Raw genomic sequence first — 70431 nt, forward strand, 5'->3', positions numbered from 1 at the left:
GGAGCTTCAGCTTACCACCCTAGAAAAAGACGATTTTCCATGAAGTAATAGAATCTGAGAGTGAAGGGTGAAAGACACCAGGTCTCTGACTCAGATTATTCATCTGTAAAATAGCAACAATTATCCCCATCTCGTAGGACAACTGTGAGCCTTGGGTGAAGTAACAGTACAAAACGGTTGTCATGAAACCGAGCACTCCGTGGGAATGGGTGGGTGGAGAGGAGAATTCCTAACATTAGGGAGGCAATGTTTTCCAGTAGAGTCTGGCTTAGAAGATAGATACAGGCATGTGACAGGTAAGGGTTCATGACTTAATCCTAGAGGAGGAAATGCAGAATTTATTTCTACCCTTTAGAAAACCGCATCAAGGGTCTTAGGGAGGAAGAATTACATCATCAAAGAATTTAGCAGAACTTTATTAAGAGTAGGCCCCATGGTGTAATGGTTAGCACTCTGGACTCTGAATCCAGTGATCCGAGTTCAAATCTCGGTGGGACCTACAGAAGTATATTGAGTATACTTTTAAACGATGCTAGCATATATCAAATTGCTCTTGGGTACCAATGGATAAAATTCAGCGATGGACTGGACTATTTTGATGTTCAAATTTTACCAATTTCATTATGAAAATGTTGGCAATTATCTTCTTTAGGACGATTTAAACTTATGAAGAAACAATTTAGAGGACCACTGGAAGGCAATGTGAGAGCATCAGAATATTATGACAATTCATAAAGACTCTAAGAAATGAAGATAGCTTAAGGATACTGTCCTAGGTTAAAACAATGAAGTGATAAACCAAAGCAGCTCCCTCACCATCATCTCATTCTTAGACCCATTATTTCTAATTTTCAGGTAGATTTTTTTCTTATGTGAATTTGCCATTTAAGATCGCTTACTTTTTTTGTAGGCTTTCACCAAAGCATATTTTTACTAAGCCGTAGTTGCTCAAACATTTCTTATGCTACAGTTTCCAAGTAAATAATTTTTTCTTCTGAGTTTTCTTATTAATTGCAACTGCATGCTTTATTATTTTATATTTTGTAGTTAAATCACTAATCAATCTGAAATGTGATTTGTTACTTGTTGAAGGTAAATGTTCATCTCTATTTTCTGCCATAGGCAGTTAGTTATGTCATCACAGTTTATTTTAAAATTATCTTTGCCTACCTACTGAATTGAAATATCAACTTTGTCACTTATTAATGTCTATATAATTTTATCTATTTCGTAAATTTATTTCCCTTTACGTATACTTATGACAATGCTAGGATCTTCTGATTAGATTTTCTTTTAATACATTTCACTGCCCATAAAGCATTCTCCTAGGGCATTTGACATTTTAAAGTGAAGGGAAATAAGAAGATAAAGAAGGGGAGGTTGGAGATTCAAATAATGTTTCATTGTGTAATTTCAAGCTTCTGGTAAAAGTTGAGAACACATTGAATAAGCATAGATATAAACCAGATATCCTGGAGTACAGAAATCTCAGGAGTTAGGTTTCAGTCCTTTGGATCTCTATTTAGTTATCTTACTTATGTAAAGGTGCTGGTGCCATTAAAAACTGTCTTTTCCTTGGTGAACCCTGCAGGCTTTGAAGAGATCCAGAAAATAAAACTTATAGGTCATATAGGTTTCAGCATTTGTTTGAGATATCTAAGATGTGATAAAGCATAGTTTCCCTCTTTCAGTGAATCTATAAGCCATGCTATGTAAGGCCACCCAAGATGGATGGGTCATGGTGGAGAGTTCTGACAAAACATGGTCCACTGGAGAGGGCAATGGCAAACCACTTCAGTATTCTTGCCTTGAGAACCCCATGAAAAGCAGGAAAAGGCAAAAATACAGGACACTAAAAGATGAACTCCCCAGGTTGGTAGGTGCCCAATATGCTACTGGAGATCAGTGGAGAACTAACTCCATTAAGAATGAAGAGACTGAACCAAAGCAAAAACAACACCCAGCTGTGAATGTGACGTGATGAAAGTAAAGTCTGATGTTGCAAAGAGCAATATTGCAGAGGAACCTGGAATCAAGGCAAATTGGAAGTGGTCAAACAGGACAAGGCAAGAGTGAACATTGACATTTTAGGAATCAGCAAACTAAAATGGACTGGAATGGGTGAATTTAACTCAGATGATCCTTATATCTACTACTGTGGGCAAGAATCCCTTGGAAGAAATGGAGTAACCATCATAGTCAATGAAAGAGTCCACAATGCGGTACCAGGATGCAATTTCAAAAACAACAGAATGATCTCTGTTCATTTCCAAGGCAAACCATTCAATATCATAGTAATCCTAGTCAATGCCCGGACCAGTAATGCTGAAGAAGCTGAAGTTGAACGGTTCTATGAAGACCTACAAGACCTTCTAGAACTAACACCCCAAAAAAGATATCCTTTTTATCATAGTGGAGTAGAAGGCAAAAGTAGGAAGTCAAGAGATACCTGGAGTAACAGGCAAATTTGGCCTTGGAGTACAAAATGAAGCAGGGCAAAGGCTAACAGAGTTTTGCCAAGAGAACGCACGCACTGGTCAAAGCAAACACCACTCTTCCAACAACACAAGACAGGACTCTACACATGGACATCACCAGATAGTCAACACCGAAATCAGATTGATTATATTCTTTGCAACCAAAGATGGGGAAGCTCTATGCAGTCAACAAAAGCAAGATCAGGAGCTGACTGTGGCTCAGATCATGAACTCCTTATTGCCAAATTCAGATTTAAACTGAAGAAAGTAGGGATAACCACTAGACCATTTAGATATAACCTAAATCAAATCCCTTATGATTATGCAGTGGAAGTGACAAATTCAAGGGATTAGATCTGATAGAGTGCCTGAAGAACTAGGGATGGAGGTTCATGACGTGGTACAGGAGGCAGTGATTGAGACCATCCCCAAGAAAAAGAAATGCAAAAAGGGAAAATGGCTGTCTGAGGATGCCTTACAAACAGCTATGAAAAGAGGAGAAGTGAAAGGCAAAGGAGAAAAGGAACGATATTCCCATTTGAATGCAGAGCTCCAAAGAATAGCAAGGAGAGATAAGAAAACCTTCCTCAGTGATCAATGCAAAGAAATAGAGGAAAACAATAGAATGGGAAAGACTAGAGATCTCTTCAAGAAAATTAGATATCAAGGGAAGTTTTCATGCAAAGATGATCACAATAAAGGACAGAAATGGTAAGGAACTAACAGAAGCAGGAGATATAAGAGGTGGCAAGAATACATAGAAGAACTATACATAAAAGATCTTCACAACCCAGATAAATATGATGGTGTGATCACTCACCTAGAGCCAGACATCCTGGAATGTGAAGTCAAGTGGGCCTTAGGAAGCATCATTACAAAACACAGCTAATGGAGGTGATAGAATTCCAGTTGAGCTATTTCAAATCCTAAAAGATGATGCTGTGAAAGTTCTGCACTCAATATGCCAGCAAATCTGAAAAACTCAGCAGTGGCCACAGGACTGGAAAACGTCAGTCCTCATTCCAATCCCAAAGAAGGGCAATGCCAAAGAGTGCTCAAACTACCGCACAATTGCACTCATCTTACACGCTAGTAAAGGAATGCTCAAAATTTTCCAAGCCAGGCTTCAACAGTACGTGAACTGTGAACTTCCAGATGTTCAAGTTGGATTTAGAAAAGGCAGAGGAACCAGAGATCAAATTGCCAACGTCTGTTGGATGATTGAAAGAGCAAGAGAGTTCCAGAAAAACATCTACTTCTGCTTTACTGACTATGCCAAAGCCTTTGACTGTGTAGATCACAACAAGCTGTGGAAAATTCAAGAGATGGGAATACCAGACCACCTGACCTATACTCTGAGAAGTCTGTATGCAGGTCAAGAAGCAACAGTTAGAAATGGACATGGAACAACAGACTGGTTCCAAATAGGTAAAGGAGTATGTCAATGCTGTATATTGTCATCCTACTTATTTAACTTATATGCAGAGTACATCATGAGAAATGCTGGACTGGATAAAGTGCATGCTGGAATCAAGATTGCTGGGAAAAATATCAATAATCTCAGATATGCAGATGACCACCCTTATGGCAGAAAGCAAAAAAGAACTAAAGAGCCTCTTGATGAAAGTGAAACAGGAGAGTGAAAAAGTTGACTTAAAACAACATTCAAAAAACTAAGATCATGGCATCCTGTCCCATCACTTCATGGCGAATAGATGGGGAAACAGTGTAAACACTGACCAACTTTATTTTTTGGGCTCCAAAATCACTACAGATGGTGACTGCAGCCATGAAATTAAAAGACGCTCACTCCTTGGAAGAAAAGCTATGACCAACCTAGACAGCATATTAAAAAGCAGAGACATTACTTTGCCGACAAACGTCTGTCTGGTCAAAGCTATTGTTGTTCCAGCAGTCATGTATGGATGTGAGAGTTGGACTATAAAGAAAGCTGAGCGCCAAAGAATTGATACTTTTGAACTATGGTGTTGGAGAAGACTCTTTAGAGTCCCTTGGACAGCAAGTCCCTCCTAAAGGAAATCAGTCTTGAATATTCATTGGAAGGACTGATGCTGAAGCTGAAACTCCAATACTTTGGCTACCTGATGTAAAGAACTGACTCATTGGAAAAGACCCTGATGCTGGAAAGGCAGAAGGTAGGGGGAGAAGGGGATGACAGAGGATGAGATGGTTGGGTGGCATCACCAACTCAGTGGACATGAGTTTGAGTAAACTCTGGGAGCTGGTGATGGACAGGGAGGCCTGGAGTGCTGTAGTTCATGGGGTCGCAAATAGTCAGACATGACTGAGTGACTGAACTGAAAGCATAGTTTACGCAAATAAAGCCAAGGGTTCAATCTCTGGGGAACATCTCTTGATTTCTATGAGCCACACTTCAAGGACAGTCTGTGACTCTCCTATTTATTTCTCTCTTCCACTGTTTCCTGTTCCTTCTTTATTTCTCCCACCAGCCCTGTTTTGGGTTGGCCAAAAACTTCATTCTGATTTTTCCACAATGTCTTAATGAAGGTTTTGGACAACCCAATACTTCAGGTACCCCAGAACTATTACTACACTTTTAGATAGCCAGTTTCACTGGTCTATCTTTGCTGTTTTCTGTTCAAAAGGGAAAACACATATGTTTTCCTGACTCCCCTTCCTTCTTGAAAAAAATATAGCATATTATAATCTTCATCTGTACGTCCCCTCGCATAAGTAACAGTATCTCTTGTAAATCACTCCATATCTTTTCTGCAGCTGCATGGTACTTCTCCTCTGAGTCTATATGTCTCAGTTTATTCAACAAATCTCCTGTGCCTGGACATTTTCAGTTAAAAGTGCTTTTAGGGGAATATGCAAGCAAAATAAGTTAAAAATGGTTGGTTTTGCCGAATCAGAACATATTCATCAGTGAAGTAAAGGAATGAAACAGGTCCACCTCCTGCAAATTGTTATTAATATATTTTCTTTTGATATTTTCCTCTGTGAATTCTCACTGCTTAGAAGAATTTATATTTTCTTATCATATATAGTCACTCATTTAAATTATTTAAATTAGACATTTTCTCTCAATTTCTTTTGCAAATATATCAGTAAAACTATTTTTCTGCTAGTTTCTCCATGGAATTCTGATGCACAAAAAACTTTTAAATGTAGTCTACTGTTTTCTATCATTCCACATGCAAGATTTTTGCTTCTTTTTCTCGTAACATTCCCATGAATCCAGTTTATGTAAGTATGAACAGGGATAGTGTATAAAAGGTGTCTTCTCAATTATTGTAACATAAATTACTTCAGAGAAGAGTTCACAGTATGTTTCTATTAATTTGAACGTTATAAATCATGCCTAAGAATGAACAAAAGAGTGAAAGGAACCTGAAACCACCCCCCCCTCCACTCAAGTAAAAAGGCAATATAGGTTTTTAGCAACCAATGATCTCAGGCAAAATATCAATGTTTTTTCTTTGAGTGTAAGAAAATGTGCAAGAAAATAAAAAATTATATCCTACCTCAGTGTATAGTCTCTGGAACACAAAAAGTTAATTTGTTGGAAATAAACATGAAACTTGTCAACTCTTCCTCTAAAGATAAGACTTGCCTCTAATCTTTTGAACGAGAAGGAAATTGTGCAGTCATTTAAGGAGAAAAAAGGAAAACTTTAAAGCCTAAATGAAGTTTAGAAAATCAAATACACTCTCTCAAGAGACCGTGTGTTGGAGACGTCACAAAAGTTCTAGCAGAGGATGGTTTCGATCCATCGACCTCTGGGTTATGGGCCCAGCACGCTTCCGCTGCGCCACTCTGCTCCGGTTTAGCCTCTGCTTGTCCTCTTCCTTACCATATTAAAGATCAGCTACTTTGTCAGAATACATATATTTTTCTCCCTATTTGCTTGGTCTCAGATCAATTTCCCCAAGAATTAAATGACCTCAGTACTCCCCTCCACGTTGCACTTTACCAATCTGCCAATCATCCGACATCTTCCTTTCAGCAGCTGCTCTGAGCTCAGAGGAGGAACCTCGAAACAAGACGAGCAAAGCCCCCGAAGTCCTTCCTTACGGATAACCGAGGAAGGCATGAATTCAGACTTGAGGAGAAAGGATATTAACTAGCTCGCTCTGTTTCCCGTCCTCAAGAAAGTTTCCCTAAGCAAACTAGAAGCAGCATTTCCATATATTGATTAATAACTGCCGTTTTCAGCTTCCCAGGCACCTGGTTTGCCCTCCCAGGCCTCTGCCCTTGGCTTCATGCAAAGGGGCTTCGTATCCCTTTGAGGCCATGTCTTCACATAGTTTTCTCTCGTCCTCAGCGAAGACCAAAGGCCTGGAGAGAAACCTCTGACGCCTTTCATCCTGTGCTCCGTCTGCCTAATAACTTCCTCAACTTTCCTCTTGCTTTTTTCACCATCTTCCTTCTGTTCCTTCAGGAGTTTCTCTGTCTTCATTAAATACGTGTTTTCCTCGTCCCAGAACAGGTAGGGTATTGGTTAAGGAATAACTTCTCTGTAAACCTCAAGAGAGAATCTGAATGAAAACACTCCGCTGACGGTTCTCAGTTGTCAGTGCGAATTTCATTGTGGCTTGGTACTTTGTTCTTGTTCTTGCTACGGAGGAAGGGTCCTGTGTTTAAAGATAAACAAAGATACCATGTGGTCAATTGGAAACCTCAAACAAAAGCTGATGTTTCCGCCCGGTTTCGAACCGGGGACCTTTCGCGTGTTAGGCGAACGTGATAACCACTACACTACGGAAACAACGCTGCTTAACCCTGTTTTTTTCGTCAGGATGGATGAAAGCATGTGTATAATCCAGGGCTATTTACCAAAATATCCAGTGATCTTTAGTCGAGAGAATAGAAACTTTCCAAGTGCTCATCTGCAATTGCCTAGGTCTGTTAGCGTGACAAACTATAACGCAACAAGAAAGAAAGTCTATAACGTATAGGAATGAACTTCACAGACCTGCAGACCAAAAGAAACCACGCGCAAAAGAGAATGTATTCTATGATGCCAATTGCTTACATTACAGCGTAGACAAGAAGCTTTTGCATTGTTAGGAGTCAGAAAAGTGGTCCCCTGGGAGTAGGTAGAGTGGGTAGTTACTAGAAAGTTCTGGGAATATTGTTGATACGCCTGCTGGTTACCGAGAGGTGGTCAATTTGTGTAGAATCAGGAAAATATTTTTATACTGGGAGGTGGGGTTATTTATTGAAGAAAGTGGGGAGTGCCAGTTGTGGGGACTGGCTAAGCAAGTTGCAAATCCATAGGGCAGGCACTCAGGTAAGACTGGCAATCAGGAAGGGCAGGCAGGAAGCAATAGAAAAATTATCAATGAAACCAAAATTTGGCTCTTTGAAAAGTTCAACAAATTTGACAAATGTTTAGCTAGATTTACAAAGAAAAACATAAAGAAGATATTCAAATCACTAAAATTAGAAATGCACGTGGGGATATTACTACAGATTTTGCACAAATAAAAGTATTACAAGCCAACACTATGGAAAATTGTATGACTGCATATTGGATAACCTAAAGTGAAATGGACAAATTCCCAGAAACACGCAATTTACCAAATCTGAAACATGAAGAAAGATATTTTGACAGACCGACCTATAACTGTTAAGTATATTGAAGCAGTAATCAAATGATTACAGCAAAGAAAAGTCCAACCTAGACGTTTTCACTGGTGGATTCTACCAAACATTTAAAGAATTAACACAGTCCCTCTCAAACTCTTCCAAAAAATTGAAAAGAATGGAACATAACTCATTCTATGAAGACTGCATTCCGTTAATATCAAAACCATTAGAAGAAAACTGCAGATTAATATCCCTGATGAACATAGATGCAAAAATCCTCAACGAAATGTTAGCAAACTGAATACAGCAACATATTATACACCACAACCAAATAAGATACATTCCTGGAATGTAAGCAAGGTTTAACATATTAACCAAATGAAGGAAAAAAGAACAGGATCATCTCAATAGATGCAGAAAAAGCATTTGACAACATTCTTTCATGATAAAAAAAAAAATCAATAAACTAGGAATAGCAGGAAACTATTTTATCTTCATGATAAAAGTCATTTATCAAGAAGTCACAGTTAGCATCTTCAATGGTGAAAAAGTGTAAGCTTTTTCTCTAATACCTGGAACAAGACGTAGGTGTTCACTTTTACTACATCTATTCAGCATAGTACTATCAATTCTAGCCAGGACAAGCAGGCAAGAGAAAGATATAATGTCATATATAGAAAGTGCTGAGGATTTTACACACACACACACACACACACACATTAGAGCTAATAAAAGAATTCAGCAAAATTGAAAGATACAAAATTCAACATACAAAAATCAGTTGCATGTTTATTCACTTACAATGAACAATCCAAAACAAATTAAGAAACGTTCCTTTTACAATTGCATCAACAAGAATGAAATGTTTAGGAATGAACTTAATCAAGGTGGAGGAAGAGGTTTACACTGAAAACTAAAAAACTTTAGAAAAAGAAAAAAAAAGATATTAAGATATCAGTGACTAGAAAGATATCTGTATTCATGAATTGTAAGACTAATATGGTTATAATGTCAATAAAGCCCAAAGTGATCTGCAGTTTCAATACAATCCCTATCAAAATCCCAATTTTTTTAGAGATTAAAAAAAAATTCATCCTAAAATTAACATTGACTCTTGTGGAACCCCCAAATAGCCTAAAAGATCTTAAAAAAGAAGAATACATTTGGAGCCCCCTCACTTCCTAATCTCACAACTTACTTTGAATCTACAGTAACCAAATCCATGTGGTCCTGACCAGAAATAAAGACCAGTGAAATAGAATAGAGACCCCACAAGTAGATTCTTGTATATATGATCAGTTGGCTTTTGACAAGAGTGCCAAGACCATTCAATGGAGAAATTACAGTCTTTTCAACTAATGGTGCTAGGAAAACTGTTTATCTACTGAAAGAATTAAAGGTGAACTTCCTTAAAATTTTAAAACTTGCTCTGTGAAAGATAATTTAACAAAGAATGAAAAGACAAGACAGAAAAATTATTTGCAAGTGACACATCTGAAAAACGACTGTTACTCAAAATGTTATTGTAATACTCAACCAGAAAACAACCCATTAACTTTCTAACTCCTGCTTCTTTGCTTGTCTTCAAAATATCTTCTCTAGCAGCCTTTGAAGATTGATGGTCTGAGGCCATGGAGTTTGCTTTTAAGGGTTTTGCCTTATGAAAGAAGCCAAGAAGAGGAAGGCCTCGCTGGGATTCGAACCCAGGATCTCCTGTTTACTAGACAGGCGCTTTAACCAACTAAGCCACGAAGCCCTCACAGTAAAAACCGTCAGTATGTGTTGTTTTTCATTTCAGTGGTTTCGCGAGCTTTAAGAAGTACATTTGGACAGGAATCCCTTCTAGGAATGGAAATTTGATCTGACCAGGGATTCAAAATCAGAATTGAACAGCCAAAGGACTTGAGGGGGCCATTTCTTTTCATGAATTTATCAAAAAGAAAGATCTGGTTGTGGACCGAGGCAGTTCGAACAGTCCAAGTAAAGATTGAAAAGAAAGTGAAAGTCTCACGGACTGAAATTCTCCAAGCCAAAATCCTGGAGTGGATAGCCGTTCCTTCTCCAGGGGATCTTTCCAACCCAAATGTCTCCCACATTGCAGACGGATTCTTTACCAGCTGAGCCACAAGTAAAAATTGGACTTCCCCAGAAACTTGAACAGTTGTCCTTGGACCCTCTTTGCTTATCTAATACAACTGACACGATCCTTTCATTGTGGGGTTTCTCTTGGTTACCTGAGAGACTTTCACACATTAGGTGTTCAATATTAATTCATTCTATTCCAACTTGTGCTTCCGGATTTCATTTCAGCTCTGTCTCCTCTAGATACATAAATTTCCTATTTGGGAGCTTACTTCATGGATTCTTAAATTCCCCATGACAACTTTCAGCACTCCAAATGACTGTTGCCATTTAAGACGATGTTAGGATTACCTGGGAGTCCTTGGTAAAATTAAGATTCTTGGAATCTATCCTATTTATTAAAGGAGCATCGAAAGAGATGTTCTGGAATCTGCATTTGTAATAAGTCTTCCGGGGGATACTTTTGAGTGCAAAGATTGGATTCCCCATTGTCACAAGTGCTGTCTTTTCTGGAAGCACTTGAAGTTCTAGTCTTTCTGTCTGTAGCCAGCAGTACCTGAACTGAGAGCTTCCAGATGTACAGGCTGGGTTTCAAACAGGCAGATGAACCAGAGATCAAATTGTCAACATTTATTGGATCATAGCATTAAAAAAAAAAAATCTACTTCTGCTTCATTGATTACTACCATTGACTACTACCATTGACTGTGTGGATCGCAAATAACCGAGGAAAATTCTTAAAGAGATGGGAGTACCAGACCACCTGGAGAGCAGAGTAAAAAAAAAAAAAAAAAAAACTGGTTTGAAACTCAACATTAAAAAAATTAAGATCATGGCATCCGGTCCCATCACTTCAGGATAAATATACGGGAAACAGTGGAAGCAGTGACAGATTTTGTTTTCTTGGGCTGTAAAATCACTGTGTACGGTGACTGCAGCCACGAAATTAAAAGATGCTTGCTCCTCGGAAGGAAAGTTATGACAAACAGCATGTTAAAGAGCAGACACTACTTTGCCGACAAAGGTCCATACAGTCAAAGCTTTGGTTTTTCCAGTAGTCGTGTATGGATGTGAGAGATGTACGATAAAGAAAGCTGGGCGCCGAAGAATTAATGTTTTCGAACTGCGATGCTGGAGAAGACCCTTGAGAGCCCCTTGGGCAGCAAGAAGATCAAACCAGTCAATCCTAAAGGAAATCAACCCTGAATATTCATTGGAAGGACTGATGCTGAAGCTGAAACTCTAATACCTTAGCCTCCTGATGCAAAAAGCTGACACATTGGGGGGAAAAACCCTGATGCTGTGAAAGACTGAGGGCAGAAGAGCAAGGGGGCAGCAAAAGATAAGTTGGTTAGGTAGCATCAGTGGACATGAATTTGAGCAGACTCCGGAAGATAGAAAAGGACAAGGAAGCCCGGCGGGCTGCAGTCCATGGAGTGGCAAAGAGTAGGACACGACTCAGGGACTGAGCAACAACCACAGCCTATACCTAGCCCAATGTGTTTCTTTTATGGACATATTGGGCTGTCAGTGAAAGCATTTTGCCATTAAAATCAAAGTCACGAATTTGAACTGCCTCTGGGTTCACTGCTGCTGCTGTTGCTGCTGCTGCTGCTGCTAAATCGCTTCAGTCGTGTCCGACTCTGTGCGACCCCATAGACGGCAGCCCACCAGGCTCCCCCGTCCCTGGGATTCTCCAGGCAAGAACACTGGAGCGGGTTGCCATTTCCTGGGTCCCCTAGTGATTCCCAAATGTAATCCCAAAGTGAGCTCGTTTCAATATAGTGTCTTTTGGGCCCCAGTCTCTTGTCATGCGATGGGGGGTTGAATTCAGCAGGCAGACCCCTAATCTCTTCAGGGAAAACTGAGACAGCGCCCTCGGTAGAGGTACCCGAGAAACCTTGTACTTGGCGTTAGGGTGGTAATTTCTGCTACTCTCTGGCCTCCTGCCCCTCGTATGTTCCTTTTCGGCTTTCAGTGGGACACGGGGGTGTAGCTCAGTGGTAGAGCGCGTGCTTAGCATGCACGAGGCCCCGGGTTCAATCTCCGGCACCTCCATTTGGGAGTTTTCGACCTCCACTTCTGGAGTTTACAACAGCTACTGATGAGTAGGCATCAACTAAAGAGTTTTGTGATACTCTCGTAGTCCTTCTTTTCTTAGGCTTCCCTGGTGTGTCAGCATTAATGAATGCGAATTCTCCAATTCAGATGATTCCGGTTCGATCCCTGGGACGGGATTCCCTGGCGAAGGAACTAGCAACCCACTCCTGTCTTCTTGCCTGGAAATCTCGTGGACAGGAAAGCCTGGAGGGAAACAGTACATGGGGTCGCAAAAGAGTCGGACGCGACTTAGCAACTAACAACAACAACTTGAGGAAAGACAAGCATTTCTCTGGATTTGAGGTGATCTAGTGAGAGCGGACAGGAAAAAGTGAGCGGTTTCAGAAAGCACAGAGAGCTTGCTGTGTTTTCTCAGTCATAATCCTCCTCATACTTTGATGCAATTGCACAAAGCCAAAAATAACTCAGTATTTTCTTAAATGCACAGCACAATACATTGGTTCTATTTTAAAAAAATAATTGCAGAACACTGGTCCTCAGCAACCGGGATGGCCGAGTGGTTAAGGCGTTGGACTTAAGATCCAATGGGCTAGTGCCCGCGTGGGTTCGAACCCCACTCTCGGTAGGCGAAATTTTGCTCTTCTAAATCTTTCCTGAGAGAATACTGGCCTTTAGAAATAAACTTGATAGATTACATATCTGTTTTTCTGTCCATTTGTGTAAACACTGCTTGTCTTCAAACCTAAATAAATTGCTTCAGTAGGCAGTATTAAGTGTGTGAATTATTTCCCTGCACACTTCTATTAGATTGCCATCATAGGAAAACCGACCAAATCAACAACCTGCCTAAAGAGATGTAAATACTTCAGCTCTGAGTTCCAAGAGAAATGGAAATTTGGACCCCATCTGCTCTTCAGGCAATAGTGAAAAAAAGTTCGCTGTAGCCCCCAGGGAAGTGAGGAGGATTCTCATTGTTTCCAAAGCGTCCTACTGTGAAAGCTCAACTCTGCCTGGGCTGTCACTCCAACTCACTCTGGAAAGCATGGTTGATTCCTCAAAAGCAGAATACAAGTGTTTTCTTCTATTTTGTTTTCCCAGTTTGAAATGTAAAAATATGGTCTCGGACTGCAAGGAGATCCAACCAGTCCATCCTAAAGGAGATCAGTCCTGGGTGTTCATTGGAGGGACTGATGTTGAAGCTGAAATCCAATACTTTGGCCACCTGATGCAAAGAGCTGACTCATTTGAAAAGACCCTGATGCTGGGAAAGATTGAGGGCAGGAGGATAAGGGGACAACAGAGGATGAGAGGGTTGGATGGCATCACCGACTCGATAGACATGAGTTGGGGTGGACTCGAGGAGTTGGTGATGAACAGGGAGGCCTGCCTGGCAGGCTGCAGTTCATGGTGTCTCAGAGTCTGACACGACTGAGTGACTGAACTGACTGACTGAGTGGAGTTTTTATTTACACTTCTCTTGTGGTGGTGTTATTGAACATCTTTTATGTTTAAGAGCCATGTGTACTTCCTTCTCTGTTTTTTAATATCTTGGAAACATTTTTCTTCATGATTGCTGGGTCTTTCTCTTTTGATTTGTAGAAAGTTCTTTAAATGAGTCGATTAAGTCATGTTTTGATATGTAACAAGCAGTTCATTTGCACTGTGTGGCAGTTTTGGACACTGCAGACTTTGGACTATGAGGGTGAAGTTATCAGTCTTTACTTTTGGTTTTATGTCTAACTTGGATATGCCTTTTCCCTATACAAGATCAACAAGAGTAACAACTCATTTCTTCTAGAATGTTCATTACTTCTTTTTAAACTTAGATCTCTGATATATTTTAATTTTTTTCTGACCTAATATGTGAGGTATCGGTCCAACTCTACTTTATTTCCAGCACATTACCAGTGAACTCAGCACCATTACTGAATACCCATATTATCTCCAACAATTGAAATTCCAGCATATTAAATTCTATTCTCTTTAAAATTCAGAGGACCAGAAGTCTGGCATCTTCAAGATGATTTGAAAGAGCATGGACTTTAAAACTTAACAATCATATACTCTAATTCTGGCTTTCCCACCAACTCTCTGAGCCTCAGTTTCTTCTTGTGTTAAATGGGGTAATAATCCCTACTTCATGGAAGACAGTCGAAGAGTGAAAAGATAATATATTAAGAAGGGTTGGCAAATTAGGAAGGGCTCTCTGCCACTCTGAATACCCATATTATCTTTGCCATTCTGCAGGTTAGTTTCCTTCCTCTTTAGAAGAAACTCACACTCTTCCTTTAAAGCAGTCTTTAAAAGAAAACCAGAAATCAGATAAAATTTTTCCTGATAGTTAAATTGCCTATGTTTTGAGATCAAACACCTAGATTCCACATTTCATAGTGCTCTAACCCCAGTGGAGTTAGACAGCTCAGTGGGTCATTTTCATGAGCTTCCTCGGGTTTCAAGTCAGAGTCATCAGCATTGTGTTTGCTCCTGGTCGTCTTAGGAAAAGGAAGGAAGCTTCTCCTGAGAACTCATCTGAATAAGATGGTTTGAGAAACATCAAGTTTCCATGGAGAGGCAAGACTCATCCTTAACAAAATTGGATATTCTTGTTTCTTTCCCTTGGATGGGGTAGGGAAAGAGTGAGTGAAGTGTTTGTTTTTTCTGAAATGAGGTTCCAGGGAACAAAGATTTTATTCATATTGAACCTTTCTGAAGAGAAAACACAGCAATCTCCTAGTGGTTGGTTTGCAAAGTAGTTTAGGTTATAATGCTGATGACACCAATGTCCAAGTTCCATCCCTACAGAAGTTAAATTATATACTTTCCTTCATGAGACTCATATGAGATCTAAAATCACCATGCCATTCCCATCTCTGCCACAGAGAAGGTCTGAGCCTGTTGTATCTGAATTGATTAAACTCCTCCAGTCAGTGGGGGCTGCTGGCAATTTCTACCCAAATCCAACCTCTGTTGTTGTTTCTTGAGGTAGGCAGAATTCAGTGGTAACACAGATGCCCTCCCTCTGATGTACAAGTCCTGCACAATCCCTGATACTGTGGATATGATTAGGGTATGCGACATAGCACCACTGACTTTAAAAAAGGAAGATAATCAGGAGAGAGCCTGACCTACTTAGGTGAGCCCTCGACAGGGATTGGGCTCTTTCTGAAGTCAGAGATTGTAAGTGTGAGAGGAATTGAGGGATTCGAAGTGGGAGAGAGTCTCTGTTGCTGGCTTTGAAGATGGAGGGGGCCAACAGAATGCTGGTGGCCAGTGGGAGCTGAGAACACCCAGTCAACAGCAAGAATGCAGGGATTCTACCATCACCGTGAGAGCTTGGAATGCAGCCCCATGTATGATTTCAGCCTCGTTAAACCCTAGGTAGCAGAGAACTCAGCTACCTACTGCTCACACTTCTTACTTACAGAAATCTGAGTAGATACTTGGGCATTGTTATAATCTGCTAAACTATGGTAACTTGGTATGCGGCAACAGAAAACTAATAGATTTCTACTTGTTTATTTTTTTAAAGCACATAATGTAAAATGTGAAGCTGGAAATGTTATAATAGAAAATTGAATTGTGTCAGGTAAGAGTGTCAAGTGCCTCTGGGGGCCACTCTCCATCTTTGTTCTTTCTGTCCCTTTCTTGGGGTCCTGCTACTGACTCTCTGAGTGACCCTCACGTTTCATCTCTATGGACACCTGGAAAATATTAGTATTTTAGATTAATACACACATATGTTCCCTGTTATATATACTACATATTATAGGTATTAATTTCATATCTAACACATGAAGTAAAAATAGCCACCAACTGATTCCTTAAACTACTTGTCTTGTAGCATGCATTTCAACATTAAGTATGCAGCACTGGTGGTGGAGAGGGGCTAAGTTCCCACCCTCCCAGGCTTCTGGATAGAGGAAGAGATCTGCTAATAGTAATTTTAGGAGGTATCACTTAGTATCGAAACTAGAGTATGTATATCCCTGGGAATAAATGGACACAATGAATCATTTTCCTGATCTTGGACATGCATGTGGATTCATTTAGGACTGACCTGCCTGAAAACTCTCTGTTTTCCCACCTTCTTTTGTCGCAACTCTTCTCCCACTAAGAAAAAGGAGATAACTTTCAACCATCCAATAGCATACCCATCATATTTCCCCAAGACACAAAGTCTCCTCAAAGCATCTGACAAAACAACTCTAAATAATGCTATCAGTAAGAAAGTGAATGTCTTTAAAGACTGATTAACAAAATTCTTTTGCAGACTCAGATGGTTTCTTGAGGTGAAGGAATTCCAGCTGAGCTATTTCAAATTCTAAACGATGATGCTATGAAAGTGCTGCACTCAATATGCCAGCAAATGTGGAAAACTCAACAGTGGCCACAGGACTGGACAAGGTCAGTTTTCACTCCAATCCCAAAGAAAAGTAATGCCAAAGAATGTTCAAACTATCACACAATTGCACTCATCTCACATGCTAGCAAAGTAATGCTCAAAATTCTCCAAGCTAGGCATTAACAGTACCTGAACTGAGAACTTTCAGATATTCAAGCTGGATTTAGAAAACACAGAGGAACTAGAGATCAAATAGCCAACATCCACTGGATCATAGAAAAAGTAAGAGAATTCCAGAAAAACATCGACTTCTGCTTCATTGACCATGCCAAAGTCTTTGGCTGTGTGGATCACAACAAACTGTGGGAAATTCTTCAAGAGATGGGAACACCAGACCACCTTACCTGCCTCCTGAGAAATCTATATGCAGGTCAAGAAGCAACAGAACTGTACATGGAACAACAGACTGGTTCCAAATCAGGAAAGGAGTATGTCAATGCTGTATATTGTCACCCACCCTGCTTATTTAAGTTCTATGCAGAGTACATCATATGAAATGCTGGGCTGGATAAAGCACAAGCTGGAATTAAGATTGCCTGGAGAAATATCAATAACCTCAGATGTGCAGTGGAGAAGGCAATGGCAACCCACTCCAGTACTCTTGCCTGGAAAATCTCATGGATGGAGGAGCCTGGTAGGCTGCAGCCCACGGGGTCCCGAAGAGTTGGACACAACTGAAGCAACTTAGCAGCAGCAGCAGATGTGCAGATGACACCACCCTTATGGCAGAAAGTGAAGGGGAATTAAAGAGCCTCTTGATGAAAGTGAAAGAGGAGAGTGAAAAAGTTGGCTTAAAATTCAACATTCAAAAAACAAACATCATGGCATCCCGTCCTACCACTTCAATGCAAGTAGATGGGGAAACAATGGAAACAGTGAGAGACTCTTTTCTTGGGCTCCAAAATTACTGCAGATGGTGACTGCAGCCATGAAATTAAAAGACACTTGCTCCTTGGAGGAAAAGCTATGACCAACCTAGACAGCATATTAAAAAGCAGAGACATTACTTTGCCAACAAAGGCCCATCTAGTCAAAGTTATGGTTTTCCCAATATTCATGTATGGATGTGAGAGCTGAACCATAAAGACGGCTGAGCACAGAAGAGTTGATGCTTTTGAGCTGTGGTGTTGCAGAAGACTCTTGAGAGTCCCTTGGACTGCAAGGAGATCCAACCAGTCAATCCTAAAGGAAATCAGCCCTTAATATTCATTGAAAAGACTGATGCTGAAGCTGAAACTCCAATACTTTGGCCACCTGATGCAAAGAACTGACTCATTAGAAAAGACCCTGATGTTAGGAAAGATTGAAGGCAGGAGGAGAAGGGGACAACAGAGGATGAGATGGTTGGATGGCATCACGAACTCGATGGACATGAGTTTGAGCAAGCTCTGGGAGTCGGTGATGGACAGAAAAGCCTGGTGTGCTGCAGTCCATGGAGTCGCAAAGAGCGACATGACTGAGCAACTGAACTGAACTGAACTGTGCCTTCAAACATGAAAGAGGGTCCAATTCAGTTGTCAACAATAGACTAACAGAAAATTTTAATGATAATGTGATTTTAGCATGTGATATAGGGGTTAGATAATTGGAATTGCATTCATATTTCAAAACTCCTTTAATTCCTAACTACTTAATTATTTCATATCTCTATTAAATAGACATAAAACTGATGCTGAACCTTGCAATATCAGTCTTGCAACAGGACATCCATGGATACACAAATTAATTAGAAAATATTAGTTCCATCCATGTCATTAAGAGAAGAGTTTGCAATTCAATTTTATTTTACATTTATAACTTATCAAGATATTAATACACTCAGTGATTTGCTGTAGCAAAAACTGCAATAACAATGCAGGAAGGAAACAAATTGTTAACTCAAAGCTATATAGTCATAGAGAGAACTACAACAGAGTAGATAAAAAAACAACCATGTTACAATACAATGTGTTTTTGTGGAGTGGGGGAATGAAAATACAAGTTCAGATACAAAAGAGAGGATATAAAATGTCAAATGTTAAAGAAAATTTATTTTTTTTAAAATAGATGATAGTCCATTAACCAAATATTCACTACAGTATTTAGATTCATTTAGAAGAGTGATGGAACACATTTTTAAAATGCCACAAATTACAATGTACTGGAAATCACATTCTTTACAACTGTTTGTACTTATGATTTGAAATTTTTAGATGCTGATCTAAAAATGTACAAGGGGTACATAATTTTTCAAAGGGGTATGCTTTGAAATATTGAAGGTCACTATTCTAGAGCAGGAATTCTGAACATGTGATGTCACACAGTGGCTACAAACACAAACTTAGGAGTTAGTCTTACTATTGTGTGACACTGAGCAAATGACTTAAATTCAGCTCTAGTCTACTTACCTGTAAAATGGGGACAGTAAAAATACACTATCTATAAAGTTGTCAAACTTCAGTAGACGCTAGAATCACCTGGAGGGTTTGTTAAAACACAGACTGTGAGCCCTGTTCCCAGAGATTCTGCCTAAGGAGCTCTGGGGTCAGGCCCCCAAACCTGCATTGCTAACAAATTTCCAGGTGACATTAATGCTGCTTGCTCCTTTCATCTATCTCATAAAGTCATTCACTGTGTGGATTAAAAATGTTACTACAGAAAGCAATTATCCTTCAATTAAAGAATAAATAAATTTTAAAAATATATTTGTGCTTAAAAAATAAAGTTAGTATATAAAAATTCTTAGAAGTCCACTGGCCCAAAGCAGGTACTAACACACATTAGCCAATATCATCAGTTAGAATTTGATTCACTGCAAAATAAAATTCTACTGCAGTGGGTTAAACAGAAAGGAGTTAGCATATGTCATTTAACAAGAGGTCCTGAGGTCAACCATCCAGGGCTAGCACCACTGGTCAAGAATGCCATGAAGTTTCCAGGTTCCTTCTGTCTTCTTTGCTCAATTGTCTTTGCTCAGTGGCTTTCATTACCATAGGCTGCGAATAGCTGCTGTTCCTCCAGGAGTCTCGTCTGAATTCCAGATAGGAAGAGAGAAGAAAAAAGGAGTAGAGTGTAGAGTTGATGGAGCATGTCAGCCAAGTCACAGACCCTCCCTTTCACAATTTATATTTTAGAGAAGTCACTTGCTTTTAAAAAATGTTTCCAGAAGTTCCCCACATGTGGTGAATGGAGCTAATAAAATTAATCAACATTCAGTAAAATAGACTCAACAGTACTAGGCACATTTCAAGTGTTCAACAGCCACAGGTAGCCAGTGAATACCATGGTGGACAACACAGATGTAGGACATTTCCACCATTATGCAAAGTTCCATTGGATGACATTAGACTACAAGATGCACCTTTAAGTCTCCTACAAGATCTATAAAGCTCTTTCTCTCCAGACCTACCTCCTGTTGCTATACACTTTAGCAAAGGTCAGCAGGCTATTTCTCAGACCTGCATTTGTTTACAATTCTGCTACCTGAGATTGTACTCTCTCTCCACCTCGTCCATCTGGAAAACAAGAATCCTTCTTTATACACACATATTCAAGAAGCCAGAACTGAACATGATGCCAGACGTATTTCTGAGCATCCCTCTTTTTATCTACCATTACTACAAAAAATAGCAGATCCAAGAGATTATTCAATCTTTTAAAAAAATCACACAAAAAACAACAAAAAATGAGAGAGGAACTTGAACAAACATTTCTCCAAAAAAGATATATTAATGGCCAACAAGCACAGGAAAAGATGTGTGATGATACTAATCATTAAGCATATGCAAATCAAACCCACAGCAGTACCACCTCACACCCATATTGGCTACTATCAAAAAACTCAGAAAACAACAAGTGTTGGCAAGAAGAAGGAGAAATTGGAATCCTTGCATATTGTTGGTGGAACTGTAAAATGGAGCAATTGCTATGGAAAACAACTGTATGGAAGTTTCTCAAAAAATTAAAAGTACAATCAGATGATCCAGCCATTCCACTTCTGGGTATACACTCCCAAGGCACTTAAAGCAGGGTGTTGTGGAAGTATTTGTCCATTCATATGCAATACCAGCATTATTCACAATCACCAAAAGGTGAATGTGATCCAAGTGCCCATCAATGAATAAATGGATATACAAAACATGGCATAGGCATGCAAATGGAAGAATATTCAGCCTTGAAAAGAAATTCTAGCACATGCCACAACCTGGCTGAAACTTGTGGGCTAATATACAACTATATCTTCAAGCATGTCTGATTTTTAAACTACAAAATGATTTTGGTTTTTTTTTTAATTGAAGAAAAATCTGCTTAAACAGAAAAAAAATACTGCTGAGTGCCTCAGATTAAGTAGGATAAAATGAGAACTCGCTCTGCTTATTCCTTGTATTATCCAAGTGTTGGACTCAGTACCCTGCTGATAAATTTCCTTCTGAGAACCTTTATACACAAATTAAGTGCCAGTTAGGCCTCATGGCTTCGACTGGACAGTGTTAGAAGAATGGTTTCTGCCCAGAAGAACGAAGAGTCAGATGCACTTCTTGGATCGGACAGTAGTCCAGTGGTTATTTCCACCCGCTGCACACTGGCATTACCTGGGAAATTTAAAAGCCCTCCAAGTGGTTCTAAGGTGAGAGCAGGCCGGCTGTGGAGGCGTATTGCTATTTTCTGATGACCAACCCCGCCCGCAACCACTACACAGTTCATATTTATTTGATGCCCAGAATCATCAAACAGTGCGCCTGACACAGTCGCAACATTTCTGCCTTCTGGGTAACGGTTCTCCACTAGGTATCATTATCTAGAGCACGTGATCTCTCCAGCACCTGTCGCTCAAGCGCCTGAATCTCTCCCTGCGTGTGTCCGCCCCTCACAAACACACCCAGAAACCGGGACTCGCTACCTGTTACCGTCCACAAGGCAAGGCCGCTTCCGGATGGACTTTGCTGATAGGGAGCGTCCAGGCCTATGCCATCTGCTCTCGCGCCAGATACGTCTCTGCAGAATCTTCGATTAGGTTCAGCTTCCAAACCCGCGGGGGTTGTGTTGGGGTCCAGGGACAAAGCGCCGAAACTTACCTGCCTTCATCCTTGCCCGCCGACACCTCCTGATTTTTTGCAAACTGCTGCTTCTGGGCAAGAACATGCGCCACAGGGGCCAGCTCTAGTCCAGCCTTCGGTGTCTGGACATTTACCAAAGTCCTGCCTTTATCAGGTCAGAGGCTGCGAAGCCTGGTCCTTCTCTGTCTGCCCGGAAGGTCCAGGCAGTCTTGCTTGGGCACGAGATTCACGGCGTTTGTTGCGGAGATCGCGGAGGCCTGCTGCCAGGAAAACAAGACCACCAACACGTGAGCCTCTGGGGTCGAATAGAGAGACAGGATGGTTTACTTTCACTGGCCTTATTTCCAGGTCCCCTCTAGGAACCTGGGAGGTTTCTGCGTCTCTGTGGTTACTTCTAGCTACTACAGCTTCCTGTGCTTCTGCTGTTCTAGGCCCTGCCTTCTAAATGGGTTGGGAAGGTTTGACAGAGAAATCGTTTGGGAAAACTTCAAAAGTATATATGCAAAAATAGAACAGTACGATGAATTCGATGTGCCTGTCTCACACCTTCTACCAACTCATGGCAATTTATTAACCTATAACCCAGCCCTCATTCCTTCTAACACATTGCTTGAATCTCAGACACGTGTCATTGATAAATTTTAACACACCCCCTACTAAGATGAGTTAGACACTTGCCTCGGGCACAAAATTTAGGAGACTTCCAAAAAGCTTTGCAATAGAGACAATAACAAAGTATTTTTTAAGTAAAAATTAATGCAAAAAAACTATATTGAATACAATATCAATATTTTAAATAGAGAATCGGTATTACTGATTTTTTTCCCTTCTGCCCAGCTCCTATATGACTGACACAAGGCTGAAACTTAAGTATCTCTAAGAATGAGGATGCTTTTGAAAAACATAATCACAATATCATTATCATATCTAAAGATAATACCAAAAATAGGATCATCAAGTATCCAACCATTGTTCAAACTTTATCAGTTTTATATATTTTATAAATATATTATATAACATATATTTTAAAATCATATGTGAGTAATAAGGAGGGCTGGAGTGAGAATTCTCAGGCACCTTTTATCTAAGGTGCATAAGTTATCAAGACCTTGGACATAGATCACTTGAAGCATTATGTCATCATCAAAGGTTTGGCAACAAACTTCCAACAGGCCTGGTCCAAGAAAGCTGTCTTGGGAAATCTGATATCTGGGTATGAAGTTCATGTGGATGAAAGAGTAGAACAGTAGGAAAGAGGTAGAAATGTGAAGGTCTCTCAGATAGTGGTAATGGTAGGTAAGGGTACTAGGATGAAGTGCTGAGTAAGAAAGAAAATCAAGGAATGTGGACAGGAATAGAAATATAAAAGGAGAAATAAGGATCATAATCAGTGGAATGGGTAAAGAGAAAATATTATTACGGTTGTGGGATAGCACAGGAAAGAAAAAAGAGAAATATGATATTTTTCAATCAGAGAGGTAAGTAAAATGATCACAGTCCATGAAGGAGTAGAAACTGTAGACTGATCTATAGTGGGTAAATCTCACATGCAAAAGCTAACTAAAAAGTCAGAAGTCATTTACAGTGTTCCCAATGTTAAGGCTTTCTCTTATATTCCATCAATTGCCTAAACTCCTTTAAATTTTACTTTACTTCAAATACAGATCATCACCCTTTTTAACTGAATTATTTTGGCCTTTATTTCCCACTGTATAGATTTACCATAATTGCAGAGAACAATGTTGTTAACTAATCAGGGATCTTAGTTCCTGAATAGAATCCACACAAATAAGGTTAAATTAAAAGGGATTTCTTATGCATTCACAGTTTCTTGGAGACCAGAATCAAGTATAGATTACAGTACACCGCCAGAAGCACCCAGACATGAAAATGCTTCTGTAGAAATCTTACTGCTGCCACTTCTGGTTCCACAAAATCCTAGACAGTAGCTGCACATAAACCAAAATACCCCCAACAACCTTGCATGTGTGAAAGGATTTCAAGCTAAAACCAAACCAGAGGATATGAAATGAAATGTCACATGTGCACCCTCTGAAGAATGGGAGGTAACAGCTAAGAGACTTATTTCCCCTAAAATGCCTAATTTACAGAAGACAGAGACTTATCTCCTAATCAATGAATAGCCCCTAATCTGACTGGACTTGCCCCTTTTTGCATTCTTGATCATAAATACAACTACCTCAAAACCTCAATAGACCTACCTTGCTATATATCATGAGTTTCCTGAATTGTAATGCCTTTGCTATTCCTGAATAAACTCTATTTTTGGTAATTTGAACTTGTCTCAGTTTACCTCTTTATTTAGGTTGACGTATGTCGGCTGAGCTATTCAGCCTTTATCTCACAATATTCATTTCTCCCAGTCTTACACTGCAAAGTCAAGTGGGCCTTAGGAAGCATCATTTTGAACAAAGCTAATGGAGGTTATAGAATTTCAGTTGAGCTATTTCAAATCCTAAAAGATGATTCTGTTAAAGTGCTGCACTCAATATGCCAGCAAATTTGGAAGACTCAACAGTGGCTACAGGACTGGAAAAGGTCAGCTTTCATTCCAATCCCAAAGAAAGGCAATACCAAATAATGTGCAAACTGCCACACATTTGCACTCATCTCACATGCTAGAAAAGTAATGCTCAAAATTCTCTAAGCCAGGCTTCAACAGTTTGTGAACCATGAACTTCCAGATGTTCAAGTTGGATTTAGAAAAAGCAGAGGAACCAGAGATCAAATTGCCAATATCCGTTGGATCACTGAAAAAACAAGAGAATTCCAGGAAAAAATCTACTTCTGCTTCATTGACTATGCCAAAGCCTTTGGCTGTGTGCATCACAGCAAACTGTGGAAAATTCTTCAAGAGATGGGAATACCAGACCACCTTACCTGCCTCCTGAGAAATCTATATGCAGGTCAAGAAGCAACAGAACTGTACATGGAACAACAGACTGGTTCCAAATCGGGAAAGGAGTATGTCAATGTTGCATATTGTCACCCACCCTGCTTATTTAAGTTCTGTGAAGAGTACATTATGAGAAATGCTGGGCTGGATAAAGCACAAGCTGGAATCAAGATTGCCAGAAGAAATATCAATAACCTTAGATGCAGATGACACCACCCTTATGGCAGAAAACAAAGAGGAGCTAAAGAGCCTCTTGAGGAAAGTGAAAGAGGAGAGTGAAAAAGTTGACTTAAAACTCAACATTCAGAAACTTAACATCATGGCATCTGGTCCCATCACTTCATGGCAAATAGATGGGGAAACAATGGAAGCAGTGAGAGACTTTATTTGGGGGGGACTCCAAAGTCACTGCAGATGGTGACTACAGCCATGAAATTAAAAGACACTTGTTCCTTGGAAGAAAAGCTATGACCAACCTAGACAGCATATTAAAAAACAGAGACATTACTTTGCCAACAAAGGTCTGTCTAGTCAAAACTTTGGTTTTTCCAATATTCATGTATGGATGTGAAAGTTGGACTATAAAGAAAGCTGAGCACCAAAGAATTGATACTTTTGAATTGTGGTGTTGCAGAAAACTCTTAAGAGTTCCTTGGACTGCAAGGAAATCCAACCAGTCCATCCTAAATGAAATCAGTCTTGAATATTCATTAGAAGGACTGACTGATGCTGAAGCTGAAATTCCAATACTTTGGCCACCTGATGCGAAGAACTGACTCATTAGAAAAGACCCTTACATAGTTGGGAAATATAGTTGGGAAAGATTCTATAGTTGGGAAAGATTGAGGGCAGGAGGAGAAGGGGACAACAGAGGATGAGATGGTTGGATGGCATCACCGACTCAATGGACATGATTTTGAGTAAGCTCCGAGAGTTGGTGATGCACAGGGAAGCCTGGCGTGCTGCAGTCCATGGGGTCGCAAAGAGTCAGGACATGACTGAACTGAACTGAGTCTTACACAAGCACATCTGCTCATCAAAAGCTATGTGACACAGGAAATCCTAGTGACAAGGAGATCTGAGAATTGGAGAGTTTACTTCTGCAGTTTCAGGGTACAGGAGGCACATTGCAATAGGGTTGCAGAGGTGTAGAGTGAGCAATCTTTACTACTGGTCACAATTGCTACCTGGTCTCCATTTCACCCTTTTTCCTTCTTAAAAACTGATTTTGTTCTAATATCCACTATTGATACGCATAAATTGAAGAACTCAGGAGACTCTGCTGCTGCTGCTGCTGCTGCTAAGTCGCTTCAGTCGTGTCTGACTTTGTGCGACGCCATAGATGGCAGCCCACCAGGCTCCCCCGTCCCTGGGATTCTCCAGGCAAGAACACTGGAGTGGGTTGCCAGTTCCTTCTCCAATTCATGAAAGTGAAAAGTGAAAGTGAAGTTGCTCAGTCATGTCCGACCCTCCGCGACCCCATGGACTGCAGCCTACCAGGCTCCTCCGCCCATGGGATTCTCCAGGCAAGAGTACTGGAGTGGGTTGCCATTGCCTACCCCCATTTTATGTTCCAGGGCAATTTATGAATAGTCTAAGATGAATATGTAAATCCTATGCCTTCATAGATGATTGATTTACAAATTTAGGTTTAAACGGATAAGAAAAAGCATTCCCCTGCTGGCTGTTATAAGTTCAGAGGTAGGCAGGGGAACTAAATTGTCATAATCACACTTTAATGATTGAGAGGAGAGGCTATGCTGTTCCTTTGTGTTAAGAGCGAAGAACATTTTGCCTAAGGTGCTTCAGGCTGCAATATTAAAGATAACTGTAAAACTAGGCCGTCTAAGCATAGCGCTGACAAACTCTTCAAACTTGCTTCTATTCTTGGTGATCCCAGTTAGACTTAAAAGTGGCCCATACGGGGATCGAACCCGCAACCTTGGCATTATTAGCACAACGCTCTAACCAACTGAGCTAACCGGCCCTCATACAAACTACTGCTCTTCCTTAATGTTTTAATTGCATTGACCTTCTAGAAGTTCTTTATCACAAAGGGGACTATCAGCCCTATTTATACTGAGTCCGCTTCTGTTAAGGGGAAACAAAAGAAAAAAGTTTATCAAGGTCAAGAATGATCCTTGCCTTTCAAAACATACCTTCTTGGAACCAATGCAAATTCATTTTGTAATGTAAATTCTTTTGTAACAAGTACAAAAACCATTTTTAATGAAAATGGCAAATTGGAACATTTGATAGTAAGGACTTTGATATATTTGCATCTTGGAGACCACAGTAAAAGATGGTAGGAGAAGGGAAAAGAGTCTTTCTACCTGCAGACTCTTTGGAAATGAGAAGAATAAGTGCTTGGAAGAAATACCAGCAGTATTTTTAAAGAACAATTGAATTAAAATAATCCATCCATCCAAACACCCACTTATCCATCCCTGAGCAAAAATTAAAAGCTTCCTTCCAAGAGCAAACAATGGAAATGTAATGCTAGTGATAAATGAAAGGTATATAACCTTAATAATGAACTAGAAAAAAACTCAATGTGAAAAAGCTCTAAATGAACCCACGGAATAGTAATGAATAAACCTTTCCATGAACAAATGAGGAACTGGGTCTGAGGTGGGAAAAAATGAGCTGATGCTTAGGACAGGTAGAAAAAAGTATACATTGAATTTGGGAATGAATGTGGTGTTGTGAGAATAAAATGGACTTGCTTCTTAAGGTTGCTATGCAATACTTCAGTTCCAGCTTTTCAGTACTTTCTATTTAGACATCACAGGTGTAAATAAAATCTTAGTTAGCCATTATTGCGGACCAAAGACTATTTATGTGCTTTAAATGAATTAACATATTTAAACATAACAACTAATTTATGAGGTGAATGTTACAATCATCCTCCTTTTACAAATAACCGAGGACAGAGTTTAGAGTCCGCATTCTGATCATTTAACCCTAGAGAACTTCCTTTTCATTATCACTAAACTGCTTCTTAAAATTGGTGTTGACCATTTTTTTAGTGGATGGCCATATTCTGAGGACCCTCCTATTCAAAAAACCAAGTTTATAGCATCTTGACTTATACCCCAGGATATTAATTGCTTCAATTTTCAATTAATATTAATCTCAGCTCTAATATTGAATAAGTAACATGGATCTGAAAACTCCTATCCCAGGTAAGGAAAACTCTGAGCATCAGCCACGTGCACTATATTATTATGGCAGGGCAATTCTTTCTAGAGATTTTACTCTATTATTTAGTGATTCACTTCCTTTTCTTGGTTCCCCAATAAGGAAAGGAGATATATTGAGAGCAAATATCCTAGAGACATTGATTTTTTTCTCTCTCTCCAAGAAACAGTTTCCTTACGGAAAACAAAATACAATGAAATAAAGAAAGGTGCTCTGTTGTACCTTTTAGCTGCCAGGTCTCTGCTATCGTTCCGCTTTAATTGGAGTGGGATCTGTTCACTATGCCTAAGCAGATTCTTGAACCCGCTAGCAAGGAAGTTTGCAGACTCTCCTTCTCAGCAAAGAAGTTCCAATACGAAATACAGAACTCTTAGGCTAGCACAAAGGCTCGCACGAGTTTCCAATCTTAAAGAACAAAAGTCAGAGACAACCTTGGCCCGTACGGGGATCGAACCCGCGACCTTGGCGTTATTAGCACCACGCTCTAACCAACTGAGCTAACCGGCCAGGATAACACTTACACTTTTCAAATTACAAATGACACTTAAACAGCATTGTTTTGCAGTTTACGGTGGGAAGAACAAGTTGCTTCCATTCTTTTTCTCGTCTTTCTTCATTAACCAAGAAAATGAATGAAAAAGGTTCTCCTTCTGCCTCAAGAAAGTGTCCTTCCGGAAAAACTTAAAACTTTCTCAAACTTCAGATTCTGACCCGAGAAGATTCAGGCCAACGTCCCCAGGCAGGGCTTCCTGAGACCGCGACGGGTGCGTCACGGAACTGACCACGAAGCCTCCAGAGGCCTCGAAGGACTCGGCTCCGGCGCGCAAGATACAGATTCCTCTCTACTCCTGGAGATCCTTAAGTTCCCTCGGAAGCCTCGGGTCCCCTGAACCTGAACCCTGTCGCTGCCTGGCCTCTGGGTGGTTTTGCCGCCCCGCCACCCGGAATCCGCCCGTGAGCCGCAGGTCTCCGCTCGGCGCGCGGCAATGTGTCTTGGTGTAGCGATGTTGGTCATCAAATACGTGGTGGCGCCCGACCGGGCGGCTGCGGTCAGCGGGAGCGAAAGAACTTTGGGGATGACTTCTCAGAGCCTCTAACCCGGCCACCTCGAAACCAAGTGGTGTCGGGAGTCAGGTCAGTTATCTGGACCGGAGACGATCGTTGGGATCTGAAAGGAGAGGAGCGGCGTAGGCCCGAGTTGGGCAACTCTGTGAAAAGAGACGGGAAACCCCCTTCGAGAGGCTGAACTGCGAGGTGAACCCTGCGGGCAGGGGTCAACCCAGGGAAGGGCCGGCAGAAGAGCTAATTCCCTATTCTCCCTCTGCTCTTTTCTGGATTCTACTTCTTCCCTCCTTTCCAACACGACTGTTCCTGTTAAGTCAGGGATAGTAGTGTTTTTAGAAGTCAACTGACCTGTGTGCATGGGGTTCTCAAAGCAAGAATACTGATGTGGTTTGCCATTTCCTTCTCCAGTGGACTGAAATCAGATTGATTATATTCTTTGCAATCGAAGATGGAGACGCTCTATACAGTCAGCTAAAACTGACCGGCAACGGACTGTGGCTCAGATCATGAACTCCTTATTGCAAAATTCAGACTTAAATTGAAGAAAGTAGGGAAAATCACCAGATCATTCAGGTATGACCTAAATCAAATCCCTTATGATTATACAGTGAAAGTGACAAATAGACTCAAGAGATTAGATCTGATAGAGTGCCTGAAGAACTATGGAAGGAGGTTCATGACATTGGATAGGAGGCAGTGATCAAGACCATCCCCAAGAAAAAGAAAGGCGAAAAAGGCAAAATGGTTGTCTGAGGAGGTCTTACAAATAGCTGAGAACAGAAGAGAAGCTAAAGGCAAAGGAGCAAAGGAAAGATATACCCATCTGAATGCAGAGTTCCAAAAAGTAGCCAGGAGAGATTTAAAAAAAGCCTTCCTCAGTGATCAGTGCAAAGAAATAAAGGAAAACAATAGAATGGAAAATACTAGAGATCTCTTCAAGAAAATTAAAGATACTAACGGAAAATTTCATGCAAAGATGAGCATAATAAAAGAAAGAAAGTGTGTGGACCTAACAGAAGCTAAGGATATTAAGAAGAGGTGGCAAGAATACACAGAAGAACTATACAAAAAAGATCTTCAAGACCCAGATAACCTCGATGGTGTGATCACTCACCTAGAGTCAGATATCCTGGAATGCAAGGTCAAACGGGCCTTAGGAAGCATCACGATGAACAAAGCTAATGGATGTGGTGGAATTCCAGTTGAGCTGTTTCAAGTCCTAAAAGATGATGCAATGAAAGTGTTGCACTCAATATGCCAGCAAATTTGGAAAACTCAGCAGTGGCCACAGGTCTGGAAAAGGTCAGGTTTCATTCCAATCCCAAAGAAAGGCAATACCAAAGAATATTGCACAATTGCACAAACTATTGCACAATTGCACTCATCTCACATGCTAGCAAAGTAATGCTCAAAATTCTCCAAGCCAGCTTCATCAGTACATGAATCCTGAACTTTCCGATATTCAAGCTGGATTTAGAAAAGGCAGAGGAACAAGAGATCAAATTGCCAACATCTGCTGGATCATCAAAAAAGCTAGAGAATTCTAGAAAAACATCTGCTTCATTGACTATGCCAAAGCCTTTGACTTTGTGGATCACAACAAACTGTGGAAAATTCTCAGGAAGTGGGAATACCAGAGCACCTTACCTGCCTCCTGATAAATCTGTATGCAGGTCAAGAAGCAACACTTAGAACCAGACATTGAATAACAGACTGGTTCCGAATAGGGAAAGGAGTATGTCAATGCTGTATATTGTCACCCTACTTATTTAACTTATATGCAGAGTACATCATGTGAAATGCTGGGCTGGATGAAGCACAAGCTGGAATCCAGATTGTAAGGAGAAATATCAATAACCTCATATATGTGGATGACACCACCCTTATGGCAGAAAATGAAGAGCAACTAAAGAGCCTCTTGATGAAAGTGAAAGAGGAGAGTGAACAGTTGGCTTAAAACTCAACATTCAAAAAAAGATCATGGCATCCTGTCCCATCACTTCATGGCAAATAGATGGGGAAACAATGGAAACAGTGAGAGACTTTATTTTGGGGGGCTCCAAAATCACTGCAGATGGTGACTGCAGCTATGAAATCAAAAGACACTTATTCCTTGGAAGAAAAGCTATGACCAACCTAGACAGCATATTAAAAAGCAGAGACATTACTTGGCCCACAAAGGTCTGTCTAGTCAAAGCTATGGTTTTCCAGTAGTCATGTATGGACTTGAGAGTTGGACTATAAAAAACGCTGAGTACTGGAGACCCGAAGCTTTTGAACTGTGGTGTTGGAGAAGACTCTTGAGAGTCCTTGTACAGCAAGGAGGTCAAAGCAGTCAATCCTAAAAGAAATTAGCCCTGAGTATTCATTGGAAGGACTGATGCTGAGGTTGAAACTCCAATATTTTGGCCACATGATGCAAAGTACTGACTCACTGGAAAAATCTTTCTCTGATGCTGGGAAAGATTGAAGGCAGGAGGAGAAGGGGATGACAGAGGATGAGATGGTTGGATGGCATCACTGACTGATGGACATGAGTTTGGGCAAGCTCCAGGAGTTGGTGATGGACAGGGAAGCCTGGGGTGCTGCACTCCCTGGGGTCACAAAGAGTCGGACTGGACTGAGGAACTGAACTGAATTGACCTGTTTGCATATGTATCTATGTATATTACATAGATTCTTTTGGCTATGCACTGCTAGTAAATAAAGTTTTTAATATAATACTTAGTATTCACTTTTTTTTTCCTGGAAATGGGAATCATACTCTTTGGTTGACTGAATCTGCCATTTTTTTCTTGCTTTCCATTTCACTAAAATTTTGCTTTTAATATCATACATTTAAATGATTCTTCTGGCCCTTCAGCACCTTTCACTAACTTTGTACATCTTTTAATCAACTGGTAGATGTCTTCATTTGTTTTGTTCTTTGGTGAAAATTCTGAAAGTTTGTATAGCAGAATATTAGTAGTAGTACCTGACATTCTGATTCTACTCAGGTACTTGGTATGTTTAAGTGGGTTTTGAGAACCTGGGCCCTAGTCAGACTTAGATGGTAGACTGAAGTTGCTTGCTTTGTGTCAGTTCCCTGGGAAATAAACATTGAGATGGAGATGGAGATGCCAAAGCAGTGACCCAGGGGAGGCTGGCTCCAGGGCCAGAGCTTGCCTCCTCCTCCACCCCTCTGCAACCTTTTCTGAGGATGGCTGCTGCTGAAATTCCTCAGAGATAACCAATTGCTTCTCCTTGAGCCTGGTGTAAGATGGTGTTAGAGTCTTATTGGGATCACTCTTAGAATCGACTGCAAAGACAGGGTGAAGGAAACATGATTAAGAAGAGGCAGAAGTTGAACTTGGTGTTGTAAAAGAAGCCTCAGTTCAGCTTACCAGGATATCTGAACCTGAAATGGCCCTTTAGTAATATTCTGAATTGAGGTTGGATTTGAGCTACACTCAAGGGTTGGTGTACTCTTGAGCAAGGTTTCCTCTTTTCTCATGAGGATAGTGCCCAGAGTAACCCAGCTGTAAGCCATTAGAAGTCAACACTCCTGAAATGGAGAAATAAGTGCCACCACTCTGGAGGGTGGTTTGACAGGTGCATCACACCACTGTTGTTTCAGAAAACTTGTGTCAGATATATGCTTTTGACCAGTAATCCCTCCTTCAACACACTAATATAGAAGAGAGCAGGTGTGGTTAAAATAATATGATGGTTAATAGAAGATCATTTCATTTTTTCTTTTGGGCTTCAACAAAGGTCCCTGATACACACTCCCCCATCCGCTAATACTTCATACAACACTCCCCCGCCCCCACCCTGCCCCCTGCACACACCCCCGTTGCCAGAGTTTATAGTCTACTTCAATCCTGAAACAGTTTCTCAAGAGGAGATAGTCATCTTAATCTAGTACCTGTATTTATTCTTCCAAAAGAACATTTTTCTTTGGTTTTGACTGACACAAAGTTGCTTTTTTTTTTTCTCTCCCTCTTTCATCACCCGGCAAACCAATTTCTAAATTCATTATAGTGGAGAGACATATGAATTATGTTCAAATAATGTGTAACTAAAAGCCTTGCCAGGATGGGCTCCGTGGCTTAGCTGGTTAAAGCGCCTGTCTAGTAAACAGGAGATCCTGGGTTCGAATCCCAGCGGGGCCTGTCAGAGCGCTGTTTTTGCGATTTTCACCTCATAGAAAACATTTTTCTCTAAGTGAGTAGAAATGAACTTGAATTGACACTGGATGAATATTCTAATACTCAGGACTTAAGTCCTTGCTTGGGAAAAATGGGGTACTTTGTAGAAGAGCACAGAGGTAAAAGGGTAAATAATATCCCGAGAAGCATTCCCGACACATAGACCATAAGTAATTTAATGACTCCGATTATTTGTCTGAATCATGATATTAGCAGTGGATAGGTAGCCTAGCCTAGCAGAGGTTTGCCCCTTTGTCTAATTACTGGAATCAAGTGAAGGCGATTCAACAGCTTTAAATACATGCCCTTTCAGATATCCTTTAGATTCGTCTGATTACTGGAGAGCTTTAATTATTTTTTGCAACCTCAGATACACTTGGAGTAGGGTCGACACTCAGGTTTTGTTTTGTTTTTTTTAAATAGACTATTAAATAGCTAATGGCTTTGCTAATTTCAAGGTAATATGTAGAAATATTAGTACCAAGCATCTTTAAGGAGCAAAGGATAGGGTATGAAGACAGAGACCCATGGTCAGAAGTGATTAGTTTAAATCCTTTGTCATTGAACCTGTTCTTGCTACTCACCACTTCTAGGAAACCTTCCATTTTCCTTTGCATTTCTGCTCTTAGCCTCATCCTAAAGAAGGTAAGAGGGGAAAAGAAAGGGCTTAAAAAAAACAAAACACCCAATGTAAATATTGCTTTGAGTACTGTAATAACTGTTTCTACTTTTCAAGTGATTCTGAACTCTAGGTCATCACTTAAGTTTTTGAAAAGAGAAGAATATGGTTAGTGACAAAGAAGAGTGGTTAGTGACAAAGCATATAAAGCATCTAGCAAGAGTTTAGAGACAAATGAAGTCTTATACTTTTTTTTCTAGACATATTTTTACATAAAAGTTCTGATAAAGATATTAAGTCCTAAAAATAAATATGTTTCTGTTTATCTGCTGTTTCTTTTGACATTCTAAGATATACCTTAAAATAATTAGACTCTACAAATGTCCACTTCCCCATACTTAGTAATGTGCACAGAATTCTACAAGCAATGATTGCACCCTAAGTACCTTCTTGCTTCTCATTATCATGGCCCAACAGGTTAATTACTCCTTTGTTGAGCATCCAGGAATGCAAATGCGTCAGAAGACTAACATTTTAAAGAATCTCTTAAGATGGAGTTGAATCTAATCAATGAAATCCTATACCTCTAGAAGTGTTGAGTACTTAATAGGTCTAAAGGATAAAAGGTTGTTATTCTATAAAACAGTTTTAAACAAGTCATGGACAGTCTCAATTGTGTCTTTGTCAAAGGGACTTCTCCCTAGTTCAACTATTATTTCTTTCTTGACCTACCGTACTCTTCACTCAAACTTCCTTCCCCATTAAATGTTCTCTGACTTGGGATCCTCAAATGGACAGCTCCTCTTTTGTGCTCTGAGGGTACAACTGACATTATCTTAAGCCAACTGTGTGGTTCTTTCTTCTTCATGTCCAGGTATGCAGGTCTCATGTTGGACACTGGATAAAGTTTGGTGAGCAAATTCAAATGGAATGTCCCTTGAAAAGGTGGAAAAGTAAGGCATGGTGATGAGGGAAGATGTTAGGGAAAGAGGAGTCTCTGGAGCTGACCCTTCCTTGGCTGCCTGCCTAGAGCTGATCTTTCAAAATATCCATGTCTGAAAAAGGCCTAATTTCAAACACACATTTCCATAGCCACCAGGATTTCACATGAGTACCACTTACACCATACACCATGAACTCAACTGATCATTGATCATTGTTTCCACTGGAAATCTATTATTAAACTTGACTCTTCCTGCTGCCTTACCCCACCAGTCAAATTATCACAGCCTTCCTGATTTACATTCAACATATGTGAGATGTTTTCCTCTCTGTTCATCTACTTGGTTCTTATTTGGACCTTCTTCACTACAATTTCTAACAGCCTCTTCCTGTTCTCCCTGTCTTTAAGACTGGCCATCTGAAGTCATTCTCAACCCAGAAGACATATCTTTGGCTTAAAATACAAAACATCATTTCTTCCCTAAAGTTTCCCAGTCTTAAACCTTTCTTATTTTTCTAATATATGCATTTAAACTTATATATTTTCCTCTAAGCACAACTTTAGTTGTGTGTTGTATTTTCATTCTTTCAGTTTAAAGTATTTTCTAGTTTCCATTGTACTTATATTTTACTTAGAAGTGTACTGCTCAAGTTTCCCAGTATTAGAATTTTTTTAGTTATCATTTTTATATTGACCTCAAGTTTAATTCTGTTATTTTCAGAAAACATTTTTTAAATTGTTTGAATCCTTTTAAATTTATTAAGACTTGTTTGGGGGCCCTTTTTGTTTTGGTGTATGTTTAATGTGCTCTTGAAAATAATGAGAATTCTGCAGTAGTTGGATGTACTGTGTGATAAATATCAGCTAGGTCAAGTTGAGTAGTTACTAACTATGGCTCATCCTCTCTATTCCTACTGATTTCCTCTTTTCTGTAAGTTTCTCATCAGCTACTAAAAGTGATCTTTAAAATCACCAACCATAGTTGTGCTTATTGTAGTTCTTGTTTTAGTTTTCTCAGTTTTGCTTTATATAAGAATTGACATGTCTTCTTGCTGAATTGATCACTTTGTCATTATGAAATGTTCTTTGTCTTTGGTCTTACTTTTTACTTTGATGTCTGCTCTGTTTGTCAATCAGGTTTCTAACGGTTGGTGTTTGCATAGCTCCCCAACACTTTATTTTCAACCTGTTGTCTTATTTTTCAAGTATATTTCTTGTAAGAAGGACACAAAAGGCTCTTGTTTTTCTTTGTTTTATTTTACTATTTAGCCAGCCCATTTATGCCTTTTAATTGTTTATTCCATTTACATTAAAAGCAATTATATATATATGGGTCTAAGTTGACATCATTATTTGTTTTCCATTTATCCTACTTGTTCTCTGTTCCTCCTTTTCTACCTTCCTTTGAATTAATATTTCTTATTCCATTTAATCTTTACTTAACCTAAGATGTAGTATCATTTCCCTCCAGCTGCTTTTAAGATGTTTTTAATCTTTGTTTTTCAATAATTTCAACATAATTTGGCTACAGTTTTCTTTGTGTTTATCCAGATTTTTTTATTTGCTGAGCTTATTCAATCAATGAGTTGTCACATGTTTGCCCCCACTGAGCTATAAGTACCCTTAAGTTTACAGCATTTTTATGTATGTAAATCACACTTTAAAAAAAAAAAAAAACCTTCAGTGTAGATATAGATCTACACTCCAAAAATTAAAGATTAGTCTCCACTCCCTCTCTCATCAGATTCAAATTGAAATATACCTTCCCCTCTTTGGGAGGCACATCCATCTTGCCTTTGATCTGGCCCATAAATCACCATTTAGTCTTATTTCTTTCCATGCCTTGCTTCAAATGATTGGATTCCCACCCCCTCCACCCCCAAAGAGTATTCCTATTTCGTTCAGTTCCCAACAACAACAAAAAATTCCCTTACTAACCTGTAACCGTCATACTTCTTTTCATCTATTAAATCTTAGATTTGGTGTCATTTTCTCTTGCAAGCCTTCAAGGGCATTCCAATTTTTTGGCTGTTCAAACAGGCTTTTCTGAACATTGTGGTAGATATGTTTGGTAAACGCATTTCTACTTATATTTATTATTGATTTTAAAAAGAAAAAAAAAAAGAAAAAATGGAAACATTTCGAAGGCCTAGAGCACCTGTTCACTCTTCACGTCTGGTTTCCGTAGTGTAGTGGTTATCACGTTCGCCTAACACGTGAAAGGTCCCCGGTTCGAAACCGGGCGGAAACAGGCTTCACCTCAGCGTCCTTTTCATTTCCGCAGGAAATCTCTGTACATTGTCTTTGTGGTACCAGACTTCAAAACAAATACCACATTTGCCCTTCTTTTGAGGCCCAGAGGTTTAAAACGAAAAGCTGTCCGGACGCCATCTGCCCTGAAGCCCGGGTTTCCCCTTCCCCACCGGCTTTTTCTCTCTCGCCCTCGGCGTCCTCCTGCCGGAAGGACCGAGGGGCCAACCTGGGGTCAACCGGAAGAGACCGCTGCTGCAACGGGCCTGCGCCGCGCGGGCGACAGTCTCCCTCGGACGAACGGGTTTTCTGCAAAGTGACTTTCTCCATCTTCAGAGGAAGAAAAGTGCTTCGCTTCGAAACCAGACAGCGATCGCACAACCGTTCAGTTATTATTAGTCCTGTTAGTACCATCCAGTAGTTCCAAAGCTCATCAGGCGTAGATGGGGAAAGAAGAGTTGTGGGGAGCAGCTGGGGTGGAGGGATGGATAAGAGGAGACTCCCGTCCTCAAAAACTCCCCGGGTCTCTGTACTGGAGAAAGAAGGCCCTTACCTGCATGTTTGGGAGCGCCCTTCCCCTCCGTTCCCACCAGCCCAGAAAGATCCTCTGGGACTGTTTCCCCGTGGGGCTAGATTTTAGGCTATTCAACCGCAGTGGAACATGCCAGACCCGTCCCCCCTCGCCCCGCTCACCCCCAGCCCTCCCAGGCCCAGGGTGGACTCCTGGCCCTGGCTGTTGCGGGGAGCCTCCTCTTCAGCGGAATCAAACTCGACGTTCTCCTAAAACTCAGCATCTGGCCTCCAGCTCCGCCCTAAGTGGGAGGCCAGCAGGCAGAAACGGTCTCGGATGAAAGGAAGGATCTGAAGCATTCCTGAAATCAGCAGTTTGAGGGATTTCCCGGAAATAAGAAAAGTTGAAAAGTTTGGTGGCTTGTTTGTGTGTATTTCATGATATATTTTGCTAGAAGTCACTTTAGAGGGGTGGTTTTTCTTTCGGAATGGGCATAACACAAGAAATAGCATGCTTCCACTCGACCCACATTCAGGGAAATGACACTTGGTCTCCAGAGTGTTCAGCTCAATTTATAACCGCGCCTGCGTTCAGTGACCACATGGGGGCGACAGAGACTGGGATCTCCGGATGGGAAGCTGGGGCCCAGAATTTGCCCCCAATAGTCCCACCAGTAGACTAAGAGGATTCTCAGAATCTTTCTGGTGTGAATTCTTTCAGACTTTTGGGGGGAATTTAACTGATTTTTATCTTATAGCTTAAGTCACACCAGGTCGCATATTCTGGATATTTTGACTAGATAAAGGCAAAAGGAGGCACAAAGGAGATGAAGCTTTCTTGGAGCAGGGCTGTAGCAGTCGGAGGGGTGAGAAGTTTTGCACATCTAAATACATTTTGAAGGTAGAACAAGACAGTTTCCTCACATCCACGGAATGAAAGAAAATTTGAAGAATATTGCCAAGATTTTTTTTTCTGCTTAAAGACCTGAAAAGTTGAAAGTGTCACTAAGTGAAATATGCAAGCTTGGGGTTGGAGAAGGTCTTCTTGCGGACACTCAGAAATCGGTGATCCTCTCTTCTTCCAACCTTGCAGGGAAAGGATGAATACTTGTTTTTAGTCGAATAAATAAAACTCGTTCTGCCAAGCTGTGATGGCCGAGTGGTTAAGGCGTTGGACTCGAAATCCAATGGGGTTTCCCCGCGCAGGTTCAAATCCTGCTCACAGCGTTCTCGTTTTCGGTGTATCCTTGATTCTTGAAATTTACAAATAATTTACTGCCGTCCCACGCAGCATGCATGCAGAAAAATCCCTTGAAAGGCAGTTCTGATGTTTTTAGAGAGTGGGCGCCAGCCAGATTAGAGTGTCAGAATTCCCTTTCATAGTCTGAGCCTCTGTGAGCATCCAGAGCCCAGCCTACCCACTGTCCACAAGAGACTTGGATCGCGTTCAAAAATACTTGCTTCGTTGAAATGGTTTGTTAAGCCTTTAAGAGTGATCACAGTAGCAAAGTGAACAGCGGAGACATTGGGAAATAGTTTCTCTTTGTGATTATAGAGAGCTGCAGCTACTTGAAATCATTCCCAGGCAACCATCTTCAGTGTTTGTCCTGATACCAGCGGCTGCAGGTGAGAGCCGTAAAAATGGAAGATAATACTCCACGGTATTTGCCACGCTCTCTTTAAGAGAAAGCCTTTTATACAAACGAGGAAACTGAGGCACAGAGAGAATATATTTTTAAATTTTCACTTTGTTTTGAAGTTCAAAACCATACAAAGTCTCGTCTCCTGCTCAACGTACTAAACTACTCTTTTAAAGCACTTTTGCATTTTCAGCTGTTTTGCCTACTTTGAACAGCTAAGTACATTTTTAAGCCAATTTTATTCTGTTTTCTGAGTTTGTTACATGAGATTCTTAAAATGTATATTTCTATTGAATCCTTGTCTCCTTATAGGGTTTTGAGGGCAGATCAACATTCTGCAGGACAAAACAGTGTGTGTGTGTGTTGGGGGGTGGGTGGGAAATGAAGACCTCAAAACTAGCACTAATATACGCTGGGTAAGACAGGATTTGAAGTGGAATAGGGAATAGATAACTGAGTCCACAGAGATTTCTTACTAAGCAGCAAACAAGTAAACAAGTTTTCAATGCATAGTCAGTAAGTAAGGGAAGACTCCCCATTATTTTCAAAGAAAGCACTTTCTGTAAATCTATGTTATGGAACCAAATCAGAAAAGAAATCATGCTTTCCCGAAGTCAATTTAGTCTCTGGTTTTAACCCCTTACTAGATTCTTAAAAATCAATCATTTCTTTGGTTGGCATAAACTGCGGATAATGATGAAAATATGAACATGAGGATAACCTAATCAGCGAGGGCCAGTGGCGCAATGGATAACGCGTCTGACTACGGATCAGAAGATTCTAGGTTCGACTCCTGGCTGGCTCGTTAGGCTGATTTTTTTCCCCCTTCTAGGTACTCTTTTCTAAAAGAAAGTCCTTTTTAAGTCCTTCGAATGTATTTTCGTGGAACTGATCCTTCATTTTCCGTCCGTTGAGTCTGAGACTTGAGAATCATCAAAGGACCCATCCAGAAAGCTTTTCTTCCTACTTTCATCGCTTCTTGAACATGAGAAGAGTGACTGACTGAAAAAGACCATTGGAAGGGAGGTTTTTACATCATCAAAACTTCAAAGAAAAACGAAAAAAAAAAAAAATTCCCTACCAGTATCTTCTGCATCAGTATTTTTTTCCCCATTGGGAAGAGTCCTCACTCTGAAGATCATCCTGCAAAGTTCTTTCCTCGCATAGCTACTGGCAAAAAGAGACATCTCCTATGGAAATGCTGTCAAGAAGTGTGGTAGAGACGCGATGCAAGAGGTTTTTTACCTCAGGATGAGAAGGATCCTTCGTGAGCCCGGATAGCTCAGTTGGCAGAGCATCAGACTTTTAATCTGAGGGTCCAGGGTTCAAGTCCCTGTTCGGGCGCTCCTGTTTTGCTTCCCAGGTGGCGCTAGTGGTGAAGAACCTAACTGCCAACACAGGAGACATCGGAGACGCGGCTTCCATTCCTGGGTCGGGAAGACTCCCTGGAGGAGAGCCTCCAGTATTCTTGCCTGGACAATCCCAAGGACAGAGGAGCCGGCAGGCTAGAGATAGGGTCGCAGAGTCTGACACTACTGAAGCGGCTTAGCGCACCAGCCGGTGCTCCTCGCCCCCAGTATCTACCCCACCAGCCGGAAACGTCACTCTTACGGACACACGCAGGAGCTGGGAAAAAGGACCTCAAGTGAACAGAAGAACCAAGAGGAATGACCTCCCCACTATTTTTTAAAAGAAGATGAGCGTGTAAGGAAGGCGTGGAAAGGTAGCATTGGAGCGGCATCTCCAAAGAGAACAGATTTGCCTTTCTCTGTGTTGAGGCGGAACAGAGACGTTGGGGGAGATGACTGCCAAGTGAGGGAGAATTCCTCAAACTAAACCAAAAGAGGATCTTCATAGGTGGCTAGATTTCCGAATGTGTAACTTGTATCCTCGCTCTGCACCGCAGGTAAAATTCACCACCACGAGGGAAATGTTTAAGCTTCTGGACCTCAGATTGTAACAACCGTGGGTTGTAAAGGCCCACCTAGAGGGTATCATAAGTTCAAAACCAAGCGTCCAATGGCCCGTACGGGGATCGAACCCGCGACCTTGGCGTTATTAGCACCACGCTCTAACCAACTGAGCTAACCGGCCACCACACAAGTGTTTCTCTTTTATGAAAGTAGATTGGTTTACATTTTTGTTTTGGTGTTAAAAACAATTTTTTTAAAATAATAATTTCTTTTTATCCTTCTCCCTCAGACCACATTCATAGATTTTAATAAGGAATCTATACTATTTCAATTCTTCGTATTTGGACTAGAAAATTCACGGAGAAATTTTTGTGCAGAAGTTGAACCTAGTTTATTCGTAGAAAAAGCACTGTAATAGGTCCTGAATCTTGGGTGAAGGGAGCCTTCCGTTTTTAAAAGCATGCCCCTAATGGAGAAGGCAATGGCACCCCACCCCAGTACTCCTGCCTGGAAAATCCCATGGATGGAGGAGCCTGGTAGGCTGCAGTCCATGGGGTCGCTAAGGGTCGGACACGACTGAGCGACTTCACTTTCATTTTTCACTTTCATGCATTGGAGAAGGAAATGGCAACCCACTCCAGTATTCTTGCCTGGAGAATCCCAGGGACGGGGGAGCCTGGTGGGCTGCGGTCTATGGGGTCGCACATTGTCGGACACGACTGAAGTGATTTAGCAACAGCAGCACTGGATCACAAATTGCAAATAATTTGTAACTTAGAGACCTAATGTTTTCAAGTTGGTATTAAAATTTTCACCCAGTGTTACAGTGCATTCTCTGTATCACTCATCTTCCGTTTCGCGAATGGAAGGATCCAAGCACGAGGTTGGAGAAGATAGAGTGAGATGAACTCGTTGGCCCTCGGGGAGGCTGTAGTTTCATCACCTAAAGTTGAAGGAATCTCCTGCAGCCTCAGGAAATGTCCTTTTATATTTCCTGGGATTGCATTGGTTGTTTTGGGTTTTGTTTTGATTTTTTTTCCCCCTACTTTTTGAACTTTCCTGCTGACTGACCCCTAGTTAAATTTTCACCGAATATATTCATTTAAAGCTAAATGATTAAACAAGTAATGATTTTTGTTGATTTTTAAGCCGACGCTGGTGCAAGGGGGAAGTGTGAGTTGCTAGTGGTTGGTTAAGTATTCAACAGTTAAAGGCTCAAGTCCCGCCAGTCTTCTAGGTTTTACTTCTCTAGTCTTCAAGAGCTCTTGTCCTGGTAAGACTTACAGGTGCTCAAAAACCACGGAAACGAAATCTGTTAACTCTTGGGCAGTCCCACGTCCTCTGTACTTATCAAAATCAACTACCTTCTGGCTTTTGAGGATTCTTCTACATTCCAAAATGTGTGTATAGACCCCTGATGTTCACTTAGAAAGTCATCGCTAAAGAATGAGCGTGTTTTAGCAATTCGAACTCCAAAAGAATTACTGTAAATAAGGGACAATTGAAATTGCTCGTGCCCTGCTTCTTATAGATGCCTTTAATAACATCTAAATACATAACTAAATAAAGCACTAACTGTTTTGCTTTGGGTTTTTTCCCCCTCTTTACCTTTAGGAACTACTGGTAGTTGTGGAAGAATTAATGAATATTGGCACAGAATTACGTTTTGCCATAGAAATTAAGGGTAAATGTATGCAACTCCTCAGCATATAAAAGGCACTATAGACCTATTATATTGTATATTTGAAGACGATGGAGATTTAGTTTGGCGTCAGTATCTTATAGTCCGCTTTACAAAAGGGTAAGAAAACAACTGCCGAAACCCGGGATTGAACCAGGGACCTTTAGATCTTCAGTCTAACGCTCTCCCAACTGAGCTATTTCGGCCACCCGTTGATCATTAACCCATCAACTACTCTCTTTAAATAGTCTTTTCTTAACTACTTCCTCCATTTCAGAAAAATGTAAGACAACCTTTTGTCTTGTTTTCTGAAAACATAATACACTTTCCCTTCCAAAAATAATTGTACCAACAACAACAACAAATAAGACAATGGGAAAACATCCCCAAATTTTCTGAGTATGATAGGAGGGTCAAAAGAACAGAGTGGTAAAAGAAAATTTATGTATGTTTCTTAAGGATATGAACTGGAGAGCCAAAGGGGCGTGGTGATTCATAGCTTCCTGCTGGAGTTGTAAGCTTCCTAGAACTCAAGACAATACTGTTTGAGATCATTTCTAGCTTGATGCTTAAATATCTTCTATTCTTTCAGTCATTTTTATTCCTTTCTATTCTATTAAAGTACAAGTTAAAAAAAATAAAGTATAAGTTATATACAGTAAAGCACCCAAATTTTAAGTGCACAGCATGATGATCTTTACAAGTTTACACCCCTTAGTCACCATGCATGCTCCCTCATGTTCCCTCTCATTTGTTTTTAAACTGTATACATATTAAATCAAGTAGACTCTGCATTCTTATGTCTGGCTTCTTTCACTCAATATTGTCTTTGAGATTCATCTGTTTTTTCTTAAAGCAGTTAAAAGCAGTTCCTATTTATAAACTTCCATTTTATGGTTGTACCACAATTTACTTATCCACTCTAATGTTGATAGGCATTTGGCTTTCAATTTGTGGTTATTATAAAAAGTACTGAACTTTCTTGTGCATAGTTTCAGATGAACATAATCATTGATTTATTAGATAGATATATAGATGTAAAGGTGAAATTGCTGGTCTACAGGATATATGTGTGTTTAACTTTATTACCTGCTGTGAAACTGTTTTCCAAATGTATGTAACAGTTCACACTACTGAAAGCAACGTATAAGGCTTCTGGTTGCTTCACAGTTTAGCCAATACTGGATATTGTCATTTTCATTTTAGCTACTCAGGCCAGGATGTAGTGATAGTTTTTTGTGAGTTTGACTTGTACTTATGATGATTATGATATTTTATATCTTTCCATATGTTCTTCCCTATTTAAGAAATGCCAATTTTTAAAAATTTGAGTTTGTAGTTCATTTGTTGTTCAGTCACTCAGTCGTGTCCAACTCTGCAACCTCATGGAATGCAGCATGCCAGGCTTCCCTGTCCTTCACCATCTCTCGGAGCTTGCTCAAACTCATGTCCATCGAGTCGGTGATGCCATCCAACCATCTCATCCTCTGTTGTCCCCTTCTCCTCCTGCCTTCAATCTTTCCCAGCATCAGGGTCTTTTCCAATGAGTTGGCTCTTATGTTATTGTGAATACAAATCCTTCATCAGATATGTGTTGCAAATATGTTCTCCCAATTCGTGGTACATCTTTAGTTCTCCTAATTTTGTATTTTGAACTTTTCAATTTTAATGAAGTCCAACTTATCAACCTTTACAGTTAGTGCTTTTTTGCATCCTAGTTCAGAAATATTTGCCTACACTAAAGTCATGAAGCTGTTCTGCTATGTTTCTGCCTAGAAGTTTAAGTATTTTATTTTTAACATTTAAATTTATATTCTATTTTGAATTTAGGTATAGTGTGAGATAAGTATTAAATTCATTTTCTTTAATATATGATTTCAATTAACCCAGCATTATTTATTGAAAAGTCAATGTTTTCCCCTACTGAATTGCACTGTCTTCCTGTCATCAAACAGGGAACTGTATATGTGTCTGTTTTTCCCTAGACTTTCTATTCTGCCACATAGGTCTATGTTTGTCTTTATGCTAAAATTATACTATCTTAATTTCTTTAACTTAAAATTAAGTAATAATATCTTGTAGCATTATTTACAATAGCCAGGACATGGAAACAACCTAGATAACCATCAACAAATGAACAGATAAAGAAGTAGTGGTACATATATACAATGGAGTATTACTCAGTCATAAAAAGGAATGAATTTGAGCCAGTTCTAGTGAGGTGGATGAACCTAGAGCCTGTTATACAGAGTGAAGGAAGTCAGAAAGAGAAAAACAAATTCATATATTAGCAAATATATATGGAATCTAGGAAAATGGTACTGATGAACCTATTTTTAGGGCAGCAATAGAGACACAGACATGGAGAATAAACTTGTGGACACAGTGGGGGAGGGAGAAGGTGGGAAGAATTGAGAGAGTAGCATTAAAACATATACATTACCACATGTAAAATAGATAGCCAGTGGGAATTTGCTATACGATGCAAGGAGCTCAACCTGGTGCTCTGTGATAGCCTAGAGGGGTAGAATGGGGCAGGAGGTGGGAAGGAGATTCAAGATGGAGGGGACATGTGTATACATATGGCTGGTTCATGTTGTTGTATGGCAGAACTGACACAACACTGTAAAATAAATATCCTCCAATTAACTAAATAAATTATTTAAAAATTAAGTAATATTATCTGATAATAGAGGGCCTCACTTTTGTTTTTCTCACTTTGGATTGCCATAGTTATTCTGGATTTTTAAAAATTTTTAAGTTTATTATTTAAAAATTATTATTTCAATATAAATGACTGTGGCTCAGATCATGAACTCCTTCATCAGATATGTATTTTGTAAACATTTTCTCCAGTCATTCTCTTTCCATGGGCTTTCACAGAGCAGAAGATTTTAATTTTAATGGACTCCAATTTATCAATTTTTTTCCTTTCACAGATCATATTCTTGGTATAGTATCTAAAAACTCATTTCCAGGTAGTTCTACTTTCCAGGTGGAACTACTTCCCTGGTAGTTCAGTGGCTCAGACTTCCTTCTCCCAATGCACAGAGCCTGGGTTCAGTCCCCGGTGAGGGAATTGGATCCCACATGCCATAAATAAAACAATCAAATAGTTAAATATTTTTTTTTAAGTCATCACCAGGAGTTCCCTGATGGTCTAGTGATTAGGATTCAGTGCTTTCACTACCCTGGCTCCGGTTCAGCCCCTGAGCATGGAACTGAGATCATGTAAGCTGGGTAGCGTGGTAAATAGTTATCACCAAAACTGAGGTCTGCTAGATTTTCTCCTATGTTATCTAGAAAAGTTTACATTTTACATTTAGGTTTGGCCTGTCATCCACTTTTGAAATGGCAACCCACTCCAGTATTCTTGCCTGGAAAATCCCATGAACAGAGGAGTCTGCTGGGCTATAGTCCATAGGGTTGCAAAGAGTTAGACACAAATGAGAGACTGAGCATGCACGCACATCATCTACTTGATTTAATATTTGCAACATAGGATTTGTGTCCAGATTCATTTTTATTTTGCATGTAGTTGTTTCCGAATTGTTTGTTGAAAAGACAATTCTTTATTAAGTTGTCTTTGCTCCTTCATCAAAGATCAGTTGACTGGATTGGTTTAGGTCCATATCTAGGCTCTTTATTCTGTTCCATTGATCTATTTATTTATTCTTCACCAATACCATACTGTCTTGATCACTGTAGTTTTATAACAAATCTTGAAGCTAGATAATGTCAGACCTTTAACCTTGTTCTTCAGTAGTGGTGGTAGAGGTTTAGCTGCTAAGTCATGCCCAACTCTTGCAACCCCATGGACTGTAGCCCACCAGGCTCCTCTGTCCATGGAATTTTCCAGGAAAAAATACTGGAGTAGGTGGCCATTTCCTTCTCCAAGTTGTTCTTCAGTATCCTGTTGGTTATTTTGCATCTTTTAATATACTTTAAAATCAGTTTATCAATATACATAGTATAACTTGCTGGAATTTTACTGTATCCTCCAAAGAATGGGCTCATTTAATCTAAGTAATCAAATTTGTGGGCTTACCTGACTAGAGAGCCTTCAGACCAAAACTACTGAGACTGCGTGCTGCCACTACTGAAACTCATGTGCCTAGAGCTGGGTCAAGAGAAGCAACAAGAGAAGCCACTGAAAAAAGGAAGCCCACACACAGAAATGAAGAGGAACCCCAGCTTACTACAACTAGAGATGCCTCCAGGTAGGAACAAAGACTGAGGGCAACCAAAAATAAATAAATGAATAAGTTGTTTTCTAAAAAAAGTGGGAGAGAGAGACATAAGAAGATGAGAATCAGAGAAGATGTGACAAGGGAAGCAGAAATTAGAGTAATACAATTGCTGGCTTTGAAGATGAATGGGTCCAGAGTTAAGGAATGTGGGCCACCTCTAGAAGCTAGAAAAAGCAAGAAAAAGAATTGTCTAAGAGAATTTCCAGAAGGAACACAAACTTGCCAACAGCTTGGCTTTAGTCCAGTGAGAGCCTTTTTAGATTTCTGGTCTACAAAAGTGCAAGACAAGAATTTTGTGCTAAGCCACTAAGTTTCTGACAAGAGGGCAATTGTACAGTAGTTTGAGCATTCTTTGACATTGCCTTTCTTTGGGATAGGAAGGAAAACTGACCTTTCCCAGTCCTGTGGCCACCGCTGAGTTTTCCAAATTTGTTGACATATTGAGTGCAGCACTTTAACAGCATCATCTCTTAGGATTTTAAATAATTCAGCTGGAATTCCATCACTTCCATTAGCTTTGTTCATAGTAATGCTTCCTAAGGCCCACTTGCCTTCACATCCCAGGATGTTTGGCTCTAGGTGAGTGAGTGACCACCTCATCCTGGTTTTCCGGGTCATTAAGACCTTTTTTTGTATAGCTCTTCTGTGTATTCTTGCCACTTCTTCTTAATATCTTCTGCTTCTGTTAGGTTCTTGTTGTTTCTATCCTTTATGGTGCCTATCTTTGCATGAAATGTTGGTATTTCCAATTTTGTTAAAGAGATTTCTAGTTTTTCCCAGTCTATTGTTTACCTCTATTTCTTTGCATTGTTCACTTAAGAAAGCTTTATTATCTCTCCTTGCTATTGTCTGGAACTCTGCATTCAGTTGAGTATATCTTTCCCTTTCTTCTTTGCCTTTCGCTACTCTTCTTTTCTTAGCTATTTGTATGGCCTCCTCAGACAACCATTTTGCTTTCCTGCCATTTCTTTTTCTTTGGGATGGTTTTGCTCACCACCTCCTGTACAATGTTACAAACCTCCGTCCATAGTTCTTCATGCACTCTGTTCATCATATCTGATCCCTTGAATCTAATTGTCACCTCCACTATATCATCATAAGGGATTTGATTTAGGTCAAATGGCCTAATAGTTTTCCCTACTTTCTTCAATGTAAGCCTGAATTTTGCAGTAAGGAGCTCATGATCTGAGCTATAGTCAGCTCCAGATCTTGTCATTGCTGACTGCATAGAGCTTTGCCATCTTCAACTGCAAAGAATATAATCAGCCTGATTTTGGTATTGACTGGTGATGTCCATGTGTAGAATCTTCTCTTGTGTTGGTGGAAGAGGGTGTTTTCTATGACCAGGGCATTCTCTTGCCAAAACTCTGTTAACCTTTGCCCTGCTTCATTTTGTACTCCAAGGCCAAACTTGCCCGTTACTCCAGGTATTTCTTGATTTCCTACTTTTGCATTCCAGTCTTTTATGATGAAAAGGGCATCTTTTTTTGGTGTTAGTGCTAGAAGGTCTTGTAGATCTTCATAGAAGCATTCAGATTCAGTTTCTTTGGCATTAGTGATTAGTAATTAGGGCATAGACTTGGATTACTGTGATGTTGAATGATTTGCCTTGAAAACAAACTGAGATCATTCTGTCATTTTTGAGATTGCACTCAGGCACTGCATTTTGGACTCTTGTTGACTATGAGGGCTACATCATTTTCTCTAAGGGATTCTTGCCTACAGTGGTAGATATAATAGTCATCTGCATCAAATTTACCCATTCCTGTCCATTTTAGTTCACTGCTAGCAAAGTGATGCTCAAAATCCTTCAAGGTAGGTTTCAGCAGTATGTGAACCAAGAACTTGTAGATGTACACGCTGAATTTAGAAAAGGCAGAGGAACCAGAGATCTTTTTTTCTTGGGCTACAAAATTACTATGAATGGTGACTACAGCCCTGAAATTAAAAGACCCTTGCTTCGTGGAAGAAAAACTGTGACAAACTTATACAGCATATTAAAAAGCAGAAACATTGCTTTCCAAAAAAGTCTGTATAGTCAAAGTCATAGTTTTTCAGTTCCTAAGTATTTCACCATGGGCATGACCCGAGATGCTGGGAGGACAAAAAAGATCAAGTCCCTATTCTCATGAAGTTTATCTTCTAGTGGATGGAGACAGATACAAGGCAAACAAATTAAAAAATATGGAAAACAAAACAAAAGTCATGGTTTTTCCAGTAGCAAGGTATGGGTGTGAGAGTTAGACCATGAAGAAGACTGAACACCAAAGAACTGATGATTTTGAATTGTGGTGCTGGAGAAGACTCTTGAGAGTCCCTTGAACTTCGAGGAGATCAAGCAAGTCAATCCTAAAGGAAATCAATATTCATCAGAAGGACTGATGCTGAAGCTGAAGCTTCAATACTTTGGCCACATGATGCAGAGAGCCCACTCATTGGGAAAGATCCTGATGTTGGGAAAGATTGAGGACAGGAAGAGAAGGGGGCGACAGAGGATGAGATGGCTGGATGGCATTCCCGACTCAATGGACATGAGTTTGAGTAAACTCCAGGAGATAGTGAAGGACAGGGAAGCCTGGTGTGCTGCAGTCCATGGGTTACAAAGAGTCAGGCACAATTTAGTAACTGAACATCAACAACAATTAAGTTTGTCCTAATTTGTTACAGAAGCAATAGGAAATTAATACAATTATCAAAATTCATCAAACTCTACACTTAAAATGCGTGAATCTTATTGTATATAAATGTCTTACCAGAAAAGAAACCTAAGGGACTTCCCAGGTGGTCCAGGGGTAAGACCGCACTCCCAATGCGGGGGGTCCCAACTTGACCCTTGGTCACATGTCACAAGCCACAACTAAGAGTTTGAATGCTGCAAACTAAAACTCCTCATGCCTGCTGCTGCTGCTGCTAAGTCACTTCAGTCGTGTCTGACTCTGTGTGACCCCATAGACGGCAGCCCACCAGGCCCCTCCGTCCATGAATGAATACATTTTGCTTTAAAGGAAACGTTGGAGAACTATATTGCTGCTTTCTGTTTTGAACAGCTAACTACACAGAAGTTGATGTGACCAGAGTGATCACAGAGTTCCTAAATCAAGCCATGGGAATCAGAGACAACCCAGCCCTTGATTGGCCAGAGATCACTACAGGAAACAGGAATAACCCCTGGAGACATTCTTTGTGATTCTAGCAATTTTATTTTCACATTGTTTCCTCAAACATCATTTGGTCACTGTATTAACTAGTATTATGTAATATCATGTCAGGCACAAGGTTTCAAAAAGTATTAAAGAGGCTCTTCTGCTGAAAAATTCATTAAGTCCCCTACATACAAATAACTTCCATTACAGGAGTGCATCCATAAGTCCAGTTTGTTCACAAAGTTAACCTAGATACCCAATTAACACAATCAGCCATATAGTACTGTACTGTAATAGGTTTATAATGCTACTGACTGGAGGAGGGAGTGGAGGGGGAAGATGGCAGAGCTGAAGGATTGTCAGCAATAGGAGACGGAGGGCAAGGTGCAGTGTCACTCATGCCTGACATTGAAGACATAAGTTCTGATTCCTTGCTGAATTCAATTCTATCTACCCTCTTTTAAAAGATGATCCAGTGATGTCTAGGTAGTAGCTCCTTCTTTTCTCACCATAAATGACACGGTAGCACAGTATTGCTTTCTGAACGGCTGCTACATCCTTTGTGTAGTGTCCGGAGCCGCCGGGATGTGCCCAGGCCGTGACAAGGTCACAGGACAAGAGAAGAAACTGCAAGGCAGCTCCTCCCCTCGGGGTCGCCCCGGGACCCAGTTTGTCCCCTTTCTCTTTCGGTCTTACTGTTAGGAAGTGTTAGAAAGTGTTAGAAGTGTTAGAAAGCACTTATTGTGCTTTCTACTAAATCTTGGAAATGTAATATGTAGTAATCAGGCCTCCCCGGAATAGCCCAAGCCGAGGGTATGGCTATGGGCAGAAATAAGGAAAAGGCCACAGGCATAGTTTGGCTGCTTGCTTAGAAGATTATAATGTTCTAGATTAGAAAAAAGTAGAGACATTTAGATTCAGAAGTAGATGCACTGCTTCAGTTTACTTGCTCTTTGGTCAAGAGAGTTTTCATTGTTGCTATTTCAGTGCTGCTATTTGTCCACTGTTTCTATTCCCTTAATAAACATAGAATATTATGGGTATTTTTGTAGAATTAGAAAATGTGTAATGTAAGATTTCAAGAGTACAAAAGATTTATATTAACCAGCCTCACTGCCATTACCTCACTGTTAATAGAGGTGTTTTGCTGCTTCAGAGGTGTTTTGCAGCTTCATAGTTAAAGATTGTAGACTGAGGTTTTGTGGTCTTAGACAAAGAAAAATGTCAGGATTCTCACATGGTACTATTCTCAGAAATGTCAAACATGTTTTTGTAACCCTTCCCATGTGTTGTTTTATTATCCAAAGTATCTGTATCTGGAATCTATGGAACATTGTTTTTGTCAGAGTGGAAATGTCAGGCCATTGAGGCAAGAAGACTATGTATGGAACATTCAAGGGAAAACCCTGTAATCGGGACTGTTCCAGGTGAAGTCATTGGAAAAGATATGAGGGAAAATATTGACGGGAGTATGAAACCAACATCTGATGTAACATGAGGTGATGGTAAGGGGGAGGCAAGAAAAACAATTCTATATAATCTGAGCTGTTAAAAAATAAACAGACGAGTTCTTGCATTGCAACCAGAGTCCGTGCACTTCTTTTCGCCGAAGCCATTCATCCCTTGGGTGTTCCTGGACCCGCCGGGGCTGGACTCCGGCAGTGAACCATTATAGATTCAAGTCCTGTGCTCAAAAGCTTTCAGTTCAGTCGCTCAGTCGTGTCTGACTCTTTGTGACCCCATGAATCGCAGTGCTTCCTCAAATAAAGGAGGAGGTCCAAATAAAGGAGGTCCGCCTTGCCATTTCCTGCATCGTGAATCACTTCAGTTATTCAGTTACTTCGTCCTCTTATCTCTCCTCTTCCTTTTTCTGGGCCTCCCATTCCTGGTGCTTCTTAGCAGTACCGGATACATCACTGATGCTTTTACACTTGCTTCTGGACATCCTGGACTTGGAAGAAAGATACTGTACTCCATACAGTACTGTACAAGAAAGTACACAAAGGCGCAACCACTTGTAGAGGATGCACGCATGTGACAGTGTAAGCCAGACAAGTGAACTAACTCATGACTGGACAAGTGAATGCATGTTGGCATTTTTGAAAGTTCTGCAACTTGAAGATTCATATGTAGATTTACTATGTGCTGGGGCAACCTCTTTTCCTTTTTCTTCTCTAACTATGCTCATGGGGCAATTCCCATAGCTTGACTTTTGCCTTTGTTCTTACCTCTGCCTGTACCTGTCTTTCACCATATATATCCAAGACTTTCTCTCTTATTTCCTTCAGATTTCTGCTTAAATGTCACTGCTTAGACAGGCCTTCTCTAACAACCTCATATCACATAGCACTCCCGGCATATTCCCTGGTATCCTTGATCCCTCTCATCCTATTTTTGTTTTTTGCTATAAACTTATCACCACTTTGTCTAACTATATATAAATATATTTATGTTCAGTTGTTCATTGCTTACTTCTCCCTACTAGAACTTAGGTTCTAGAGAATAGAGATTTGATTTTTTTTTTCACTACAGTAATCTCAGCATCTAGAGTGGATCTGGCAAAAAGCATGCATCAAGTATTTGCCGAATGGCTGCCTTTGAGATAAAGTGTACAGGAGAGGGAGTGGATTTGATTTTGATGATTCCCCCATGTGTTACTGTTACAGACTTGCAGGAATGTCTAGACAGAAATATTCAGTAGGCAGTAGGATGCATAGGTCTTGATTCAAATGAGGGGACTGGATGGGAAAGAAATCTTAAAATCATCAATATTTGGAAAGATGCTGTAATTAAGGGAATGAATATAATACAAAGAATGTGTATATCAGTAGGTAAGAAAAAAATTGAGATGAAACTGTGGGCTATAACCATTTATAAGAGACAAAGGAGAAGGAGGGCCCTGTGAAACAAAGAAATCCAGAAGAGACTGGATAAAAGTAGAGCAACATAGAATCATTTATTTCAGACACAGCCTCCAGATGAATGTCGTTTTTCCAAACAAGGTTGTTTATTTTCTGATGAAATTAGGAAGAAATACATACCCAGCCACCTATGTTTCATTGCAGGGGGAGATAAATTTCTGTTCCCCAGTCTGGTTTATGTAAAGTAGGCGGTGGAGCTTGACCCAAGCACATTTATATTTCACAGATGAAGTTCAGCAACCTCACTGCAGATCTTATGGAACTCAACCTTAAGATGCCTGCGCGTAGCTTCTGGTCATTCGTGAGCCCCTGTGACAGCTGCACGAAATGGCAGAGCGTAAGACCCAGGTTGTCCTCTTCCGTGCTCAGTTCCCAAAGATTTGAGAAATTGTTTTATACTAGGAGCGAGGAAAGGATGAGGGAGACTCATTCGAAGCTGTACAACCTGACTTTAAGATCTCCTGACAGAGAATCGAATGAATATGCTTGAATGGGCTCAATTTGCCTCCTTTCGGCTTGTGATTTCTTTGTGTTTGAAAACGACCAAATATTCTCCTTAATCATGGGAATATCTGCGTTCTCACCTTGGAAAACGTTACAGCCTCTTTTTAGCTTTTATCTTTAAAGAGGAGGGAAGGAAAGCATTAGAGCGAAAAGAGACTGAAACCATAAAGGGAAGAAAACATGCTCCAGGTGAGGCTCGAACTCACAACCTCGGCATCACCCGCACATATACTGCCGTATAAGTACCGCGCGCTAACCGATTGCGCCACTGGAGCATGCTTTCCCTTCGCTCTCGGTGCGCACTCTACAGAGCCACGAGCGACCGGCGCGCCGGATCCCCGAGACAAGCAGAGCGGGAACGCGCCGCTGGGGACCCTCTTCTCCCCACCCTCCTCAGCCGCGGCTGGCCTGGCAGAGACGCTTTGATCGAGACACTTCCATCTCTCCCGCAAGCGTGTTTGTGATCCTTCCTCTGGGCCGGCGAGGATCAGCATTTCCCAGGGGTTCAGGGATGCTCCTTTCAGAAGTCCCGAGAGAAGGTTGAGGAGAAAGGACGGGCGGACTCTGGTTCCCCCTCGCCTTGACTCCAAGAAGGGAACGATTGCCGTGGAAGACAAGGGCTATTTGACTGAGGCAAGGCATCACCGCGCACCGCCTGGCTGGTCCGTGATGCTTCCTACCTGATCAGGACCCAGAGAAGCAGAGCCAGCCCAGTCCTGGACCCGCGGGTTTCCCAGCACTCGCTGCGCTTCTGGCGGAACTATCCACCTTGCTGTCCAGCATCTCCAGGCTGTGCCTCCAGGTTCCCCTAAATCCTTCCCGAGCCTGCTTGCAAACCTCATTTGAAATCATACAGCCAGCTGGTCCGGCATCTCCTGCGGGAAAACCACCAGAGCGGAAACGGCTCCTTTGGGCTGCGTGTTACAGACGGAGATTGAGGTGGTGTCCCCCACCCCCACTCCCACCTTGCTCCTCCACCCGCTTTGACCTTCTTTCGATGTTCATTGCAGGTAGTTGGCCTCTACAACCCAGGACAGTAGAGGCAAACCCAGTTTGCCCACCCAGTATCTTCATTTTCTGCCTGGGGCATCTCATTATAAAGGCCAATTTTGTTTGTTAGCGTGCTTGTTTGTTTTGGGCGTAGGGTAATCGCAGCTGGTACATACACACCAGATATGAGGCTTTTAGGCTTTTATGGAAGAATTCCTTTCAGTGAGAAGGAGAATTGTGTAAATAATGGAATAGCCTGACTATTCCTGTCCACACGGGACTTAACAAACAGGACTGAGAGTACTAGACCAGTGACCAAATATCTCCATTCAGATGCAGGAAGGAGTGCGAGGGGAGAGAACTGTTTCCATATCTCGGCGTCTGTTGCATTGCTGTACTGGCTCATTACATGTTTTTTAAACACACCTTAAAGTAAGGAGCAGTGAGAAGCGACATAGCCCTTTAGTAATGACCATCTCACCACATGATCTCCTCCTACATTCCCACCACACAGCTCTGCCCGAACCCCTAGAGGGCATTCATCTAAACAACAATAGCAGCCACAAGTTGGATGGAGCTTATCATGGGCCAGACATTTTTCTAAGTGATTTATATAAACCACATCTTAGCACTCATGTGCTGTGTTCCAAGTCTGAATCTAGACAAGAAGAACTAGTATCTTCGGAACCATTCTTAAGAAATGAAAACTTACAAGACTCACAATATGTCACTAGATATTAAACTGACTTTCATTAACACATCGGCATTGTAAGCATAAAATCATGGTGCATGAAGGAAAATGTAGATAGAAAGCCAAATGCTTGGAATTGTTAACGTTAAAAAAAAAAAAAAAAAAAACTTGTGATTTCTGCCTGCTCTTCTTTCTATGGAAGTCTGGCCTGCACCTACCACAATTTGGGTTCCCTTGCCCTGCAACTTCATCTTGAGTTTCAGTTGAGGGAGCAAAGAGAATGAGAGAAGACAGAAAGTTTGGAGTATTTCTCTCTCTGGATTCCTTTCTCTGGGTCAACTTGATTTAGTTCGTCAAAGTAGATGTTTCCTTCAAATTCCAGATAAATATCCAAAAGTGAATTTGCTGGATCATATGGTAGTTCTATTTTCAATTTTTTTAGAAGCCTCCATGGTGTTTTCCATAGTGAGTGCATAAATTTACATTTCCACTTACAGTGCAGAAAGGTTTCCTTTTCTCAGCACCCTCACCAACACTTGTTATTTCTTGTCTTCTTGATAATAATCCCCTTATATAATTGACGTTCTTAGACCATTAATATTCAGAGTAATTAATGATGTGGTTGGATTAATACTTACTAAGTCATTATTGGCTTCTATTTACCACCATTGTTCTTTCTTCCTACTTTTGTCATCTACACTTTTCAAGTTTTAATTGTGCATCTATATGATTCTATTTTCTCTTCTATCTTAGCATACAGTTAAGCTTCTTTTAGTTTTTTCAGTAGTTTGCAATATATTTTTACAACTTATCCAAGTTACTTTCAGATAACACTAATAGCACTATATCAAGTCCTAAATAGTGTGAGTACCTTATAACAACAAAATAATCCCAATTCCTCTCTACTGTACCTTGTATCATTGCTGTCATTCATGTCACATATATACAGACATACACAAGCAAATATACATAAAGAGAGGTGTGTGGTATATAAATAAGCATATATAATCAAATAGTTAATATCATTATTTTGAACAAACTGTTATATAGTAAATCAATTAAGAATAAGAAAAATACAAGTTTTTATTTTACCTTCACTTTTCTTCTTCGGTGCTTTTCCTTTGTCTATATAGACCTGAGTTTCTGACCTTTATTATTTTTTTTTCCCATCCTTCTTAAGAAGTCCTTTTAGCATGTTTTTTGTTTGTTTAATTGTTTTTGCAAGGCAGGTCTTCTAGCAACAAATTCTCTAAAGTTTTGTTGGTCTTAGAAAGTACTTTTGTTGCTTCTGAAGGATAACTTTGCAGGGTACAAAATTCTGGGTTTGTTTTTTTTTCCCATCAAAATTTTAAATATTTAACTTCACTGTCTTCTCACTTGCATGGTTTCTGAGGAGCAGTCCGATATAATTCTTATCTCTGGTTCTGTATGGGTAAGATGTTTTTCCCTCTAACTTCTTTCAAGATTTTATCTTTTATTTTCTGTAGTTTAAAAATTAAAAGGCTAGTTGTAGTCTTGTTATGTATTCTTGGTGTTCTCTGAGCTTCCTCAACCTGTGGTTAGGTGTCTGACATTAATTTTAGGAAAATTCCCAGTCATTATTCTCTCAAATATTTCTTCTCTTACTTTCTCTCTTCTCCTTCTCGAGTTCCCCTTCCTTACATATGGCATGTTTTCTAGTTGTACTCCAGCCTTTGAACACTCTGTTCTTGTTTTTTTCAGTCTTTATTCTCTTTGCTTTTTCAGTTTTTGAGTTTTCTATTGTATCTAGCTCTGAGATACAATATGAAGCAAGATATGACTCCTATCTTCAAGGAAGCTTAGACTTCATTAAGTAAGTATGATAAAATCGATAATTACAATATCTCTTTAGGCTTATAGCACCTAAGTTAGTCAGGACTACAGGTTACAACAAACTGAATCACAATAGAAATTGGTTTATTAAAAGGCTTGTTGTTGTTCAGTCATTAAGTCGTGTCCAACTCTTTGCGATCCCCTGGACTGCAGCACGCCAGGCTTCTCTGTCCTTCAGTCTCCCGGAGATTGCCCAGACTCAGGTCCGTTGAGTCACTGACGCTATCTAACCATTTCATCCTCCTCCGCACTTTCTCCTTTTGCCTTCAATCTTTCCCAGCACCAGGGTCTTTTCCAATGGGTCGGCTCTTCACATCAAAAAGCATGTATTGGTATTAATTGTATTGGTGGCATTTCAAATGAAGTTTTCCACACCTGAATTTCAGATATCAAGAATTCAAATATCACAACAACTTTATTTGTGTCATGTATTTTCTCTAAAAGCAGCACTTCAAGGCTCCAGTGAGATTCGAACTCACGACCCCTGGTTTACGAGACCAGTGCTCTAACCCCTGAGCTACGGAGCCCCAGTAGTTCAGTTTTCAACTCCTTGTCCTAAAGCAGATTATATACTGAAATCGTTAGGGTTTCATTGCTTTATTTTGATTGGTTTCTGGAAAATTTGACACCCTATTATCAACCCCTTTTCGATTTTCTGATCTGTGGTCAAACAAATTCCCTCACTCTCTGATAGTTTTAGCATCATATTCGATTGGCTTTTGACAAAGGAAATACAGGACCCTTAATCCACCTCTGAGAGTTTTGCCTGAAAATCCAGAGCAGTCGAGGGTCAGAGGTTGCACGTTGACGAGAGTGGGGAATGAACAGCTTGCCCATCCGCTAAGATGCGAGGTTTTCGGGTGAGAGCTGCGGGGACACTTGATTTTAGTTACAGTCACGCCCTCTGCCCTGCAGTATATTCCGCACTGTTTTCCAGGCTTCATTTCTTAGAGCCTTGGGGGAAAACACCCGAGATCGCTCTCAAATTCCTCGATATCAGTTATCAGAAGGGAGACTGAGATTTGAGAATAAGGAAGAGGTCAGCAGGAACAAGAAAATGGAGCGACCTCCCTAAAACTGAAGCCGAAGAGAGGCTCTACCTGTTTGTAGCCTTGTCTTTGAGGCTGAAATACCTTTTAAAGCCTCGATCCAGGGCGTAAAGAAAGTGCTCTGTTTCTCCTTCCCCACTGGGTATGGCTGAAATCCAAATACAAAAACTCTGTCTAAAGAAGCTGTGGCAAAGATATCAGAAAATTTGTTAGTTTCCACCCAGGTAAAGGAACTGCGTGGAGAAGGAAACAGCAACCCACTCCAGTCTTCTCGCCGGGGAAATCCGATGAACAGAGGAGCCTGGCAGTCCATGGGGTCACAAAGAGTCAGACAGGAGTGCACTGAGCACCCAAAGTCACACACATATAAATATGAGCACACTGATCCCTGAGTCAGACACTGAGCACACAAAAGGGCTGCGAGGGTCACACACACACACACACACACACACACACACACACACACACACACACACACACAATCTGTTTAAGGACTCAGCTCAGACCAGCAACAGCAATAATGTAAAGAGACCTGGTGAGGAAGAAAATTCAACTACAAATCCTAGTCTCCAGTCCCGGATCAGAGACCCTGTGCTCCTGACACAAAGCAAGGATTGTATTCCTGTCTACTTTCAGGATTTGATAGCTGGCTCATTAAAAAATGACTCTTAATTAAAAACAAAAAACAAAACCAAAAGCAGCTCGACTACCGGCAAATTCAAGTAACTCATTAAAAACTACTCAGCAAAATAAGATTCATTGGTGAAGTGGGGGATCCAGTTTCTATGCTTTGGTCCCAATCTGGAATACAGCTCTCCCATCATTCAGAGGAGAAGCTGCAGAATCTATGAAAAGCCAGCCAGCTCGCTCTCTTAAAAGTCTCACTGGGTAAAAAGGTAACACACTCTACCTCCCTCTCTCCAAAGTCACATATGGGCAAAATAATGTTCCTATGACCTCAGTTCAGCCACTCAGTCGTGTCCGACTCTTTGCAGCCCCATGGACTGCAGCACGCCAGGCTTCCCTATTCATCACCAGCACCTGGAGCTTGCTCAAACTCATGTCCATTGAGTCAGTGAAGTCATTCAACCATCTCATCCTCTGTTGTCCCCTTCTCCTCCTGCCTTCAATCTTTCCCAGCATCAAGGTTTTTCCCAAGGAGTCAGTTCTTCACATCAGGTGGCCAAAGTATTGGAGCTTCAGCTTCAGCATCAGTCCTTCCAATGAATATTCAGGACTGATTGATTTCCTTTAGTATTGACTGGTTTTAATTCCTTGCAGTCCCAGGGACTCTCAAGAGTCTTCTCCAACACCACAATTCAAAAGCATCAATTCTTTGGCGCTCAGCTTTCTTTATGGTACAACTCTCACATCAGTCACCATCTACAGTGATTCTGGAACCCAAGAAAATAGAGTCTCTCGCTGTTTCCATTGTTTTCACATCTATTTGCCATGAAATGATGGGACCAGATGCCATTATTTTAGTTTTTTGAATGTTTAGTTTTAAGCCAGCTTTTTCAATCTCTTCTTTCACTTTCATCAAGGGGCTCTTTAGCTCCTCTTTGCTTTTTGCCATAAGGGTGATGTCATCTGCATATCTGAGGTTATTGATATTTTTCTTGGCAAACTTGATTACAGTTTGTGCTTCATCAGACTGGCATTTCACCTGATGTAGTCTGCATATAAGTTGTTAAAAAGCAGGGTGAAAATATACAGCTTTGATGTACTCCTTTCCTGATTTGGAACCAATCTGTTGTTCCATGTCCAGTTCCAACTGTTGCTTCTTGACCTGCATACAGATTTCTCAGGAGGCAGGTCAGGTGGTCTGATATTCCCATTTCTTTAAGAATTTCTACAGTTTGTATTGTGATCCATACAGTCAAAGGCTTTAGTGTAGTCAATGAAGCAGAAGTAGATGTTTTTCTGGAATTCTTTTGCTTTTCCTATGACCCAATGGATATTGGCAGTTTGATCTCTTATGACTTAGAGTGTCATAAACAAAAACATAGAGAGACACAACAAAACAGGAAATGTACATATTAATGAAGTTGAGAGTGAGGGGAGTGAAAGAAACATGAGGTCAATTTTATCATTGTTACTCATCAGTAACTTCCTAAATTTCTTGGATGAAAAGTCTTCCTCCTGCCTTCTGGAGGAGTCAGTTTGTTCAGATTCTCCACAATCCTAAACTTGCCTGTCCAGGAGGGCCTCTCTGCTGAAGCTTCTCCTCATCACCTGAGTATCAAAGAAGAAAGGGATGTGGTCTCAAGAAAGATCAGAAACTCCCAGAAAGTCTGTGATTTGCAGTTTTCACAGATGTCATCCTGTATTTAGGTATAGTATTAACCTCTGATTTTCTTGCACCTAAAGAAATGTATAACCTCAGTGAAATATGGTGAGACAGGCAACAGGAAGAAACTGTCTTCAGGACTTTTCAGTAACAGTCATCTCAAGGTCTTTCCAGTTTCTGTCTGCTGTCCAGCCCCAAAGTCACATGCTATAGAGTTTGTTCCCATTTTTAGGTAACAAAATTTGCATTATCCACTACTCCTCATGAATTTACTGTCTCTCAGTCCCAAGTTCACCCTTTTTGCCTGCTTTGTGGAAATGGTATGAATCATTTAAATAATTTTCTTTTAATTGGCACCGAAGCTCTGCACTAGAGAATAGTGGAGAATCATTGCAGGAGGAAAGGAGATTTGCATCCTGGTTCCCATGCATTACTTGGCCTGCTGCTTCCCCAGGACCTACCTCCTACACAGGCATGGCTTCCACCTGCTTCAGGCTCCAGCAGCCAGCAGCAGCCACCAACTTCTCCCCGCAGGCATCCCCCTTGAGTGTTTTCTAGTGGAGAACTCTCAGTGAGAGACCTCTCTAGGAAGAATTTTCCAAGAAGCACTGGAAGTACGATCTTCAGCAAGTTCCAGAAGACCGATTTCAAGCAAGTTCTGCTGGCACAACCCCACAGAAATTTCTTTGCTCTTCAGTGAATCATGCCCAAGCCTTCCCCACCAAGGTCTGGCTCTTAGCTAGGGGTAGGATGAAGTATAGAGGGCTCTTCCTTCTGTGCTTTATCTCAGTCATGGGTGAGGGGCACTTCCTAAGGTGCTTTAGCAATCCTAAGGGTAGTGATTTGCTATTCTTATATTTGTCAGTATTCTCTTTACTTTTTACTCATCAATTCCTTGCTTCTCCAACCCCATCTTTAGTTAACAATTCCATATATTACACTTTCCCTATTCATTATAAGCAATATACTTTCTGGGGATATAATGTACAACTTGACAACTGTAGTTAACAATACTGTATTGTATATTTTAAAGTTACTAAGAGAGTAGATCTTAAAAGTTCTCATCACAAGGAAAAACAATTTGTAACTTTGTGAGGTGATAGATGTTAATTAAACTAATTATGGTAATCATTTTGCAGTATATACATATATCAAACCATTATGTTGTATGCCTTAAACTTATATAGTATTATATGTCAAATATATCTCAATTAAACTGGAAAAATAAATAAACAACTTTTCCTGTCATTATTGGTTCTTCTCTCCTGATTGGACCAAGACTGATTCATACCTAACTATTGCTACATAACAAATCATAATAAAACTTAATGGCTTAATTTAACACCTATAATTTATTTGGGTTCTATAGATTTATTGGTTCTCACAGAGTTTGGACAGGGCACAGTGGGGACAGCTTGTCTCTGCTCCATGATTTCTGGAAACTCAAGTGGAAGACTATAAGACCAGTGGGAGGAAATCATCTGAAGAATAGGTTACTCAATTGTTTGGCAGTTGTTGCTGGCTGTGGGCTGGGGTCCTCAGGTATTTTCCATGTGGTGTCTCCCTGTAGCTTAGTTTGGGCTTCCTTACAGTATGGTGGTTGGGTTCTGAGGACAAATGTCTTCAGAGAAAAGTATTGAAAGTTTCTATCACCTTTTACAACCTAGCTTTGGAAAGTCATATAGCATCCCTTCCATAGCAGGCACAGGTCTATCCAGATTCAAGGGGAGGGAGCATAGACTCCCACCTCCAGAAGGAATGTCTCAAAATTGCATTAAAAGAAAAATACATGACATAAGATATATTGGCATGGCCGTTCTTAGAAAATACAATCTATGACAGGTTTTTTTTCTTAATGTCTTAATTCTAACCACTTAGATGCCTCTATTTCCTTAGGTTTCATTTATCCAATGTTCCCTGGACTTATAAAAAAATTTTGAGACATTAAAATAAGTTTGCATTAATATTAAACAGGTGTCTAGGGAACATATTACCCAGAGGTTCATGAAATATTGACTGTGCTGGGCCCTGCAAGAATTGGTATATTAAAGAAAATTGAATTATGGCATATTTCAGTTGTGATTTCTTGCTTACATTACATTTTCATAATATCCATTTTCAAGTACCCCAAATATTTTAAATCTATTTTCAGAGGTTTTCATTTCTACAAAAAGTACATAAATAGACTTCAAAGGTGTATAGAAATATACCTATGCTTCAAGCTATAGAAAACACGCAAAAATTCAACATATGTATATGTTAAAATACACATTCAATATTGCATACTTTGTAAACATATTATTAGTATAGAGAAAAAATGATCACAATAAAAAGAGTAAAATCTACAAACAATAACATTATTTTTAAGAGATGCTCTCCATTTGCATTAGGGTAATTGATGAGAAAATTACAAATTTAAAAGTGATAATTCTCTTATTTAAGTGTCCTATAGATTTGGACCTTCACAGCCTAACTATAGAAACTTGGTGATACTCCAAGTTATTGGAGGTTTTAATTTCTTCTCTCCTTTAATCCCAAAGTAATCATTGCAACAAAAGCATTTTATTTTTTTCCCCTTTGTCTATTTCATTTTCCATCACTTAAACATATTTTTCACTCATATAAATGGAAACATTATGTTTCAGAATTGCTGCGGTCACCCCAGAGGGGTAATATTTCCTGGGAAGCCTCTGAGAGCTCTAGAGAGAAGAAAGGCAAGTTTATTACTGAAGAGCACAGGCGACCCTGCAGGGCAGAAAACAGTGACGGGTGGAATGAATGATTTAAGTACGGCTTCAGGCGATGAAATCGGAGTCTAGATGGGTTGAGAACAAGGGGAATGACCCTCTCTCGTCCAGAGCAGTGGGGTTGACCATTTATTCACTTAAAGTTTCCACCGATCCCGAGGCAGCACCGAACTGGATCTGCTTAATGAAGGTTTGAATCACAAAGAAAACAGTGACCCTGGGGTCCAGGTCGCAGGTGGGGTTCCAGGCCATAGGAAGAAATGTGTGTGAGGCCGGGTCCCTCTTCTGGCGGGCGGGGGGCGGAAGGCCGGGGACTGGACCGGGAGCTCTGGTTGGTAGGGGTGGGGCGGAACAGTGTCTCTCAACACCCTACCACCCTGTCTCCAGGGCGAAAAGAATTATTCAGGTCTGCGTTAACGCTCGCATTCTGCTACCTTTCTGTTTCTCAGTCTCTGAACTCACGACTCCCACCCAGTTCGACAAATTTCAGAAACTTTTCTTCTGGAACGCAGTTATACGCCAGCCCCTCAGAGTCTACAGTAAAACACTTTCAAACGATAAGGCCAACGTGTCAGGATGGCCGAGTGGTCTAAGGCGCCAGACTCAAGCTTCGCTTCCCGCCTTTGGGGCTTCTGGTCTCCGAATGGAGGCGTGGGTTCGAATCCCACTTCTGACACATCTTCATTTTGTTCTTACGATGTTCAGATATTTCCGGGCCCTGACCGATATTCGAAAGTGAGAATTCCCCGGTCAAAGAATCCTGGAATACTTTCAGAATCATGTGAAGGTAACCTTCAGTACTGCCTTCTGAGATCCCCTCCTCCTAGAAAAAAAGTATCATAACAACTTGTGGTCTTTTCCTTAGTGAGTCAACTGATAAGTCATCCACATTTGGATGTTGGGTGTTTATTGTGGAGAAAATAAATGAAATCCTCACAGCTTTACTGCACACGGGAAAGAATCTGTTACAAAGCTCTCACGAAGTATTTCCTTTTCATCTTCTTATGTCATCTCTAAAATCTAAGAGGGTAAGTTCTTTAAGACTATGACACTGCTGAAAATATTTTTAGGTTATCAAAAGGAAATGCTCATACTGTTAAAACTGAGTAAAATTGAGCTCCCTTTGAGATTTCTTTTCAAAATGATTTGATTTAGATATCTTTTCTTTATTTTTATTAAGGTAAAAAAAATGCCTTCTGTGAAGAGCTACATAAGCTAGGTAAGATGTTGGTCTTAAAGTTAAGACTTTCAGCTTTTGCAGCTTTGACATTAAATGAATTTTTCTTCCCGTATAGCTTTTAAATCATTACACAGCAATCTTCCTCCTAGGAATGTACCTCAGTGAGATTCCAGCTCAACTCCATGGTTGGCCTTGTCTAAGTGTAGGATTTTGCAGTACCACATTATTATAGGTAAGCTAGATATCCACCAGGCATACTTCAGTGGCCACCCATGAATTTCATACTATGTAGCAGCTGCACATAGGAGCAGATGTGAATGTAGCAAGACAATAGATTTTTCAAACTGTGTTGAGTAAAATAAAAAAATATCAGGATTAACAGTGCCAATGGAAATCACACAAATCAACAGCACTTTTTTTGAGGGTAATTTCTTTTCTAAAGAACATTAAATCCTTCAGAGAGGATCTATATGTTTTGGGGAGAAGAAAGAGATAGATACAGGTTGTGACAAAGAAAAAGTGTTTCTGAAACAAAAAAGAAAAAGTGTTTCTGAAACAAAGTATGCATGGACCAATAACCAAAATGAGCCCGGAACTACTGAGGGTGATTAATTATCCTTTTGAACCCAAAATCACTTTCCCATCATTAAATTTCACTTTTTTCACTCTCACCTCTGCAGATTCCTAAACATCCACCACTCTTTCCTGTCCTGCATTTCCCCTGAAATTATGAAATTCCAAATTATTTTTCTCCCTTCTCCATTTTCATCTTCTTCCAACCATTGTTTCAGATTGAGACTGTTTATTTTCCTGTAACTGGTTTTATCTTGTGTCCCAATACATTCCTAGTATATTTTGAGCTAAATGGGGAAATCTAAAAAATAAAATAAAATAGAAATCATTTAAAAATGTTTTCTTCCCTTTATAAATTATCCAACACCTGGGCAGGATGTTGAGTACTAAGCTCTGAGGATCCTTCTTCTAGCCAGGAAACTGTTACAGAGCTTGATTTGTAAAAACTTAGGAAATGATGGTCTGAGAGTTTGCCACTTTCCCCAATGTATGACACATTCTTACTTAACCTTGGAGATGGTAACATAGGTACTGTGATGCTATCTTTTAATCAAAAGGCAAACCAGAAACTGTGTACTTACTCTTTTGGATATCTTTCTCAATAATATGAAAATACAAAGGCTACAAACTGATTCCAGTGGGGTTTATTAGTATTATTATTATTGCTTCCATTTTGTTTCTTTCAGTTCCTCCATGTGGGGAAAAGCAGTGAATTTTCCAGTAACTTTCCCACTGGAAAAAACTAGGATTGTGTGGGAGACCTGGGTGGAGTTGCTGGTGGGGACTGTCTTTAGAGGTAGAAAGAAACCAACTACAGAATAAGGGAGGATACTCAAGGTGGAAAGGCAAGAGTGAGATGAAAGGCACGTGTGCCAAGAACAAAACTAAGTCTGTCAGAAGTGGGATTCGAACCCACGCCTCCATTCGGAGACCAGAAGCCCCAAGAGAGGGAAGATGGAATCTTGAGTCTGGCGCCTTAGACCACTCGGCCATCCTGACATGACACTGATATAATCTCAGTAGTAACAACTCAGTCAATGACTGAAGCCTGTTCTGAGAGGAAGAGGAACAAGTTATTTCTAGAAATTACAGGAGTAAACCAAGAATTATCTGCAAAGCCAAAAGACAAGAGAGGAGTAATTTTATGGTGAAGAGGTGTGCTGGGAGACAGAGTTGATGCTGCTTTGAAGACTGGGAGCCCACCTCATGTACCCTGAGTCTTTTTCTCCCACTCCATCCCTGCTGACCGTGAGTTACACATTACACGAGCAACCTTAAGAAACAGAGGATTTAGGATACAGATTTTATCAGCATGTGTTGCAGCTATTGTCTTTCAGGAGCTTTGCCCAGTGCTCACAGTATCTCACAGTATTTTATCTTAAGTTTTATTAATGGGGACTGGGCCTGTGTGTGAGACTTCAGGTCCCTATATAATAATATTTTCAGCATCGTCACAGTTCCTGCAAGGTCCACTGCTTTCTCCCCTCTCCTCTCTTCCCTTTCCCTCTGTTGCTATTTTTCTCTCGCTCTAACTTATCTTCCCCTTTGCATTCTTTCAGTCTGTGCTTAAAGAAGGGATATGAAGTGAAGAGGCAGGACGTGGTTTATTATAAGACTCATAAAAAGAGAAACATAGAGCACGGAAGACTAGAATAAGGTCTTGGTCTTGGTATAAAGTCTCTACTGAGTTTTTAAAAATGTTGTTGCTGTTGTGGTTAAAAATCCCTCCTGCTTTGGTTAAGGTGAGAGGTATTCATCCAATGTTTTCTTTCTATTCTGTCTGATAATAGTTTTTAGTTAGTCTTCCAAATTAACAGCCTTCAGAAATTTTTCATTGCCTGCAGAAGACAACTCAAACACATATGCATAAGCCAGCAAACAGCTATTTAAAGATCCATTTTGTGTGCACATCGATCAGAAGTGAGTTGTTTCTTTTGCTCTGTTTTTGGTCTTCATGTAGAGAATCTGAAATACTTTTTTAAAGGCAATGCGGATTAGGAGAAAACATGAGGATCTTGAATCAGGTGTGTATGTTTGAATTCAAGCTTCATCATTTACAAAAGTGTGATGTGTTGATATTTTATAATATTTTGACCATCTGTGAACATTTCTTTCATCTGTAAATTTAGAGGGCAATCCCTACCTCAAGATTGTTGAGAGTTTAAAAAAACTTATGTAGGTGCTTTCCCTAGCAAACCATGTGACAAGTAGCAGTCACTCAAAAGACCATTCACTTTCATGTTTCTATTTGTAACCTCTGGCATTTAGACAGTTTTGCAACAAACCAAATTCCCAACAAACCAAATTTGCCTTTTCTGAACTGTGGTGTCCCAATTTCCAAACACTTAGAAAATATGCTGAGTCCTCCTTTTCTGCCAATTAATGATCTTTCAAACTTAACAGCTTCCCCTTCCTCTTAGCCAAATCCTCTGTCATTTAGCTCTTGACATCCTAGTCATGACTTCTTTCTCCCTCTTTTAAACTCTCCAAACATATTGCTGTTATTAATCAGATAAAAAGCTGAAAACTCAACTTCCAAACAAATACAAGATGAACATAGTCCCATTCCTTGAGTGTGGAATTATGTGTGATATTTTTAATGAAAAGATCTTGATTTTAATATAGTCTCAGTTGTCAATCTTTGTCTTTATAGTTGGATTTTTCTGTTTTATTTCAAAGTTCTTTTATACCTTTGGTTCCTAAATATATTATTCATTGGTATCCTTTAAATGTTTATATTTTGTCTCCTCCCTGGAATAAAATTCACTTCATGGTCAATTCAGTACAATTCGGTTCAGATGACTACAAAAAAAAAAAAAAGTCTGCATTGAGCTTCTGAAGAGTTTTATAGAGGGCCACCAACACCACCAAGGCCCGGACCCCAATAGTACCTCATTGAATTTACAAACTTTCCTTCTAAGGTCTTCCTGGGAGAACACTCAGGACTAAAAGTTTTTGGCTTACAAGACCTTGGGCCAATGATGCTCTTTTTGAAGGTGATAATTTTATTCTGTTAATGTAGTTGGGGAGGTTACTGGGAATGAAAATATCGGAGGAAGTGATGATTCCATGGTTTCTGTTTTAAGAAAGAGGTTAAGACAAAGTTTGCGGCTAGTGTAGCAGAGAGGGGGAAAAAAAGGTAAGATCAGAGCCCTGCAGAATTCAGAGGGGATATGAGAAGGAAAGAACAGCTCAGAATAGGATTGATCAATCATCTTCTGAGGTAGACTTGTGCAGCAAAAATCACACTTCTTGATTTTGAATGGTGCTGGCTAGGTTCATCTCAAGAAACTCGAGTTCTCTCTGCCTTTGGAAAATGATGATTCCTGGTTCCTAAGGTGTTTGGAGCATTGACAATCTATTTTCATAAAAATCCACTTAAATGTTTCATCTCTCCAGTAAACAACACTTTCAATGTCCAAGACTTCAAAAAGAGAGAGGGAGAGCAGTACAAATCATACAAAAGAATGTGGCATATAACCATGAAAATGAAAGGAGAGGAATCTGGTTTTGAATAAACAGGTAACAGGTGTTGTCTGCTGAAGTGTGAACAAAGAATCCAGCTATGGTAGATCACCGTGGGCTTCATATCTCCCTTAACTCTTCAAGTGACAATTCTCAAAAGTATTTGCTTTTCCTTCTCTTTCCCCAAGTCTTCAGGTTTTCCAGGCGGCGCGACCGTGCAGTGCCCCTGCCCTGTCCCTGGCCTTGCCATTGACGTGGAGGAGCTAAGGAGTTCCAACTTCAGAGTCCGGGAGTGAGCAGCGGGAGGCTTGGGAGGGCGGGTGCGGGACGGGAGAAATCTGAGTTTTAATTCATCCCTAGAAATCGGTGTAGGAGAAGCTAAGGGGTGGAATACCAAGTTCCTGAGAAAGGATTTCAGAGCTTCAGTTTCCTTAAGTAAATTGCAAAAGTGCAGACGCCTTAGAGATTTGCGTGCACGTGGCAATTTTGAGAAGGCGATGAGGGGCAGACTCAGAATGAAAGACGTAAGTTAGAGGAAGTGAGTGGGAAAAGGGAAGCAAGAGGAATTGATAGACACGGGTGTCTACCAATCTTTATACAAATTAATGAGATTCAAGAAAACATCAGAGAACTAAGAGCAGAGTGGCGCAGCGGAAGCGTGCTGGGCCCATAACCCAGAGGTCGATGGATCGAAACCATCCTCTGCTAGTATCATATTTTCCTTCCACAAGCACGACACCAACACTCGTTATTCTCTTCCTCAAATTCCAAGATTTCCACAAGAATACTATGCAGAGGCAACTAAATTAAAATACTCATGACCGTGACACAATTGGTTTGCCTTTCTTGTTTTCTTTGATCTTGATGAAAATTGGCCTCAATCAAATATGTCGTTTTAAAGCTCACAATATATTGGGAAACAATGCAACATCTTAATTATCATCTATATGCAGTGGCTCTACCACTGCTTTTTTGCTTATACAGACATGCTTACCAGTCTTGAAGAGCAGGACACTATGGTCCTTCCCCATCTTCCCGGCTTGCCTTTTGTCTGTAGAGAAACTTTAGCCAAACAATAAATTTAATCGAGAGAAGTGAGCAAATGCAGAAGCAAAGGAAAACAGTCAAGCAGGAAAAAATAATAATAATTTAGCAATTAAGCAAAGTGAGGAAGCTGAGTCATATCCTTTGATATGTAGGTACTGAAATCCCCATCAGGTAGAAGTTAACTGCATGTTGACCAGACTGTAGCGATGACAGAAGCTTCCACAATTCTGAGAACTGGCCTCAAAGAAACGGGAACAAACTGACCTTGGCACTAAAGATTGGCTGTACTCAATCAAGATGATGCTGATCAGACCACTGAATGACCGAGTTCAAGATGGCTGTCAGAGCTGACAGCGCTGTTTCTGCATATAGCCCCCTCCCTCCACCTATCCATCCCTGAAATGCCCCTTTAAAAGCTCTTGCCCACTGAGTGTCAGTGGGGGAAGTTGGCCTTTGGACACAAGTCCACCTTGGGTTATCGGCCTACAGAATAAAGCAAGCTTTCCTTTCCACCAACTTTACCTATAGAGTATTGGTTTTAGAGCTGCGAGCAGTTGAATCCCACTTTCCTAATAGTCTCATGAACAAATGAAGACCTGCCCTTACAGAGGCAGGGGATACAGTTTCAACTGCCTGATCCTTCTTGTCTTTATAAGTAGAATGGAGCTCAAGATAAAACATGGAGTTGAAAGGTAAAAAAACAAACAAACAAACATGGAGTTGAAAAGTAGAATAGGAAGGGACAAATGCGGACTTTCCAAATTGGCAAATGGGAGGTTGGAAAGATGCAGGAGAGAGTGGAGGGGAAAGAAGACTGGGGAGAGTGAAGAAAAAGCGTGTGCTGAAAGTGAGATGTATGAATATTTAGAATAAGTGGGTTTTCTGGGAGTTCCTTTCCTGGATGGAAGCACCACTTCAAAGTGGGTGCCAATTTTGTTTCTTGCTCTGGCATGAAAATTCCAGGAAACCCCAACTCTGAAAGAAAACACTGGAGAAAACAATGGGGAATGACCCTCCTCCTCCTTGTATCACAATCTTCATTCCTTACCCAATCTTTGATTTTCCTGAAGTTCTTCCCACTTACTGAAGTCATTGGTGAAACAGAATCAAAGCCCCCTGAAAGACCCAAGTAATTTCAAAAACTATGACTATTACTAGAATCC

At 40.4% G+C, this 70431-nt stretch overlaps 20 non-coding genes across 20 annotated transcripts; 10 read left to right on the top strand and 10 right to left on the bottom strand.

Annotated features, from left to right (window-relative positions):
• Positions 1-427: 427 nt before the first annotated feature.
• Positions 428-499, top strand: TRNAQ-CUG (transfer RNA glutamine (anticodon CUG)). Its single transcript has one exon. It is a non-coding gene; the product is annotated as a tRNA-Gln (tRNA).
• A 5712-nt stretch (positions 500-6211) lies between these two features.
• TRNAM-CAU (transfer RNA methionine (anticodon CAU)) lies at positions 6212-6283 on the bottom strand. Its single transcript has one exon. It is a non-coding gene; the product is annotated as a tRNA-Met (tRNA).
• Positions 6284-7157: 874 nt separating this feature from the next.
• Positions 7158-7230, bottom strand: TRNAV-AAC (transfer RNA valine (anticodon AAC)). Its single transcript has one exon. It is a non-coding gene; the product is annotated as a tRNA-Val (tRNA).
• Positions 7231-9736: 2506 nt separating this feature from the next.
• Positions 9737-9810, bottom strand: TRNAT-AGU (transfer RNA threonine (anticodon AGU)). Its single transcript has one exon. It is a non-coding gene; the product is annotated as a tRNA-Thr (tRNA).
• A 2312-nt stretch (positions 9811-12122) lies between these two features.
• TRNAA-AGC (transfer RNA alanine (anticodon AGC)) lies at positions 12123-12194 on the top strand. Its single transcript has one exon. It is a non-coding gene; the product is annotated as a tRNA-Ala (tRNA).
• A 545-nt stretch (positions 12195-12739) lies between these two features.
• TRNAL-UAA (transfer RNA leucine (anticodon UAA)) lies at positions 12740-12822 on the top strand. Its single transcript has one exon. It is a non-coding gene; the product is annotated as a tRNA-Leu (tRNA).
• Positions 12823-26465: 13643 nt separating this feature from the next.
• On the bottom strand, positions 26466-26539 carry TRNAI-AAU (transfer RNA isoleucine (anticodon AAU)). The gene has a single exon. It is a non-coding gene; the product is annotated as a tRNA-Ile (tRNA).
• Positions 26540-28186: 1647 nt separating this feature from the next.
• On the bottom strand, positions 28187-28260 carry TRNAI-AAU (transfer RNA isoleucine (anticodon AAU)). The gene has a single exon. It is a non-coding gene; the product is annotated as a tRNA-Ile (tRNA).
• A 4638-nt stretch (positions 28261-32898) lies between these two features.
• TRNAT-AGU (transfer RNA threonine (anticodon AGU)) lies at positions 32899-32972 on the top strand. Its single transcript has one exon. It is a non-coding gene; the product is annotated as a tRNA-Thr (tRNA).
• Positions 32973-36748: 3776 nt separating this feature from the next.
• TRNAV-AAC (transfer RNA valine (anticodon AAC)) lies at positions 36749-36821 on the top strand. The gene has a single exon. It is a non-coding gene; the product is annotated as a tRNA-Val (tRNA).
• Positions 36822-38475: 1654 nt separating this feature from the next.
• Positions 38476-38557, top strand: TRNAS-CGA (transfer RNA serine (anticodon CGA)). The gene has a single exon. It is a non-coding gene; the product is annotated as a tRNA-Ser (tRNA).
• A 1145-nt stretch (positions 38558-39702) lies between these two features.
• On the top strand, positions 39703-39775 carry TRNAR-ACG (transfer RNA arginine (anticodon ACG)). Its single transcript has one exon. It is a non-coding gene; the product is annotated as a tRNA-Arg (tRNA).
• A 466-nt stretch (positions 39776-40241) lies between these two features.
• Positions 40242-40314, top strand: TRNAK-UUU (transfer RNA lysine (anticodon UUU)). The gene has a single exon. It is a non-coding gene; the product is annotated as a tRNA-Lys (tRNA).
• A 676-nt stretch (positions 40315-40990) lies between these two features.
• Positions 40991-41064, bottom strand: TRNAI-AAU (transfer RNA isoleucine (anticodon AAU)). The gene has a single exon. It is a non-coding gene; the product is annotated as a tRNA-Ile (tRNA).
• Positions 41065-42697: 1633 nt separating this feature from the next.
• On the bottom strand, positions 42698-42770 carry TRNAF-GAA (transfer RNA phenylalanine (anticodon GAA)). Its single transcript has one exon. It is a non-coding gene; the product is annotated as a tRNA-Phe (tRNA).
• A 10793-nt stretch (positions 42771-53563) lies between these two features.
• On the bottom strand, positions 53564-53657 carry TRNAI-UAU (transfer RNA isoleucine (anticodon UAU)). The gene is made up of 2 exons: positions 53620-53657; positions 53564-53599 (listed from the first exon to the last, which is right to left on the bottom strand). It is a non-coding gene; the product is annotated as a tRNA-Ile (tRNA).
• Positions 53658-57371: 3714 nt separating this feature from the next.
• Positions 57372-57444, bottom strand: TRNAT-CGU (transfer RNA threonine (anticodon CGU)). The gene has a single exon. It is a non-coding gene; the product is annotated as a tRNA-Thr (tRNA).
• A 6129-nt stretch (positions 57445-63573) lies between these two features.
• On the top strand, positions 63574-63679 carry TRNAL-CAA (transfer RNA leucine (anticodon CAA)). The gene is made up of 2 exons: positions 63574-63611; positions 63634-63679. It is a non-coding gene; the product is annotated as a tRNA-Leu (tRNA).
• A 1968-nt stretch (positions 63680-65647) lies between these two features.
• TRNAL-CAA (transfer RNA leucine (anticodon CAA)) lies at positions 65648-65755 on the bottom strand. The gene is made up of 2 exons: positions 65718-65755; positions 65648-65693 (listed from the first exon to the last, which is right to left on the bottom strand). It is a non-coding gene; the product is annotated as a tRNA-Leu (tRNA).
• A 3102-nt stretch (positions 65756-68857) lies between these two features.
• TRNAM-CAU (transfer RNA methionine (anticodon CAU)) lies at positions 68858-68929 on the top strand. The gene has a single exon. It is a non-coding gene; the product is annotated as a tRNA-Met (tRNA).
• Positions 68930-70431: the final 1502 nt, after the last annotated feature.

Source organism: Muntiacus reevesi, chromosome 20, assembly GCF_963930625.1.
Source record: "Muntiacus reevesi chromosome 20, mMunRee1.1, whole genome shotgun sequence".
In the NCBI taxonomy this organism is placed as follows: Eukaryota; Metazoa; Chordata; class Mammalia; order Artiodactyla; family Cervidae; genus Muntiacus; species Muntiacus reevesi.